The sequence below is a fragment of the Chenopodium album genome, chromosome 19 (assembly GCF_948465745.1).
Source record: "Chenopodium album chromosome 19, dcCheAlbu1.1, whole genome shotgun sequence".
Taxonomy (NCBI): Eukaryota; Viridiplantae; Streptophyta; class Magnoliopsida; order Caryophyllales; family Amaranthaceae; genus Chenopodium; species Chenopodium album.
The window spans coordinates 42,304,081-42,360,841 of NC_137852.1; the positions used below are offsets into that span (position 1 = coordinate 42,304,081).

At 34.4% G+C, this 56,761-nt stretch overlaps 6 protein-coding genes across 12 annotated transcripts; 1 reads left to right on the top strand and 5 right to left on the bottom strand.

The window, feature by feature from the left end:
• Nucleotides 1-2,128: 2,128 nt before the first annotated feature.
• Nucleotides 2,129-8,682, bottom strand: LOC145593743 (U-box domain-containing protein 4-like). The gene is made up of 5 exons (XM_081650082.1): nucleotides 8,545-8,682; nucleotides 7,774-8,054; nucleotides 4,630-4,746; nucleotides 2,390-4,441; nucleotides 2,129-2,303 (listed from the first exon to the last, which is right to left on the bottom strand). The coding sequence occupies exons 2-5, from the start codon at nucleotides 8,047-8,049 to the stop codon at nucleotides 2,247-2,249; spliced, it is 2,502 nt and encodes an 833-aa protein (XP_081506208.1). The 5' UTR covers nucleotides 8,050-8,054; nucleotides 8,545-8,682; the 3' UTR covers nucleotides 2,129-2,246.
• Nucleotides 8,683-9,778: 1,096 nt separating this feature from the next.
• Nucleotides 9,779-22,674, top strand: LOC145595729 (uncharacterized). Of its 5 annotated transcripts, XR_014103000.1 has the most exons (12): nucleotides 9,779-9,933; nucleotides 11,908-12,026; nucleotides 13,374-13,487; nucleotides 14,010-14,168; nucleotides 15,356-15,435; nucleotides 15,889-15,928; nucleotides 16,023-16,130; nucleotides 17,545-17,625; nucleotides 18,402-18,524; nucleotides 20,366-20,479; nucleotides 22,080-22,169; nucleotides 22,292-22,674. XR_014103000.1 is itself a non-coding variant. In XM_081652145.1 (11 exons), the coding sequence occupies exons 2-10, from the start codon at nucleotides 11,922-11,924 to the stop codon at nucleotides 20,447-20,449; spliced, it is 894 nt and encodes a 297-aa protein (XP_081508271.1). In that variant the 5' UTR covers nucleotides 9,779-9,933; nucleotides 11,908-11,921; the 3' UTR covers nucleotides 20,450-20,479; nucleotides 22,080-22,674. The 5 variants fall into 5 exon arrangements, 4 of the variants coding, with proteins under 4 accessions (XP_081508271.1, XP_081508273.1, XP_081508274.1 ...); XM_081652145.1 differs by having other exon boundaries at nucleotides 22,080-22,674; XM_081652147.1 differs by having other exon boundaries at nucleotides 18,405-18,524; nucleotides 22,080-22,674.
• A 977-nt stretch (nucleotides 22,675-23,651) lies between these two features.
• Nucleotides 23,652-26,197, bottom strand: LOC145594425 (gibberellin 3-beta-dioxygenase 1-like). The gene is made up of 2 exons (XM_081650736.1): nucleotides 25,701-26,197; nucleotides 23,652-24,216 (listed from the first exon to the last, which is right to left on the bottom strand). Exons 1-2 carry the CDS (start codon nucleotides 26,195-26,197, stop codon nucleotides 23,652-23,654), a joined length of 1,062 nt encoding a protein of 353 aa, XP_081506862.1.
• Nucleotides 26,198-32,452: 6,255 nt separating this feature from the next.
• On the bottom strand, nucleotides 32,453-37,986 carry LOC145595732 (protein TIFY 8-like). 2 transcript variants are annotated; one of them, XM_081652151.1, is made up of 6 exons: nucleotides 37,737-37,986; nucleotides 36,626-36,807; nucleotides 36,085-36,530; nucleotides 35,896-35,986; nucleotides 33,464-33,677; nucleotides 32,453-32,992 (listed from the first exon to the last, which is right to left on the bottom strand). In XM_081652151.1, exons 1-6 carry the CDS (start codon nucleotides 37,846-37,848, stop codon nucleotides 32,916-32,918), a joined length of 1,122 nt encoding a protein of 373 aa, XP_081508277.1. In that variant the 5' UTR covers nucleotides 37,849-37,986; the 3' UTR covers nucleotides 32,453-32,915. The 2 variants fall into 2 exon arrangements, with proteins under 2 accessions (XP_081508277.1, XP_081508276.1); XM_081652150.1 differs by having other exon boundaries at nucleotides 37,695-37,986.
• Nucleotides 37,987-38,615: 629 nt separating this feature from the next.
• On the bottom strand, nucleotides 38,616-43,047 carry LOC145595733 (uncharacterized). Of its 2 annotated transcripts, XM_081652153.1 has the most exons (3): nucleotides 41,290-43,047; nucleotides 40,524-40,632; nucleotides 38,616-39,486 (listed from the first exon to the last, which is right to left on the bottom strand). In XM_081652153.1, the coding sequence occupies exon 1, from the start codon at nucleotides 43,040-43,042 to the stop codon at nucleotides 41,306-41,308; it is 1,737 nt and encodes a 578-aa protein (XP_081508279.1). In that variant the 5' UTR covers nucleotides 43,043-43,047; the 3' UTR covers nucleotides 38,616-39,486; nucleotides 40,524-40,632; nucleotides 41,290-41,305. The 2 variants fall into 2 exon arrangements, with proteins under 2 accessions (XP_081508279.1, XP_081508278.1); XM_081652152.1 differs by having other exon boundaries at nucleotides 40,524-43,047.
• A 474-nt stretch (nucleotides 43,048-43,521) lies between these two features.
• Nucleotides 43,522-53,474, bottom strand: LOC145595734 (ABC transporter G family member 32-like). The gene is made up of 24 exons (XM_081652154.1): nucleotides 52,972-53,474; nucleotides 51,908-52,028; nucleotides 51,715-51,803; nucleotides 51,525-51,609; nucleotides 51,038-51,197; nucleotides 50,877-50,953; nucleotides 50,743-50,796; nucleotides 50,244-50,334; nucleotides 49,852-50,153; nucleotides 49,483-49,761; nucleotides 48,983-49,299; nucleotides 48,652-48,812; nucleotides 48,476-48,579; nucleotides 47,744-47,900; nucleotides 47,395-47,517; nucleotides 47,225-47,316; nucleotides 46,805-47,137; nucleotides 46,344-46,634; nucleotides 45,774-45,857; nucleotides 45,556-45,689; nucleotides 45,240-45,467; nucleotides 44,988-45,159; nucleotides 44,461-44,715; nucleotides 43,522-43,983 (listed from the first exon to the last, which is right to left on the bottom strand). Exons 1-24 carry the CDS (start codon nucleotides 53,262-53,264, stop codon nucleotides 43,711-43,713), a joined length of 4,275 nt encoding a protein of 1,424 aa, XP_081508280.1. The 5' UTR covers nucleotides 53,265-53,474; the 3' UTR covers nucleotides 43,522-43,710.
• Nucleotides 53,475-56,761: the final 3,287 nt, after the last annotated feature.

Below are 56,761 nucleotides of genomic sequence, written 5' to 3' on the forward strand. Positions count from 1 at the left end.
CTGTAATGTCTTTACTTTCTTTGACGTTCATTATCTTTGTTCATTATTGTAGGTGATCTGTTGAGTGTTTAGTACTTCGGTTTTCCATATATAATTACCGGCATATTATGGTTACATTATCACCATGTTTTTGTCAACAATACTAGGCACAATCAAACTACTACATTATCAACATACTATTTCAATCTTAATTGCAACAATAGTCATTGCGACTGAAGAATGCATGGAATGAGATTTCGCATCAATTCTTCACCAAGTTACTGCTACCTCCATAACTCCATTAACAGGAGCTGATGTTGGAAAGGCGAAATTACTCTGAAGTACAAAGGGGTGGACAACGGGGTCAATATTCTTATGAACGGGGTCAAACAATTTTAAACGGACATTAGATTGCAAAGCCGCTAGTTTTCAGTTAAGGTGACAATTTCATGTTGACGACTTTACCCTTATTATAACTGGCGAAATGACGCGCATAACCTTATAAACGCAGCTCGTTTATATGGCATATTAACCAAGATTTCTCTTACTTGAATAGCCAAGTTATATACGCTCTAAGGAAAGGAAAAATTATGCAATGTATATGGCATAGGGACAATCTTTTAGAGACGAAAGAGTAAATTGTAAGATATTATTATATCCAATTCAAATCTTGGGAGATGGGCGCACATTCACTTATTAGAGTAATGCTTGGCACCAGGCAGTTGAGCACCATAACATTTTTGATAAAACTTTGCAATTCAGTAAAATACAGGTAACCTTTAGTCTTTTTTTTTTTTTTTTTGAACGGAGGTAGCCTTTAGTCCTTTATTACAATGAAAAGTGTATTTACTTAGGCTATTAATTTTAAGTCAAATTAAAAAGTAAAAATAAATAAATAAAAACAAAAAAAAAAAAAATTGAATCAAGAACCTTTTTTATGGTACAAAGAACAAACCTAGCTAATTGCTTTCATTGGGCTTTACCCATGTAAAATTTAAAAAGGGATGATTGTTACAGATCTAAAACGATATGTTATTTAGAAAGCCAAAATGTGAAAAGCTGAACCATAGCTTTCACTTCTCCCTTCTCTTTGGTAAAAGATACTTGTATTTTCCAAGACCAAAATCTATACACCTCTAGTCCTCTATAAGAGAATACAGTCACCAATAGTCTTACAGAATTGTTGCAGAGCAAATCGCCTCCTCAAATTGATTTCCACACTCCTATAATTGATTTTGCCACTCCTTTTAATGTGATTCACACTACACATAAACTGCACTCTCACAAAGACACAAAAGAAGTGTCAAAATCAATCTTGGAGTGAAAAGTTAGTTTCTCCTTCATTCCCTGCAAGTAATTAAAATCAATCTTGATGCAAATCGAAATAATTTGTATTTACCCCCAAAATGAACCAGATAACATGGAGTGTGAACTCAACAACCACCAACATCGCAGATACAGCCCATTAATGCACAGCATGAGAAGGGCAATACACATACCATTATACCAATCACCTCTTCTATGTCCTCAATGCACGAACAAGGCCCTAGCAGCAACCAGCCTTGACCAAAGTGCTAATAATTTCCTGCAGCCTCAGATACAGCACTACTTGCTATATGTAATACTTTCATATGCTACTTACAAATATGTAGAGAAAAAATGCACAGTAAAATATATATGATCAATACTATATACGATGTCGGATCAGATTGGTTCAGATAGATGGATTACCGAAACATCTAATTATCAATTCATCACAAGTCAAGAAAATACATCAAGGTTGTACAGGATCAACATCAAATTTCATCACAATAACTATGATGAAGAACGTAGTATAAAGTAATATACAAATTATAAAGCTACTTTAAAAATCCTAAATCAATACAATTGCTCAAATATTATACTAGCAGCACCTCAAGTTAGACATGACAGAAGCTTTAAAGAATGGTGAATGATGATAGAAAGGGCTTAAGTTTGAGACAAGAATAAGGAAGAACCAGGCTGACAGCAATACAATATGATGCTAAACTTCTATAATGACAAACCAGGCAAATTAGCCACTCCTCTGTCATTATACCGCACAATCCTGGAGTACAGTGGGAGACAAAAAATAAAACCTTACACAGAAATAATGATCACACTTGCAATTAACAAACAATGCCAACAATACGCCGGGCTAAAAAATCATAAGCATTATTTGCATGTCAAATTTACATCGTATAGAACTTACAAACAATCATAGACCTTAAAAAGTTTAGGTTGCCAATTCATCCTCGGGAATTAGCATGACGTTGGCTTCTAAAGTAACTTAGAAGACTTTGAGCCTGCAAAAAAAAAAAAATGTTCTTTAAATATTAAAGTATATTTCCAGTAATCACATTGGTAATTTTGGGATGCAGAGCAATTGTACCTTCTCTCTGGCTCTGGGAGTCCCTGATTGTGATAAAGCAACCAAAGGTGGTACAGCTCCTTCTTGGAGTACAATATTGCAAAACCTGGAGCTGAAAGTACAAAGCTGTAGAAGTGCAGCAGCAGCATTCTCCTTCCCCCTCGCAGAGCCCAGTTCAACAACCTCTACAAGAACAGGAATCCCTCCTGCCTGGCCAATGGCTGTCCTTCCCTCAGGAATCGTAGCAAGATTTGCCAAAACAGCAACAGCCTTATCAACCATACCTGCAGCTGGATCCATCAACTCAACTAGATGCCTAACAGCACCAGCCTGCACAATTCTACCCTTGTTCTCATGATATATAGATAAATTAAACAAAGCAGTGGCAGCGTCTTTTTTTCCCCGAGGAGTCCCATTTCCTAACAATTCAACCAAAGGACCAATAGCCCCAGACCTGCCTATTTTAGATTTATTTTCCTCAATCACTGAGAGGCTAAAAAGTGTGGCCGCTGAGTTCTCCCGAGCCTCTTCAGTGCCGGTCTGAAGAACATGGATCAGGGGTTCTATTGCGTCTGCATCTGCGATAGCGATTTTATTATTATCATTAATTGATAAATTCAAGAGAGCAGTTACGGCACTTTCCTGTGTCTTTGGATCTGTCGATCGAAGCAGATCAACCAACAATCTTATGGCCCCACAATTGGCAATCACAATACGGTTATCCATGTTGTGTTTTGCAAGTAGACGCAGTTGTGTTGTTGCATCTCTTTGTGTTTCTACTGACTCACTATGTAAGTCCTCAACCAACTTCTTAACTACAGCTTCAGTTTCAGAGAGATCGGGTCTTGTTTCTGTGGTCGATGAAGATATCATCCGGGGAACAAGCCTATCTGATGGACGGCGCCAAATATTTTGACTACGGGATCTCGCATCCATTATTCTAGGTGGGAACTCATGTTCCCTCTGGGAAGTGCTCTCAGGGACATCAGTATGTGGTTCTGCTGATAATTCTCCAGAAGCATCACGGCTATCAACATCTGAACTCTGTGAAATCTGATTGGCATCTCCGGATAATCGATGAGCAAAATTCATGTCCGATACTCTGTTTCCACCTAAGGACATTCCATCATTTCTTTCAGATGGCTGTTCATGAGAATTGCTAGCATTAGCATAATCTCTACGCACTGGCGACACAGGGTACTGACCATTTGAATCTACACTTTTTCTCTCCGAATTGCTCAGCCTGTCTTCTAGAGATATCCTCCCAACATCCAATGCATGCTCTTTATCAACCATGCGAAACATAGAGCTATCTGATGAAGAGCGTGGATGTAATGGGGAAGCCCCTTCTCGGCGAAGGTCACTTGAATGGCTGGAAATCTTGCCATCAAAAACTGCAGACCGTATTGACTCAGGCGATGCAGGCTGGTTACCTCTAGAATGAGACTGTATGTGAATATCCTTTACAGGACCGGAATCGTTATGAGAAAGTAAGGCCAATGGTTGATCTCTATCAATAGACTTCATAGGGTCAGGCAGCTTCACATCGTTCATCTCACACCAATTTGCAATCAGTGCTTTAACAGTATAATTAGGTATCAGATTGGTGTGAACTAATGACTGCCTAGTCTTTGGACATACAGTAAGACCAAGATCAAGCCATTTCCTAATGAAAGCACGTTCATATGTTTGGCCTGAGGATACAATGACAGGGTCTGTCATAAGTTCAAGGGAAAGAGGACAGCAAAAATCAGCTGGTATAGGGACAGGTGTACAGCTCTGGGATTGTTTCAACATTACAAGGCGTTCATGCATGCGTGTGACAAGAGAAATCAACTGTTCATAATCATCAACCTCTGCATTCTTTTCAGCCTGCTCAGCATTTTCTTTCAGTGATTCAAGAGCCACGGCCTCAATAAGAATTTCTTGATTTGACCTTAGGCCCAGGCAATCAGCAACTTTTACAAGTCGCTCTGGGCTTGGCCCATGGTCGCCTGCTTGATCCTTCACAGCATCACTGATGATTGTAGATGTAGTATCACATCCTACGTTCTTAACCTTTTGTATACAGTGCTGTCAAACAGAGACCGGGAAGACTATTAGAGATTCCATTACATAACTCAGGCAGGTTACATATCACAAAAGTACTAACAATATAGCGCCCCCTGATGCAAAGATGAGATAACCCTTATGATTTTACTTCGTAAATGGTATCTCAAATATTCTAATAAACAAAAATATCATAAGATAGCCAGAGGTACCTCAAGAGATGATGAACTCAACTCCACAGGGAGGGACTGATGTGAATCTTTAAGCAGCCAGAAGAATTCCAAAACACAATTCCGGATCCTTGCTGTCAACGATTCAGCTCGGAATACCTATAGATAAGGCAAGTCAGAACAAAACAACAGTAAAGCATAAGGCAAAATTTTAGAGAGGTCAAATGCCATGACATTACTTCAATAACCTGCCTAGAGGTGGGAGGATGATCCATAGTTTACATAGGTATAATATTCAGTTTCTTTAGTCTGAATGTAAAAGTAGCTATTCAAAAATCAATTTCAAAACACTTAGGGGCCATTTGGTACAGGGACACAGGGTATTCAAGAAAGGGTAAAGCAATGAACTCTCGTAATCCCTTAGTTGTTTATTAGTTCATTTTTTCATTTACCTTCACCCTATAGTTTACCCCATTTTACTCTACATTTATTACCCACCCCCACAAGGGTTTCATCAAAGAAAATGACTCCACTCTACCAACCAACAACACTACCTTCAACCACTTGCACCAACCATTTACAACCACCCACCACTAACACAACAACCCCAGCACCAATCTGCCGTCTTACCCAAGACTAGCCACCCCACCCCAAACCACTGCACCCAGCCCGAAAACCATCTTTAAAAAACATGGAAATCAAAAAAGTCACCCAAAACCCATCCACCCACCACCCCTAAAACCACGAAATTTGTTCCACCACAAAAAATGCCTAACAACCTCTAAAAACATGAAATGCACCCCACCCACCACCTAACCACCACGGATTTCACCTAATCCCACCAAAAAAAAAACAGCGAGAAAGAGTATTGCTCTGATTGCAGAAAGAGGGGAGAGCGATTAGTGGTTGTAGTAAAGGGCAACAGAGTGGCGGCTGTGGTGAAGGCAAGGGGTGGTAGAGAGGGAAGGAGTGGTGGCTATAAGTTAGGTTATGTATTTGTTGTCTATATAACAAACCACGTTGTACTAAGGGCTTCTCTTTCCAGATTCCATTCTCCTTGTTTCCTTTAATTAAACTCTTTCTCTTTCCCTTTATCAAATCAAACACCCCCTTAAATTACTTCTATAAAGGGAGTAAGGAACATATTGGTAAATAAATTAATTGATTAAATTAAATAAAAATTTGTACTTTTGTGATACAACTAATTGTTCTAGTTTCCAACCTAGCTTTGGATACTTTTTTTCCAAGATTGCATGGAACTCTAATGTACAGCAATAATATCTCAGACATATAGGTTTTTATGATAAGGATTAAAAATGATACCCACTCAGTTCCCAGATACATGCAACGCTTGTATTTGAAGTTTTTGGAGTATAAGTGGGTGATACATGAAAAATGATATTTGAATATGCAAGTGGGGCTAATGGGAGTATTTTAATAGTTATTGAAGACGAAAACAATAAATTATTAGTACAAGTGGGGTTAAAGAGAGAAAGAAACAATATAATAATAATAACAGTCCCATGTCAAAATAGGACATGATGTACGTATTTATAAACAGCCTGAAGATGCAAGTGTTGCGAGTTTTTAGAACAGAGGAAATGTAACATGTTTCTAAAAATAGAATACCAAGGAAGAGACATTCTAACTATAATCTGCAGTTCCACACTGACAATCAGTGTTAAAAAATAAAATAAAAAAATAAAAAGAAATGCATACCTAGGCTTTAAACCCAAGGCAATATGGCTCAAACGCCTATATTAGGCTAGACAAAGAGTAGCTAAATGGGAACATAGGGAGGTGCAAAGGTACACCTATAAAGCACAACATTTTGCACCAAAAGTTTTAGATTTTTATAACCTGCAACTAAAACCTATGCTTTTGCGCAGAATCTAAGACTCCTTACTCCAACACCTTAGGTTTTTTGAACATTGGTCACAATCCTTTTCCTAGATCCTCATCACTAGTCTAATAAGTTTCCTTGTATTCTGTTAATCATCTAGTTTAATTGTAAAGCATAGATTGACAGCCAACATACTCTAATCTAGTATTTTTCCTTCTATCTTAATTTATTAGACGAAATCACACATGGCAAAAAGGATTATGTAACTGATCAATCTGTCCTAAAATAGCAAATAATGGGAGTATGTCGAAGTCTTCAAACTCATACGTAAAATGGAAACCATCAGGTTCATTTTTGACAGTAATTACAGGATATGTGTGATATGTGTGAGCATAATCATATGAAAAGATAGATAACCATCTTAGAAATAGTTCAATGTCAACTTCTTTACAAGGCAATAAGCATAACATAAAATTTTCAACCAAACAAAATAGATATTCTTGTTAGACATAGTAAATGTCAAACTTTTAGCAGGCACGCAAGATCTCATGATCATATAAACTGCAAATAATAGTCACATTTTCCTGACATCTTTACAGAAATAAGGAGTATTAATAACCCGTTTTGACAAAATCGAAACAGAACCGAATATCCCCTCCCTCTGTCCCCAACATTTCTAATGTCATTGCTTCAAAGGTCCATTCTGCTAGAATCATAAAAAAGGTGCCAAGAAGATCAGGATTTTAGGAGAAGCGAGGGAGAATGGTCTTGAATTTGTTTGGCAAATAGGCACGCATATAAAAGGAGTGAGATGGTGGGTTGGATATTTTTAGAAATGAAACGTAGTTTAAGTGGGGGATTCAGAAATTCACATAAACAAAGTACTTTGTATACATGGTGATGTGATAATTATTCTCCAAGCACCGTAGATAGTACGAGACTACAAGTATCTCAAAAGTTTTATTTCCAATTCAGCCAACCTGATAGAGATTAGGACGAGGTCAACTACAAAGTAAAATGGCAAGAAGTGAAAATTAAAATAAAGCTCTTAAATATAGTTCCCATGTTCCCATGTTCTTTGATAATTGCAACACTTTATTTTTAAGATATATGCATCATCACCTTTATTTGCTAGTAGGTTCTCTCTATGTCTCACCTCATCACATGGGCTCTTTTTTATCACTCTATATCACCTCACTCCCTAGCACATGAGCTCCATAATCTACGAGCCTCCACCCTTCGAAACTTCCCCCTCCCCTAACCCACCCCCACAGGCCACACCTCCGTGTTGCAATTATTTAAGAACAGTGAAAATACATGCTCAACAAAATTCAAAAACATACAAGATCAACTCTGCTTGCCAAAGGATGCCAGCTCTCAAAGAGATCTTGTGACTCCTCGATAGACAATCCAAGTTCTTGTAATGCCTTATTGATTCCCTCATCAGAGGCTACTTCAGTATCCACAATTGCATCAATTATCGGCTTTAACAACTTCAATATCTCTTCCATCTTCTGGTAGCATTTTCGCACCGGTTCTGAGTCAAATCCATCACGTGATGATAAACTCAAAAAAGACGATATATTTTGAAGAAGAGCCCTCCAAATGGAGACCTCCATTACACCTACATAGGAAGGCAAAACTCCAAACATGTCAAAAAAATACTGTACACTCCGAATCTGCCAACAAGCATTAGGCCTACCAAACACATACTCATCGCAATCCGATCAAACAAGTACCCAAACTTCAACAAGGTTATTTGGTCAAACAATCACACCCATCCCCATCCCCATCCCCGCCCCGCCCCGACTCGGGGAGAACAACAATTCCATTTTCATAGCTCAATCCTAACATTAAACAATTACACAAAACAAAATTCTGCACACATTAGCAACCAAATTTGACTCAATCATCAAATTAAATTGTTCTCGCTTGAAAATATGAATATAGCAAAACGAAATCACTGGTTATAATCAATCATTCAGTAAATTAGAAACAGTAATTCAATAATCCAGCATAGAAGAACCCTAAATTGATTAAAATGACAATTAATTAATTCAACGATTAACACAGATTGTGAAATATATATTAAGAAGAAGAAGAGGAAATCTGACCTTATGAGGTGGTTGAATGGAGGAAAAAATGGTGAGAAATGGGTGGTTCAATGGAGGATTGAGAGTACGCGCTTCAATGGAGGAGAGAGAAAAAGGAGAGGGAATGCAGCGAGGCAGGCGTACATGTGAAAAGGCTCCAAAAACTACCAAAAGGACCAAAATTATAAACATCAACTACTATTGCTTATAATAATTCTATTGGAAAAATCAATTTGAATTCCCAATTTTTTTTTTGTGTTTATTACGAGTATAAGTTTTTACTCACTTTGATCCTAATTGTTGGTTTTTCTCTAAAGTTTTAAACTTTTTATTCTTTTGTTCGGAAAAAAATAATAAATTAAAACATATCGAAGCGGTATCTAATAGGGAAAAATGGAATATCGAGTACTAAATTGATATTCAAATTTGTATGTACTTTAAAGCGTTGTTGGAAAAATACCTATTGATTCCGATAAATAAAAATTAGATGAAAAAGGAGAAAATAGATTATCATCAATCTCAATAATACAATTGTGTTGCATAGCAGAATCTACTACATTAGAAGCGAAAAAATGTCACCATTGGCACGTGTTTCATAATGACACACGCGCCCCAATGCTAGCAGAACTTCCTCCATAATTCGTAAGGATGAAATTGCTACAAGAGCTATTCAAATCTTAAAAGGTAGTTTTGTGTTTTTGTGTTAGGTTTTAGAGATAACAAACTGTATATCTCAATTTGGGGGCTTATTTATAAGTAAACTAAAAACGGGAAATAAAAGAAATATATCTTACACTCCACGTACACACGAGCAGCTGAGTTATAGCTCACATGATAGCTCGACCCTCGCCGCACACAAGTTTGCACTGAGCTATTGCTCATTCGCCTACGAGCTATAGATAGTTCAACCTTGTCGCAACATTGTGCGCAAGGCCTGCGAGCTGTAGCTCGGCTTTGATTTCGTGTGTCGTCACCAAGAGAACATTAGCTCACTAGGTAGTTTGGTAATAACTTTTTCTGATTTGTATTACTATTGTCATAACTCCAACAAGGGTATTTTAATTATACTCTTTATATATTAACTACCAGTCAAAATGCTTAACTTTGTATCTAACTACCTTTAAAATGCTCAATTTTATTTAAAAAAAAAAATAAAATAAAATAAAAATTATTTAACTACTTTACATACTATCGAGTATTATTAACTACTTTACCTACTCCGTATTTTTAATGAACTGAATTTATTTTACAGAATAAGGGAAAAAACTTTAAATAAAAAATCAATTAATCAATGAAACACTTACGTGTATACTAGCACCGTTCTTCCCTCTCTCCTCCATTGAAGCTACTCTGAATTCTCCATTGAAGTGGCTTCCAAGCTTTTTCTCCTCCATTGAAGCAGCGCCTGAGGTATAAATTCTATATATTATATAATCGAATATCAATTTTACAATAGAATGTTAATCATTAATTTATTCTTCAGTACATTCAATTTAGGGTTCTTCTAAGGTGGAATATTGACTTATCGGTCTTGATTCATGAAGTTATGAATGATTATAACGAGCGATTTTATGCTACAATTGTGAATATCATCGTATTCTCAAGGGAGAAGAATTTAATTTGATAATTGAGTCAAATTTGATATGGGATGTGTTGCATGCTTTTGATTATATAACCCTTTAATGTGAGTACAGAACCATGATAATGAAAATTTTCTCCCTGAGACAAGGCGGCCGCAGTCCAGGGACTGCTTGAGTTCTATGTTACTCCGATTTAGGTACTCATGTCGGACATGGGTACATGTCAAGTGTCAGAATGCTACTCGTAATGGTGAAGTAAAAAGTCTGAATAACATAAGTAATGTTGGAAAATGAAAAACTTTCGTTTCGTGAGGATTGTTAAATGAAGATGGAGAGATTTGTCATGTAGGAATAGAATAGTGAAATGATTTATGGAGTATTATTTATGATCCTAAGTAATTTTCAGAATTGAACATTGATTAGAGGGTTGAAGAAAAGGAAGAGTGACGGATTTTAAGAGTAGGCGATTGCTTATTAGTTAAACTAGTGCTGTTACAGCTAGTTTATTAAGGATTTTTTTGAAGAGCTATGTAAAAGTGATGAATTAAGTTATTTAATAGTTGGTTTTTGAGAGAATGATTAGAATCTGAGAGGTTAAACAACCCTTGCATGTTTTATTTTGAACCTCGCCTGTTTGACTCCTTTTGTCCCTTTATATTGCCCCGTTGGGGTGAAGTTGACTTTTAAATTTTTGGTTGAGGGGAGTTTATGAGAGAGAAGAGTGATAGGACGAAATGTAAGGGTTGTGAGAGAAAAGTTATGGTCCCCTACAACCATTTGTATTTTGGAAGCAAACTTAAAGGGACGAACTAAAAGGAAAGTGGAGCATACATTAAGGGACAGAGGGAGTATTACTACTACCTCCGTTCCTTTGACTTGATTATGATTCCTGTCCTCGCCAGTTCCTTTGTGTTGGTTACTCTTTCCCCTACCTTGTATGCTATCATTTTTTTTCTTATACAAACCCCACTTATAACTCTGTCATACTACTTCTTACGCTTGGCTTACTTGCTACATTCTCTCTCCTCACTTCCTTAATCCCTGTGCATATAGTCACTAATGGAGTTAGTACATGTTGTTTGGTCATTAGTATTAATGCTGTTGAGAAATCATCATTGTGTTATATACTGAAATTCGTACTAAGCAATTGTAATTAATTGAATAAAAAATAGTTTGAAAGCTTGATGATTGATTTATTGAAGCAGAAGCTTTATAGAACTACAGGGATAAGTTGATAACTTGAGGTTATCACTCTCAAAAGGGTAGCTCTAGGTTACTACTCTCAATACAAAATATCACTCCAAAATATTTGCATAATCCTTACAACTATTCTACTGCTCTTTATATAAAGCCATACAACAAAGTTAACCTAGCATTACTTGGTGTTTGTCTTCTTCTGCACTTTAGCAAATCAGAAATTAGACCCATGTTGCCACTTCCTTAAGTGTTTTTTTTTCTTAACAACCCTTGTCTTCATGTGCTGAAGTGTCCTCTTCCAATTGCTGTGGCTGATTCTTGTCCCCTCTTCCACTTTTATTCCTTGTGTACACCAACAATTGTGGCTCGGTGGAGGTGGATAACAGGTCTATGACACATTGGCAGTCCTTTTTGCTATGTTGGCAATCTAAGTGCAAGTCTCTCAAGTACTTTTGCTGCTAACTTTTTTTTTGCACGAGCTTGATAAATTTACTACTCGTTTTGCAGTTATTGTAATGTTATAATAATGTTCTTTTCTTATAAATGCTAATGTTATAATAATGTTCTTTTCTTATAATTGTAATCTCTATTTTTACTATTTTTTAAGACTCTTTTAGATTGATGGGGTCTCCCAAGGCTACCCAGGTTGACGACAGTAACTATGCTGGCATCTATCCTGCTGTGCAATGGACTGTCAAGGCACATCAGCATGATAGCAATTATGAGGTAAATTTACTGTCTTACTAGAGTGTGGTTATTGCTCCCACTTGCCAATTACAATATTACTTGTTACCTGTCGAGTTTGTTTTACTAGTTTTGGTCAATTGGAGTTCCATAAATGTGATTTAATCAAGATATGAATTATCTGCCAACTTTTTCAAGAAATATTTCATAATTTCATAAATGTTGGAAGTACCCATGCCTAATTATTGCTACTTATTGAAACTGCTAGTTTGGACTTGCCTTTTGGAAACAGTCAACCTCTTTGCCTGGGATAAAGGGGTGCAAGCATCTTATTGTTTATAGCTCTGCCCTTAATTAAAATAAAATATTCTTTCAACAGGCGGTAGTGGTTACTGTAATGTTTTCTCTAGTCTTGGCTGCTTTTCTTTGAATGTCCTTTTAATGCATATTTGACCTTTTTTTTGATGTTTTGAAGGCACCACTATTACTCATAGGTTTAGAATTTGCTCCATTTGGCTGAAAGCCATAAATCCAAAATTTTTCGAGTTAAAATAATAATTTTGGCAATAGTATATCTCAGTGATGTGGATTTATTTCCTCTGTATTGTGTAAACTTCCTTTGTGCCTGTATCCATGTACTTCAAAATGTAATTCCAAAAAACTTAGAATCTTGCCTATCTTGGACTCTTAGGGATGAGGTTTTGGTCTATTTGAATAACATGATTTCCTCTATTCCAAATTAGTTGACACTTTTTTATTTTATTTTATTTATTTATTTATTCTTTATCACGTTTGCCTATGCGAAAATTTAATCGAAAACATCTTTAGTTATACTATTGTTTAAAATTTTAGTCCAAGTACACATTGAAACGAATCTAACATAATCCCACCTGACTATTTTTTTCATATCATATCAATAAGGCACAAATGTTAAATAGTGTCAAAAGTCAAAACGTGTCAACTAATTTGGAACGAAAGAAGTATTTCTTAATTCTGATTTAGATTGGGATCTATATGAAGTACCTGTCATACAATTTTTACTCTTTCTAGAATATTATGATTCTTCTTAATTTGTATAAAGAATGTTTAAATTGTTTTGGATTCATAGAATAACTTTTATACAGTTGAGTATTTTGAATAGGATTATAGTAGAAGCAAATTGTGTTAAGGGAATGAGACCAACTCTTAGCAACTCCTCATTTGGCTCTCTTTAATTTCATATATTGTGATTATAGGCGTCATATTTTGTTTGTCGCTGAGCAACACTAATTATTCCAAATTATCAATGCTATCTGTCTTTGTCTGAACTCTCTGAAGTAATAAATGTCTTGTGTCTAATGCCTAGTTGAAGTGAGTATTCCCTTAAGTTTTTCCGTTCTCTGCTTACAGATTGAGAGAAGGGCTTATGTCTTGACAGAGTTGCAACTTCTAAAAGCAAAAATTGAGGAGACAGGTTTTGGTAGTAAGGTGCAAAAATTGGTTTCCTTGCTGAAGAAATCTAAGGTACATTGTTAAAGTTCATTTGATCTTGTGGCAAATTAGTAATTAAGGTACTTTTTGGCTGTGGTTCTAGGATGTTGTATGGGTTTGATTCTGCATTTCTCATATACGAAGGCTTTGTTCTCATTAGCTTTATTAAAAAAAGGGTTAATTTTAGCAATAATAAGCTAAGTTTATCAAGAATAAGTTATGTTATAAGTTAAGTTGGAAGCTATGCTAAGCAAAAGTCCTACACAATTAGTTAAATTAAGCAAAAATAAGCTAGAGAACGAAGCCTAAGAGGGAATCCCATGTAGCCATGGCTGTTCAATCCCTCCTCCCTAAAGAAAAAGAAAGAGGTATTATATGTTTGTATTTTTCTACCATAGATAGATTTCTCAGCATCTAGGCTGCCTTTTGATTTTCTCAGTTGTTTAGCTCAACGCAACTAGTTTGGTTTATTTATGCATTTTTTTTAATGATTTTCTGCAAATTTATTTATTTATTTATTTTTAAATGGGTTGTCGTTTTCTTTTATGTAATCAGGCTCGGGAGAGGCAAGAAAATGAGTTTCAGTCTGACTGCAATTCTGAGATCACTAAATTGCAGGAAATTTTGAGGAATGGCAATGGTGATAATGAGCCACATGATTTTCTTGACTGTTCTATTTCTGACTTATCCAAGAAGTTAAGATTTGCAAAAAAGGTAAGATTAAGCCATTCTGATGGTCTTGGATATGGATGGTAGTATATACTGTATAATCAGTGTTTATAGTTAAGTTAAACTTATAAAAAAAGTATTGTAGTGTAGAGTGTTTATAGTTGAGCTGTTGAGTTAATTTTTAAAAAATAGTATTGTAGTGTAGGGTGTTTGTAGTTGAGTTAAACTTTACAAAACAGTATGCTAGTATAGGTTTTTTTTTTTCATTTTTTTTTAATAAATTTATTTATAATTGAGTTAAAAAACAGTATGCTAGTGTAGGGTGTACGATTCCTTATGACGATTCATGTTAGCCGACCCCAAATCATTTTGGGACTAAGGCTTTGTTGCTGTTGAGTTAAACTTCAAATTGTTTAAATAATAGGATTTGCATTTTGTCGGATAATCTAATCATATTTTAGTGGATGAATGTATTCCCTTTTTTATTCTGTTATATATATGCACCAGATTTTGCTTAATGTTTCAAACAATATTCAGTTGCAAATATCCTTTTGTGGATGATATTTTTTTTTTTTTTTTGGGCCAATGATCATTTTGTAGGATGCATTAGGTGGCCAGGTGTGGAGACATATCTAGAACCCTAACTTATCCCATGTCCTTTTTTTGTAGCCCCATTACAGTGTGTGACGAACCTTAAATTGTAGGGTTGAGATTGATTTCTAAGCCTAATGCTTAATTTTAATCCTTAGAAGTGGGCTACATTCAGCCCATAATGAAGTAGAAAGTCCTAGATGCTTATCAAGTTAGACAAGGCATTGATAACCAAGCCCAAATGTCCAAAATCAAACTTAGAATTGAAATTTATATGGTCTCTTTATACACGAAGTTTCAATTTCCAAGCTTGCAGTGTTCATGATTTCCATGATTTAATTCTCCTCTTCATGTATGTATAGTTTATTCAATAAGCTTACATATAATGATTATGAATCTAAAAATGACTAGAAATAAAGAAGTTACAAGCTGCTTAAATGGACACCATTGCACTCTCTAAGTTATCTCTCTTCTCATCAAAATAATGTGGGATGAATTGCATTTGAAAGTGAACTCTTCATCCAGTGTGTCATATTAATTTTTGTGTTGCGAAGCTTTCCTTGTATTCCTATTTGTTTGATCTGTTGTATGAATTTCTTTCATTCTATATACAATATGTTTTAATCTATGTCTCGTGCCAGGAACTTTCTATTAAGTCAAGGGAATTGGTCTCTTTGAAGAGGCAGCTTGATGAACTTCCAATCGAAGCTGAACTTGTTCAGTATGCTCTCTAGTTTCCATTCTTTAAGTTCTTAAGTCTTCCCAATATATATATATATATATATATATATATATATATATATATATATATATATATATATATATATATATCTCCCTTAGTCCAGTACTCCAGTATATGAACACAATCTTTATGGCCTTTGCTTGTACCTGTACTGATTGATTTATAGTTGTGAATAAAATCTTTATAAGTAAAAAGAAGGACAATCCTTTAAAAAAAAATTAAGGCATTATGAGGAGAAATTGTGCTCTATGAGATTGCAGTTATCCAGGTAACTTTGCTTGCTCTAAACATTTAGGGGGGCAGAGAGTCTCTTGCTGACTAGATGCATAAATGACTGTTGAATCCTGTTTCTCATGGCACTAAAGGGTTTGAAAAATACTAGTTTTCTTTGCTATTTTTGACTGCATACTGAATACTACTGACTGGATGCAGGTACGAACGCCGCTTTTCAGAATTGAATGTTCATATGCAGGTTTTTTATTTGATCTTCTGTCGCTCTTTCTTTTTCCTTTAATCTTAGCAATCAAAAGTTTGAATAACTTTTTGGTTCCTTTTTTTAAGTGTAGGATCGACTCTGTCAAACTCGTAAATATTATGAAACCTATAATGCTCTTCTTGAGATAAAGGACTTGATGCTGAAGGAGACATCTTTACTGAATTCAGTAGATTTACAAGTAAGTATTAAATAAAGTTCCACACATATTTCACTATGCCTTTTCCCTACTTTAGTATCCTGCTTGTACTACTTGTATTACGAAGTGTTTATATGATGGTTATTAGGAATGAAAAATAAAGTTGTGTTTTTCAATGTTTTCGCTTTAGTTAAGACCTCACCAAGTGATTAATATTCTGATTATTGACCATCAATGCCTTTTTTTACTACGCTAACTTGGTTTAACATTTTCTTTTGAGCAAGCAATCATTACATTGTGAGTATGAAATGTTGATGTTATGCAATTATGCATATAATCATGCAGTTGCTACTGTAGAATCCATTTGTTATGGATTGCTTGGTGATCTACATGATGCTTCCGTTAGTGCATGTCAAAAGCTTTAACTCAATATGTGGGGTGGACTTTGTAGGGGTGAGGTTGACCCTTTAAGTCGCATTTGGGGGGAATTGACTTTAGCTAAAGAATATTTAGGTAGTAGGGGTGCTAAATTTGCTTTAATTGCTATCCCAGTCCCTTATTTGGGGAGCTACTTCACAGAATATCAGTTATGCATTGTTATTCTGGTTTATTGCTGCAGTATGGTGACCAATGATGATATAACATACTGTGATACAGAGAAGGGAGATGAGAAAGGGAGGAAACTAGAAAGTTATCTTTTTATGAATTCTAAAAAAAAAAAAAAAAAGGAAGAACCTCACGTGGTGGTTTAATGAACAGCCTTTAGTCTCTAAATCCAATTTGGATTTGGACTTTTTATGTCAATTACGTGGTTTGGATTTAGGTATAATTTTTTTTCCCTTGGATTGGGTCAAATTGAATTAACCTCCTTCCGTATCCCGACTTTAGGGTAGATTAACATGTTAAGGGGAAGTTGAAAGAATAATGTGTAAAGGAGGTGATTATTTAGAATATTTCATGTCTCTGTTACTGTAGGTTGCTTCATTCTTGTATACTGCATTGTTCCAAGCATGCTATGGTCATGACTCTTAATGTACTACTGTATCTTACATAATGTTTTAACTTTGATAATCATAAAATGTCAGATGGCGGTCTTCATTCATGCTTGACTGCTTGGGACATTAAAATTATTCTCTAGTGTGTTTTTTCTATTTTCATTATCAATAATTAAAAATTATAAAGATTTAATATCATGAAAGTATAGATCTAGCCTCTAGGTGAATCTAATCAAAATCAAATATCAAATAAAAATTATAAAGATCCGATATCATGAAAATCGAGGTGAATCTAAATAATATACAACACGATTATATTGAACCAGTATAGCTAGTCAAAGTAGAGTATGTAAATACTGCATAAGTCATATTGTTGCAAGTAAAAATAAGAAAACGGAAAAATTATATATTGCTCTGGCAGATTTACTGAATTTTTGCATATGTTAACAATTGCATCAAAGTTTGCAGATGCGATAGGGAACCCTGCTGGCCGTACAAAACTCATTGATTCAATGGAAGCTATTATGAAGGGAATTGAGCAGGTAATTTGGGTCTTTCACTGGTCTCTTATCTATGTTAATCAGATAATATGTTATAGACTACCTCTGGTGAGTATTAATTAGACAGAATATAGGCTAATATTAGAGTAGGAAGCTTGATTAATTGATTGATAATGGCGATATGTTTACAAGGATAAATAGCTTTAGGCTATTACTCTCAGAGTCTCATTAGGCTACAACTCTAACTGCTATTCTACTATTTCTGCCTTTTTATACTAATCTCTATTACAAGTACTAAACCTACTCTTAGTTACATTTGTCTTCTGCTGACAAAAAGTATCACAGGCTCAGAGAATCAGTCACCCCTCCCACAAGTGCTTCATTAATCACCTTTGTTCTGTTCCTTCTGCTGATTTGGCTGTTCTGCTGTTTGTACTCTTGTCCCCTTGGTCTTGTTTTGCCTTCGAACATAGACCCGTAGTGGTGGCTGAGCCAAATCAAGTGCTGGGTTACTTGGGTCCATGAAATAATACTATCTCAAGTTTTTTTGTAAATGTTTTTGGATGAATGATGATACAAATCAACTTATGGATCTTGTCATGAAATTGTTTGGCCTAATTTATGTGCATTGATGACTGATGACTATAACTCCCCAAGAATGTCATGGAACTTTAAGTATATTTATTATCACTGCTAAATTTCTAGCCAGGAACTACTGAATTTGTTTATTCCTGATTGTCACAAGTTTAGCATACAGTACTTAACAAGCTGACTCTGTTTTCTTGACATATGGCCACATGTCCTGGTTCATTCTTTAGAAGCTTGAGAAGGTGCAATTTGGACTACAAGTGGAGCAAAAAACTCTTGATACCCTCAGGGAGAAATATAGTGCAGCCATTATGAATCAACGCCATTGTTCTGTCCTCTTAAAGAATTTTCAAGTAAGATATACTTATTCTCTCGTGTATTTTGTATTTTGTTTATCGGAATTGATGACGTCTGTTTTCTACTCATTTGGGTCAATCACAGGGGAATCTATTCTTGATGAGTTCATAGTTGTATTTTGGAGTAATAGATCTATCATATGGGCTTATTGAAGGTTAGAGACTTGAGCTAGGCCTAGAATAAATAATATATATATACAAATCAGGTGATCTGTAGCCAGCGGAGGAAGATTTAAGTAACAAATAAACAACTTAAGATACTAATTAACTAAGGAACCTCTTGTTACACACTCCCTTCATAACACGTCCCTAGGCCTATGTTTATACCTGATTTTTCTTTTTTTCTAATTCTATCTTGAAAATGGAAATTAAGGCTATGTTTGGTGTTGACCAAGCTCGGCCTTATTTGTACGCTAATTGTTTAAGATAAAAAAATCTTCAAATGAGATGTCATTAGTTTCGTACTAATGTGTTCTTTCCAAATATCTAATTCTTATTATTTTTTTTTAAATTTTTTATTTTTTATTTTTTTTTCTGATTATAGAATTACAGATCTTTAAGATAAGTAAAAAAAAAAATAGCTCTGATCCGGTCTGATTTGATCTTACCATTTTTTAAATCAAACAAATAATTACTTAGATAAGTTGAACTCCCATAGCATAAATAACCTAGTTACTAGTGTTTGCCCCCACTCTGTATTATATTATAATGTTTTAGGTATTAGCTAGTTGAATTGGACTTTCTATTTATACTTTTTATGTATTTAATCATTTTAAATACCTTTATCTAATTTATTTTGGTCTTTTTGAATAATTTGCCTTCTAGACATCATTTAGTAGAACTTAACAAATAACAAAAGAAAAAGTACAATAAATCCGCTTGGTATAACTTAACTACTACCTTGTTTCTTATTATTTGCAACAAAGGAATTTTTTTATATCTCACAAATTATAACCCTTTGTTGCAAATAATATGATATGTTGCTTCCCTCTGCTAGACGTATCAGATCCCCAAGGGGGTGGGGGGGGGGGGGGGGGGGGATGTAGACTTAGCTTTGGTGTCATTCAGGAAGGATAACTTCATACTTATCCAACATGTAAGTTTGGTACATTTTAGATTGATAAGCCTTGTTTTTTTTTTTCCTCTCTCTCTCTCTCTCTCTCTCTCTCTTTTTTCCTATCATCTTCAAAGGCCTTCTTCACTACTTCCAATTTAGCAGTCCTTTTACTCCTTAAAATAAAGACAAAATGAATTAGAATTATGACTTCTCTTTTGTTGGCTTCATAATTTGTCTATTTCCTGGATGACTATCTGTTTATCAGTGTATCTTATTGTCATGTTTCAATGTGATTACAGAGATGACAAAAAAAAATTGGAAATTTAGTAGATTGTTGGCTTTCTGAGTTTGTCTTCTTTTCCCTGGATAGAAATCTGTCTACTTATGATTGTGGTTTTTATTGTAATCTTTGTGAAGTTACTTGAATTCTTTTTCTTGATTTGACTGAACATTCAATGCTCAGTGCGTGTTCATGTTGGTCTTTCCAGCTTTAGTAAAAACCTTTTAAGTAAAAAATTGCCGGGAATAATTTTGACAATAAGTTTTTGTATGTTGGGGGGAAAAAGCATATGTTCTCAGCCTGCCGCAGTGCATCCTACAATTTCTACAGCTTCAAAAGTTTGTGTCACATCACTGAAAACAAACAGTTTGTAATAAATGCTTATGCTGTTGTTAGCTGAAAGAATAAGAAACTAGGTGATCACTATGTTACTGTAATACATGTAAGTTTGAACTTTGTCAGGCTATTTTTAATGCTCTGGGCTTTTTTCCTTCTCCTCAGGAAGAATGTAGAAAGAATGAGAGGCTCAAGATGGAATTTGCACTACATGAAAAGCAAGGGGGCCATACTTCCTCTTCGTGTTGAAAATTTGTAATTTGCAATTCCAGAAGCAAGGTAAATGTCTCGTTATATATTTATTTGTTCATTTATTTTTGAATCTATCAAGACATGTGTACAAACTTTCGCAAATTTAACTTTGTATCCTCTTTTGTCTACTTTCATATTATCACTTTCTTTCTTTTGTTCTATGTTTTGTGGATATTTTATTTATTTATAATTTATTTTTATAACAATTCATGTTAGCTGACCCCAATTAATATTGGAGTTAAGGCTTTGTTGTTGTTGGTATAAGGCCAGTATACAAATAAAGTTTCCAATTTGCAATAATTTGTTGTATTTATTTTCCCACTGTTTTTGCATTGTCCAACTCATTTGTGATTTGATACATTTGTTTCTTTGATTTGAACTACTGCATAGTCTATTTGGTTTCATTTTGTGTGTACATGTAGCGGTTGCTATCTATTAGTGTTAGTTTTGATGTAATATGGATAATGAATGAAGAAAAAGTTAAGCTAATTTTAGATAAGCACGATTGCTCCTGGAAAATTCCATTTTGTATTGTACTTGATATATATATATTTTTGTATTTGTATGAGGACAAAGACAAAACAGTAAACAGTTTCCTGTTCAGTGTTCTTACTATATTCTCTCCGGTCAAATTCTCTTCTTTTGTTGCAATTCTCTTGGGTCACAGTGCTGATTGTGCTTTTGTCATAAATTACTGCATCCTTGAATAATGCTGGAACTTGGAATTTATGCTTCATTGTGATTGGGACTTGTGTCATGTCTCCAAAAGTAGTTGTTGTAATTTGTAAAAAGTACAACCACCGCGATCATGTATTTCCTGTTTTAGATAGTTCACAGAGGTTCAGAGTTCAAATGCATTGCCCTTGCCTCTAACTAGACTACGGAACCACACCTCTGACAATCCTGCACACTGTCATAAATTCTTGAATCTTGATGCTTCCAATCATTGCCAAGGGTGATGCGAGCTTATAATTATTACTCCATCTAGAATTAATTGTCACGTCGATTACGTTTATAAAACACATAGTCAAGCCATTTTCTGAATTTAGTTTCTGGTGGTAATCTTACTTGGGAGAGCCTTGTTTGTTATGGAGTAATAGTTACTGAAGATAGATATTGCTGAACTGATAAAAAAAAACTTAAATCTAGCTGAATTATTCTTTCCTGGTGAATTTTCTTTGTTATTCTAATTTGGATACCTGTATCAAACATGAGTATGCGTCCAATTCTCAGATTTGACTATGTTATAAAGATTTTATATCTTTTGGTTCAAAATGAAGTGTCAAGTGTCCATACTCGTACTGGAATATTGAGGATCTGAATATCTGATATAGGCACTTAAGTTGACAAAAACAATCCGAGTGACAACATTCATTCTTATATCTGATATTTTCCTGTGAATTCTTTGGCAACAGCCTTTCCATTAGCCAGAAATGATTTGAGTATAAGGTTGCGCATGGACTGGCCAAAGCCTGAAAAGGCAGGTTGATGCTTTGTTGTAACCGTCATTGTTAATTTGAGCATTTGGAAACAAATTTCAGTATCGTAATGAAAGTTTTCCACAACTAACTTTGATCTGTTCCAGTTAGCTCATCCATAATGTAATGTTTGTTTTTCTCGTACTCAGCTCAGGCAGTTGGCAGACCAAAAGACAAACGACATCCTTATTGCTGAGTGCCTTGTGTGCCTGATTTTGATAGAACAAGAATTGCTGTTGGTAATACGACTGCAAGATCACATGTTTGTAGTAATACGTTTGACAGAAGATCAAAGAGCTGTGTTAGTCTAATACTCTATTTAATTTGTCCCATCATTGAAAATTTGAAATCCATTGAATAGGTTGAAATGCTGAGTCAGTTTCCTGGAGATGAAAGGATATAATTTGGTGAAGATGCATTGATGAGACGCAAGCTTGATAGTGGCTTCATCTTTGGCTTACTTGGAATGATTGGAATATTCAACCCAATTTAGCTGGTCTGTTTTTTTTTTTTTTTTTTTTTTTTTTTTTTTTTTTTTTTGTTTAGGAGAAAATGATATACGAAAAGACTAGGTTCGTCTTCTTTCAAGATTGCAACCTAATCTAATTTAGTTGGTTTGTCTGTGTACAGTTCAAAACCTCTCCCTATATATTATCTCTTCTTTTGTTTCTATCTGCTTGGTGTCACTTCCAGTTTTTATTTTTGAGTTTGGGATTTTAATACTTGGTAGTTAGATTAATTAATTAATGCTGACTGTTGTAAAATGATTTAAAGTTATTCATACATTATTAGTAAATTTTGCTTTTATTTCTAAAATATTGAGTACTTTTTTTTGACAAATAAAATATTGAGTACTTATTTATTTTCACTAGTTTAGTACCGAGCCAATATTTTTTCTTTGGGTGAAAGAGAGGGGCTAATATGGTCCAACTTATGTCCCATTTTGCGTCAAATTTTACGTATGTGTTGGTAATTATATTATTACAGTGGATGTGTTTCTGTTTTGTTGCTTCCTTCCCTTTTATTTTAGTTTCTACACTAGGTTAGATCCCGTGCCATGCACGGTAATTTCAATATTTATCATTAGTTTAATACAATTATTTTACTATAAAAAATAATATCAAATTGTTATAGATAATATTACATTATTGTATTATATGACTTTGTTCCCGTCATAAAATAAATAAATATAATATGTAAAAATAAATATACTTGCCAAATAGAAAAAAATTATTATTGTAAAGTAAGTATTAAATACTTCTCTAAGAAGCTTTGAAAAAAAAAAAAAAAAAAAGAACTTTTGGAGGGAAAATTTTTAACCAGATTATGACAAGTGTCATTTCTGGTTTCGCCTTTAATATAGGTATATTGATAGTTCTTTATGATCAAAGTACGGTACCTACTAAATATTGTTCCTATTGCTTACAAAAATAAGCCAAATTAGGAACAACATTTAGAGACGGAGAGAGTAGCATATGATTCAACATATTACAGTTACAATTACATGTGAGATTTATGGTCTCAACATGTCGGGTTAGCCTAAATTATTAGAATGTATAACTAAACTAGTAATATAAGGATACTCACAATTATTATGATCAATGGCATACTCATTTACTTTTCCAAAGTACAAATTTAGGTTTTCCAACCCTCATATTGTAATTCTAAATAAAACCAAGGAAGGAAAACTTAAACATGTCTTCGACTCTAATTTATCCTAATTAGCCACTTTTCTTAACAATAGAGAGTGCCAAATCAAGGTACTTAGACTTAATGCTAACATATTCCTTCACCTTCAAAGACCTAAAACAAGGACCCTCACAATTTGGATAATCCACAAAGGGAGAGACTTCAAAGTCTAATGAAGGACCAATGAAGTATGCAAAGGATAGCCTTTGTTTTTCATTGTTGACAACTGCCCTATGAATTGCACTTGGGAATCTTGCATTTGAAATTATGTGCAAAAGATCTCCCACATTCACCACTAAAGCACCTGGATGCGGGTCAACCGAGACCCACCCGAGTCCATCTTTTAGTACTTGAAGTCCACTTGTATTGCCACTCTGGTGGAGGATTGTAAAGAGAAAGGTGTCAGTGTGCTGAGCTAGGCCCATTGTTTGGGTCGGGTCAGGGCATGTTGGGTACGAGTTGAGTTGCAATGCAGTACAAAGGTCTTGATCTTTTCCTTCTAAAATGGGTTCGGGTATGTTGAGTGATTTGAGAATTAGTCCCATGAGTTTGTTTCCGAGGTCCTTCAGCCTTGTCTGGTACTCTGATATCACTTCACTACATAAAACAACATAGACAATTATTAAGGTTTTTTTTTAGCAAAAATTAATGATGTAAACAATTCGTAATGCAAAAGAAAATTTGACTATCCAATATCTTTCCCTTGTTAATGTTGTTCGAGTCTCAAAATGTATTCCTATCATATCCTGGTTTCACACTACTTTTATTAGTAGTCACACTAGAGGTATAATTGTAAACTTAAATAAGTGAGAATGCCATTAATTATTAAAAGTGTGAAAACAATCTCTCCTATCATTTCGGAAAAAAAAAATAGGTCCATTAATATACGAGTAGTTTTAATTTGTTATTAAAAATTTATAAAAATGGTATCAATAACAACATGCGTGCTAATTAATTCCGAGTAAAAAAAAACTAGCTAATTAGACTCTACACTCTAGTCCATAGCATCACTTAATTACTATGCCAATGGTAATATTTAGGAAGGACTCTTTTAAAAGTTTTCTAATCATTTTCAAAATATCGCCATTAATTATTGTACGTATTTCGCAATTTATTTTTTATTTTTTTATTATTTTCTTTTGGTGATTTTGTGAGACAAATATTATTCAAAATAAAAAGAATTTTTAATTTCGAATGGATTGGACTCATTGGAGTATATTAAAAGGCATTGATGCACCAAAAAAAAAAGAAGTTATAATACTTTATATATCATCGAGTATCTATTATATAGGCCATGAGCACTAGGGGAAAAATAAACCAATAATGTCAAATAATAATCAAGATTATCACTACTCAACCTTTTCACATCATCAAAACTTATCAAGTGCCATGTAATAAATATCCTAAGTTTGCTGACGATTTACCTTTCCTTAAAGTGAGTGTAACTAGAAACATAACCTGGTCTGTACTCGATAACTAATACGAGTACATCTTAACTTAACAGTTTTATTACGGTTGAAGAAAGAGAAAATTCAATATGAATGTACGAAATAAAGTGGTGTGAACACAAGTAAAATAAATAAATAAATATTTGTTAAGATTATTTTGAGAAATACATATAAAAATAAATTCACACTCAATAGTATACATTCCTTAATTACTAAGCCGGCCTATGTAGTGAAAATTGTTAATCGGTGAAAGCCTAACTTGTAGTGTATTACGTAAGGCGTAACGTATATATCCAAGATACATTAATCTAAACTTTGAAAAATAAAATATCTATGTCATATTATTTCTACAGTATAATATATGCACAACAAAACATAAAAATTGAAACTTGAAATTAAATAAATATCATTTTTTCCAAGTGTACATAGATAAAATATCCAAGTATGCAACAGGTGGCCAGTAAAATATACTATTATAAATTTATAATATTGTGATAAACAAGTGCATGCATGCATGTATATTATGCATGAAAATTAAACAACGTAGTTGGTAACTTTAGCTTATAATAGCATAGGTACATGCATGTTAAGATTGTTATAAAAATCGATAAAAAATTATAATTATAAGCTTACCAAAAACCTTGAAAATCATTAGGCCAAAGTATCTTAGCATCGTTGTTCAAGGAGTCACCCATGATAGTAAACCCTTCATTCCACATTAGCTTGTTAAAGAAAGGGGTGATTCGAGGATAGCCATATCCGGTAGCTCCGTCGGGGGGTCGTACAACCTTCATCTTTTGCTCAAATGGGAGATTGAATAAATTTTTGGCTTGAGACTCGACTTGGTCGAGTACTTGTTTTGAAATCCCGTGATTTGTGACTTGGAACATACCCCAAGTCTCACATGCTTTAAAAATAAGGTTTACAACATTAGGATCATCGAGATCAATCACTGGGACAGAGAATGAAGAATACGATTTCTCATTGTCATCAGGATTGATTTTTGGATCATCATAATATTTTGCCCATGCATGAGATTCGGGAACACTTTTGACTGAGCTAAAGTCAAGAGGAATGATAAGATTTTGATTCACAGGATGATCCTTGTAAGCTTCTGAAAGAATAGGCATTTTGACCATTTTCTTTTTGCTAAAAAAAAAGGAAAAAGAAAAAGAAAAACACTTAGATAATAACTAGAATTTTTGAGTGATTTTTTCAAATTTTGTGAGGAAAATTAAGGTTGAATTAACAAATGTATCACTTGAAAAGAAGAAGGGGTTGATTATTAAGGAACATATGGGGTGAAAGGGTGGCGGTAGGAGGTAGTCTATGTCGTATAGTGTGGTTTGGAAGAAAGTGGAGATGATGAGAATTTTTGACAAAACATGAGACAAATGTCAATGGAAGCTTTGAAAGACAAATAGTGTCTCTATTTTTGGACAAAAGTGAACCTCTGAAAACATGTATTTATAGGGATTTGGGCAATCATGTAAAAATTTGTAAATGATACACGTCCTGATTTATTGTTTATAAAAAAAATCGCCACGTATATAGAAGCTTGTAATAGACTGGATAAAAAACTATGTATGTGTCAAGTAAACAATGGGAAAGTATCATGATATAATTGATTGTAGGAGATCAGATCAATTCCGATATTGTTATCTGGATAGATGAAGATCTTTATAATCATTAAATATATTAACAGAAAGGTAAGATATCAACAATTTTGATTATATACATTAAATAGGAGATATCTATTTTGATATTGTTCAATGAATAATGGATGGTAGCTTAATTACATATGTAATTATTTGATGTAAATTAAATAATACATCTATCCAAGATGATCTTCTGGATTAAGAATCCACCTAATCTGTATATGTTATGGATAGAGTAGCCATTTAATGCTTATAAAATGATTCTCAATGATAATTGTCATGTTTCTAAGGCTCCTAGTCCATGAAAACAATACCACGTATACAAAATCTTACAAATGACTAGGTAAGCACCTTAAAGCTTATGAGAAAGTATCTTATTTTTCCAATCTTGTTTTGATCTTTCTACTTTTAGTTGTTATTATGTTGCCATCTATAATATTTTAAGGCCATGTTCACTTCATCTTAAAAAATAAATATTTAGTAAAAATAAGTTCATTTTAGTAAAAATAAGTTGAGTTAAGCAATAATAAGTTTAGTTTAGTAAAATAATTTCAGTTTAGTAAAAATAGTAACTCAAAAGAAGAAATAGAACTGAGAATCAGAGAAATGAATTTCATTTCAGTAAAATTAATTTCAGTTCAGCAAAAATAAGATGAAGTGAACATGACCTTAAATCTAACTTTGACCACAATATTTTTTTAATTTTTTTATTTTATTTTATTTATTTTTTTGAAAACTTGACCATCAATATATATCAAGGCGGAGATTGATCTGAAAAAGCCTTTAATTATGTGTTACCAAAAAATAATAATTTGATATTATAAAACTAACATTGCATTGAGATTAGTATACCAATATTTACACAACTAAATTATTGTGTGAGTCCAAACTCATGATAAAACAAATATAATAAGTTATTGCATTTTATATAATTTATTGAACATCTCATTTAAATAACTTTATAAACAATTTGAAATGTAATTAGATCTCGACTTGGAAGTAAAAGTTTTAATTTTGAATATTTCATATAAATTAAACTTTTGAAATTTCATATTGCTCATTGGACATATCAATTTTTCGAATTTTATGCATTGGGTGGTTGGACTTATGATGAAATTAAACTGACTCGCCCAATATTTTGTGGCTATAATATTAATTAATAATAATTTTATGTAAATCTTTGTAAGGTTTTAAAATAAAAAGTCTAAATGAGATAATCATTTTAGGACGAAGGAAGTACTCTTATCTTCCAAATTACTTTATTCTTGGCAAAAAGCCTTCTCTTACACCTTTTCATCATAGCACACCATATGAATCCACTCACATACAATTTAACAATACTCATGTTTTTAAAAAATTTATTTTTTCCTACCCAAAATTAAAAATAATAAATGGACATATGTTAAATAATCTTATTATTTTTGGCGGATTCTGTAACTACAATAAATGAGCAAATACAAAAAAGAACAGGATTTAAGGCATGACTGCATGAGATCATAACTAATTCTTCTATTTGCGCAAAAATCGCAAAGTCAAATTAATTTGTTGCAACAAACTAGTTTTTGGCCGCCAAGCAATGCCTCGGATTATTGCACAAATGGCACGAGTACATTCATTTTTATTTAATTTATTTTCTATTTTATTATGAAAGAAATGATAGCTTGTGATACTTTGGAATTTGCATGTATTTGAGGCTGAAGGTTCAAATCTCGTTCAAACCATGTTTTTCAGTAAATGAAAAAAAAGACTCATTGAATGATGCAAGCACCATATGACACTTGGATTATTAACACTATCTAAGTATTACGTTTAAATTAACAGGTTTAATTATTAGTAGAAAAGAAAATATCTACTTATCGATTGTTTCCACGAATGAATGGTGAATTTATGTAACTCAACCAAATCAAAGTTAAATTAAATAATGTATCGAAGATCGATGTTTTTGCCCCGTCAAAATTGAAAATAAAAATCATGCACGTGCCTGACCGTCTTGGTATAGAATTCACTTAGGCCATGTTCTCTTCACCTGATATTTACCGATGAAATCAGATCTACTGCACTTAAATTATACTTATTGATTAAAACTTATTTTTCATTGATTCTCTGTTTTTCACCCTGATGTTACTGATTTACTAAGAAACTGAACGAAACTCCAGAAACGAAAGAAAGTGAGGAAGAAACAGATGTAGAAATAGAAAAACTTCCGAAACGAAGGAGCCTAAACAGGAAGAAGAGGGATTCACCGAAGAAGATCCTTCTCCTTCCCTTATTTCGGAAGAAAAGAAGGATCCAGACAAAATCAAAATGGATGAAATGGGAAAGATCCGAGTGAATGGAAAGGACAAAACCAAGGATGAATTTCACTTGCACTTAAAAGAGCATGATATAAAAATAACCCAACTTCTTATTCTGGGAATCAAGATATTTCGAAGTTCGAAATACTTAAACAAGAAAAAAAAAACCCATTCTGGTTTCAAAACCCCTTCTTTTTCTTCTTTTCGACTATAAACGTTGGAATCGTCCAACGCGATATATAAAAAGCAATCGGTTTGAAAATGCGGTAAGAAATGAAATGTCACAATATTTTTTTATACATGTCAAAATGATGGAAAACAAAGAATTTCTTTTACATATCCACCTAGTTTATCCATTTTCTGGGAAATGATAAAAAGAAAGATTTCTTTGGCTACAACAGAAAAATTCTTATATGATGATGAACTATACAATTATTGGATTTATACGAACGAACAAAAAAAAAACAGCTTAATGTTTATCAATTACACTATTTTTGTACCAAACTTAACATTTTTTTTTCTTTCTAAATTTAACTTGTTTTTACGAATCTGGAATAGTTCTTATTAATGTAAATTATTTTATTGAATATTATTTATTTAACGTGAAGAGATATAATAAGAACTTTAGTTTACAAGGTAGAGTGAATGGGGATTATTTATAAAGTAACTCCACGATAAGGTTGTGTTATTTTCATTTAAAATTTTTGTAATCATTATGTATTAAACATTAAAATTCATTTTCTTGTAATTTCATATTAGAAAAAACTTTTGGCCAACCTATTTTCTTTTAGCTATATACACCAAGACAAATTTAACAATGCCCCCAAGGTGACTATGTTTGTCTTATATATTGGGGATTTTATGCATGAGCAACCTTATTCTAGCCTGGTATAGAATGAACTAAGTTTATTAAGTTTGACCACATGAACAATAAATGAGACTAATAAAAAAAAATTAAAAAATAAATAAATAAATAAAAAAGAAGCAAAACTAGTACTAACTTATTAAAATTACGGAGTAATCTAATTTTTTTTTCTCATGTTCGGTCGTACAAGAAAGGATTGGTTGAGAAATGAGATAATTAGGAAGAAAAAAGTAGGGTTACATATATAAATTGGTGTACAAGATAAGGGAGAATCGCTTAAGGTGGTTTGACTAAGTGAGACTCTAGAAGGAGGCTTGAAGAGTTGCAAAGTGTTGGGATTATTGCAAGTGATAGGGGAAGACTTAAGGGGGTGTTTGGTTGAAGACTTGAAGGTATTCATCAAAGGGTAAAGGAATCAATTGCCCTTATTCCCTTTGATGTTGTTTGTTAGCCCTTTCTTCATTCCCCTAAAGTCTTCCAAGATGATTCCCCACCCCCTAGCTTAGGTATTCAGATCAATTCACTATCCTTAGCCACCACCACCGCCTCCCCTCCCCCACTCCCCTCAAAACCCCTCTCCTCCTACCCCGACCCCCGGAAAACCCCTCACCTACCCAGAAAACCATCAATCGCCGCTCCCCCACCCTCGAATCCCTAGTGTTTTGACGGTTTCGAGGGTAGGGGGAGGTTCAATCGATGGTTTTGCGAGTAGGGGAGGGGTTTCTAGGGTTTTTAGATGGGAGGGGTTTCAGATCGAGGAGGGGAGATCCACCTACATCTCGTTTAGATGTAATCCTCATTTATATTTCTACTATCACTTTTTTTATTCTCTTAAGTAATTAATTTCGATGCAAAATTAACGATATTTAACAATATGTAGATATAAATTTATAATTTAATTTGCGTCGATCAAGTTTGAAACATTTATGTAATAAGCAACGTGGCTTAGATTATCAACCTGATCTCAAATAAATTATACCTTTTTTTATATTACATTCTACTCCACAATAATATATTTGAGGAGAGGGGGGGGGGGGTTTAAGGAGGGTATTTGTATAGAATATGAATATGAATGTGACATATACCTCAAAGTAGACCACATTTGGTTAAAATTAAGGAAAGTGATTATAAGCAAGAGACTATGATGACAAAAAATTGTGACACAAATGAAGGTGGATTATCCCCATTTGCCTATCATTTCTTTTTTGTCACATTGCTCAAGTATTAGGTTGACTAGTCAATATTTTGGATATTATTAAGGAATTTTCTTAGTATAAAGTTGAGGTAGATTGATTTTGTGGACCCTAAGATTATTATTGGATAATGCTAATTCTACAAAAGGCAAAACTAATGAAGCTAAGGTGGACCAATAAAATTTTAGCACAACTTGTGTTGTCCACTTCGCCAACATAAGTGCAACATAGCAACCATAAAAATAAATAAAAAAAAGTTAGGCATAAAATGAAAAATCTATTTGGCCTATCAATTGCCATGAAGTAGAAACATAATCATACATTTTAAAGAGAATTTGGAATACAATTGAGCTAGATAATGGAATTTTGTCATATACTCTATAAGTATATTTCAGTGTTTTTGATAGATTTTCACTTGGATTTGTTAAATGGATTCCTTCTAAGTGTTAGTACAGCCGTGAGTAGTATTTGTCCCACATTGAAAAAAAAAAAAAAAATTTATATCACAAGCGGGCTACTCCTCCTCGTTGTGAAATCTGATTTGTGGGCTTTTGGGCTTCTCTCCCTTGTGTTCTCCCCAATTTTATTTATTTATTTATTTTTTTTTTTTTTTTGTATAATAAACTGGTATCCGAGCTAGGTTTGATCTGGTAGCACCTCTAATAGGGGCACCGTCTATGTTATGTCTTATGCCATTAAGGATCATCATATTTCCTAGGCTTCTCTAATCTTTCCTCTTTAGAACTAACTAAAGCAAGTAAACAACTCAAGATTGTAATTTCTTGTGAATTTCCCTTCCACCATTTTTTTTTATAGCCAATCAAACAACACTTAGTCAATCACATACATTCTTGTATTCAAGATGATATATATGAATATATCATTCTCAAACACTTGATTCACAAACTTAAATTTACCAGCCTATCACAAAGCGAAATCAAACAGGCATATTCCATGAATAAGAATCAGTGATTTCTGATGCAACTAAAACATAGCTGACTTCTGCTGTAACTGAGCACTTAAAATCGTCTGTGTTTAACATGGTACAATGGTACATCATTGAATAAGAGAAATCTAGTTACCTACTTAAGAGCTTCTTATGTACGACAATAAACATGTATGTCTATAACTTCTCTTTTGCTCTAGGGGACCTTATATTGAGAGTGAAAGAGATACTAACAGAGGCCTGACGGCTTTCCTGAATCATGACCGCGCCAAATCTGTTGCTGAAGGTACAAAGCTGCTGCAGTAGTGCAGAAGCTGCATTTCCTTTGGCTGTTGTTGAGCCTAGCTCCAACGTGTTTACATTTGCAGAGATACTCATAGTCAGTACCGGTTTAAAACATAATCTCATAAAAGCAAACCATCATTTAAATTTGATGTCAACAAAACTATAGGTTTGCTCATAAACGATAACATGTTCTTCATTAAGAGAGATTGACACAATTTGACAACTAATTAGTAATTACAAACAACAGCACAAGGGGACTACCAATACAAATATTAGTCGTTACACCGAGATATTCATCACCATAATACGAGGTAATCAGTAAGAGTTAGCTTACATAAGTTAATACATGAGCAAGATGGAATTAGTCAGGTGCTCGATTTGCATTGAGTTCCCGAGAAGACGATTTAAGGTACTTAATCTGATTACATAAGACCATGTACATAGCTTGCTATTCCTAATCCACTTATCTAAATACTGGAATTAAAGTCAGCTAAAAGTTATCTACTCATCAAAAACCCTTGAGCAAGGGTTAGTAAACGCAGGGTTAGACACTTAGACCTATTATCTGCTCATCTACTAGCTGCTGTTGCGCCCATATATATCCTCGTCATACCTCCCGCTTTGTTTCAAGGACAGGTTCTGTTGCCTGACCTGAAGTTCCTGCAGGTTTGGCAATCATCCCACCTGCCATAAAATGAAAGAAAATTATGGATCTATGAAAATAGTCTGAATCTGGAGTACATCTTCAAGAATTATATAATACTATGAATATTAATACATTTCCATTATCTTCGCTAGCCATTCAAGATACTGAGATAATGGCACAAGGATTAAGTATTTAAAGGGGTACTGTAAAGCATCAATTTCAGCACAATATAGTCATATATAAACTACTGTATGTTGTCACTAGTGAATTTCAATGTGCCGATGTAAGAGGCAGATATATAGTTAAATAATAAGAGATATTAATTGGATTTTTATAACGGTTAAAAGAGAATTGCAAAAAATTAGAAACGGTGAACATCTTGAGGCAAAGCCAATTTGAACCGACTGCCATAGTAATACCAAACGAAATCATCAAAGATAGGCCTCGTACACAGCAAATAAAACTACATTTGAACAATCTTCGACTTGAGGAAAACTTAATATAATTACCTGGGTTGATAGAGCCCAATCCATGGATGGAATTTGCACCGGCAGATAATAGGTTGTGATACTTCTGCACAAAAGAACGGTCAGCAGGTGTATTTGTTTCATGCTCTCCGCTAGGTAAACAATATTCATTTGTGGTTGTCCTGGGTGAAGCTTTCGGTAAATTAGTCGACCAAGATCCTCCATTTGATCCGGCCATAGCCATGATAACATCTGCCTGTAGCAATTTATCACAAGCAAACCATCAGCTGAAGCAATTATGCAGGCCTCTGACACAAATTGACAACATAACCTTAAACCATGCTATCATATGAATGCAATGTGGTAATGTCCTTCGCATGTAAATTGTAATTCCTTTCTCAGTCTCTCAAATTGTCACTTTAAAGATCTTCCAAATAGGGTGGAGAAATAAAACATTCCTAACACCTCCGCCCCATAAAAAATTTACTTTAGATGACCCATATCAATCTATATTTTCACTCATATAGTAAGCACTCTCTCTCTAATGCTTCTCTAGAGTTGCGCCCCACACCCACCCATCCACTTTTTGTCTCAACTTTTTCACTCTTCTTAATCTCCCCGCAATTCCCCAGTGTATAGTTCTTATGGGACAAAGGACTTATTTCACTCAGATCAGATCCACTGTATTTCTAGCAGACAAATGACATTGACTTTTCCTACATACAAATTCAATGGCATCTATAAGGGACAACAGCTCTTTCTAAAACCATTACAATGCATTAAAAAGCAAATAACGAATCGATTGTAAGACGTCTGTCATACTTCTCTTTAGAGATAGCAGAACATCTCACCCCAGATTCTGGAATCTCCTGGTGTCAAATGTTTTCATCAATTTTGCAAGCGTACAAACAAAGAAAAGTACATTACTTTTTCATCTACTAAATTCTTGCATCCATACATCATGACATGTGCTATCTCCTATGATATCCAACAAAAAGAAATGAAGAATAAAACTATAGTAGCTTAGAATATTAGGTACAACAAAAACAGATGTTCCTGCCACCGGAGGCTTGTTTTCTTTACTCTGGGTAAAACTTACCTGATACTAAACTAACTGAAGTTGTATGAGTTATTATGATCTAGCAAGTGAAATAAAAAAAATAAGTTTCAAGGTGAGAAGAATAAGACCTAAATAACAATACAGTCACAGAAGTATAAGAAAATGAAAAGACTAGACCATAATTCACAAGTTTTTGTATTAATTCCTAATAGCCTTCCAACGCATAAAGTAATTGTAGCATAATAAGGTATTAATAGACAATCTTCCCAACACCCTACAGTAATTTGGAGAAATATTACATGCAACACCTTTGTTTACAAGAAAAGTTTACAAGAAAAGGCATTCACCACGCCAGACGTAGAGAGGTCAATCCACAAATTTATTTATTTATTTATTTATTTATTTTTTATTTTTTTATTTTTTTGATAGAGCGAAACCCAATGTTTAAGTGAAGCTTTAAGCTTAAACATTTGATCCAACTGCCAGCATATTAATTCTAAGCCTCAATCACTTCATCACTGGTAATTATAATAATCCTTATTAAAACTACAAAGAAGATAAGCAGGGCTATTTAACCTAATAAATGGAAGAGAAGGTTGAAATGAAAAGAACTCCTTCTCTGGATAGCTGATACCCAGCAAAGTTACAGAGAATTGGACAATTGGTGAATAGGACTCCCCAAAAGTGTCTTTCTTTTAAAGTATTTGACACATGTAAATCGAAAGCTAATCTATGAATCTCAATGGTACAGAAGTACACTTCCATTTCAAAGTTTACACTCAAAGCTTATCCAACAATGATTAATAAAAAATTACTGCATGTACATGCAACAGAATGATTGTCAACATTAACATCATCACAACAGCAAAAATATTTCAAATTCAGCAGCCCTACAATGCATACATCAAGTCCACGTCTCCGCAACAAGGTTTTCCTATGCAAATACTCTTACAATAATCATTGAATAAAAAGAGCATTTTTCCCAAACATCAAAGACTATTAATCTTCTTCAAAGCTTGCACCCTTTCCTAAGTCTAACTAGGTGCTGCTAAGAAAAATTGAATCACTTTGCAGCTATGTTACTCGGACTCTTTCATTTACCTCACGTGTCCGTGTCGACACGACTCGTGTCGGACACCGCCACTTGGACACTTCATTTTTAACTAAAAACACAATTTTTTTCAAGAAAATGGGCGAGTCCGATACTTGGACACCCGTGTCTAATTGGACACTTCATCCGAGTCCAAGTAACATAGCTTTGCAAGCTCAAAACTTAGCTATAAGACTGCAACAGTAATTTTATGTCCTATCAATTGATGGCAGTTATTGTTATTAGTGTACTGACGACATTCTCGTAACCAGAATAGTTTCCTGTAGAACGTACCCCATTTTAAGCAAAGAAATGGTCACAAACCTTGTTTGGATTAACATTATCGAAAACATGGACTTGACCACCATAGATTATAGTCATTTGTCTGCTTCCAGATGTACTTAGGCCCCGTGAACTGCAATTATCAAATAAAGATGTAACAATACAAAAGTGGAAGGTGGCAAAACAAGAAAAAAGATTAATTGATACAGTAAAAAGGCTTTTTTTTCTTACATTGGAGGGTTAGATGGTTCTGGATCAGAAATATGAGTGGCAGGCTTTATGTTGCAACCAGTTGGAAGCAACCCATGAGGGTTTCTCTCAGTAGCCGGGTTGCTACCAGCAGCGATCGAATTGAAGATACCAGAGCCTTTATTCCCAGTTCTAGACCCTTCATCCGCAGCCAGCTGAGGCAAGACTGATGGACCAGAGCTGATATCCCTCAATCTGCTTGAGGGTGCTTGATACATGAGAGGAGAAGACTTCATGACACAAGCATTATACTGCATGCTACTCCCTCCAACATTCATCGGATTCAGTCTCTTAGAGTTCACAAAGTTGGCATTACTTGTCTGAGACATAAAAGAAGATAGTGGCCTAATATTTTGAGGTACACCATTAAGGGGCCCATCAAAAGGTGAAAATTTGAGTCTATCCCCACCACTTGCACTGCGAAGCATCTGGATCCAAACATAGGAATATATTCACATAAATTGGAGCAATAAGATAAGGTATTTGTATACATTTCGAACAAAGAAATGACAACGACATGTACCTTTATCACATGAGAACTCTCAGGAATCATTTGTGGAATCCCCTCTCTTGATGATCCAGTAAAACCAGAATCCGAATGACTCCGCTTGCTTCCCACAAATCGATTACTTACCTCAGACACGGATAGATCACTTTTTGGACCATAACTTGAAATTCTCTCCAACTGACTATTCACCTGTTTCTCTGCCATTGATAGTGGGAATTTAATTCAGTTATCTTAGAAAACATGATAATGCCCAAGTTGTTGAAATAAAAATGGCCACCCACTTTTAAAATTGTGCACATATTCAATATACCTCAGCTTAGCAAAAGAAAACAGTCCCAAGAGACAACATCAACCAAGTGCACAAATCAAATGTCTCTTTTTTAAGGGTGGGGTAGCTACCAACCACATTTAATTAACTGTCCGGAACTAATAGTCACATCGATAATATAATTTAAACCAGTAATGTGACAACTAAATCCGGACGACGGGAGTATTATACATCACAGTGATCCAAAACTTGATATAAGACAAGGTTATACTAAATACACTATTTAGAGGACCAACAACAAGTACTATAATTTCTTGGAATTTAAAAGGGGAAAAAATTAAACAAATGTAGAGCCATAGATTAACTTCAAATTTCTTAAAAACACAAAAAAAATGCCATTAATCAAGTTGAGAACAGAAATCTAAATGTAAGAAAAGTCCCCACAAAAATGCATTCAACAGATAGCAGGAAAACAGAAATCAAGCTAACTAAAGATGAAATCAAAGGGAAGATAAAATTCTGCAAAATACCCACCAAAATGCATTCAACAAATAGCAGATAGAAACAGAAATTAAGCAAAAAAAATCAAGAAATAACAAATTCTGCAAAAGCCCACCAAAATGCACCAACAAATAGCATAAAGAAACAGAAATTAAGCTTAAAAAAATCTAAATTCCGAAAAATGCCCACCAATATGCATTCAACAATTAGCATACAGAAACAGAAATCGAGCTAAAAAAATCAAGTGATATCAAAATGTGCAAAATGCCAAGAAATCAGAATTTATAATTTTTTTTACAAAAGACGGAAGAATACCAGAGAGAGGAAAAGAAGCAGCGGGAAAGGTGGGAGCTTTACCACCAAGAAAGTCATGAAAAACAGCAGCAGAAGTTTGTGTTGGAGGTGGGTTGCTGTCAGAAGCAGTATTTTTAGTGGGGTCACCTGTCATCATCATCGCCATTGTTGGCATTTCATGTTCATCCTCCCATTATTGTTAATTTGTTACAGAAAGTTTAGAGGGAGAAAGAGAAAGAGAAAGGGGTTGATTTGATTGATGGGTTTGGGCTGGAATCTGGGTAAAAGGGGCAAAGAGAGTGAACCCAGAAGAGAGTGAAGAAGTGGAGAGATAGAAAGAGATGGGTCGATGTAGTCAAGTGTTAAAAAGGCCAAGTTGCTGTGGTCTGTGGGGTTATGTTGTGATCTACGGTTGCAATACCGTGACAACGCCCTCAGTTTTGAATGGGTTTCGATTATTGACACGAACTTGACACTATTAACATTAGACATAAAGCTAGTTATTGTTCTATTGTTTATATACGGAGTACAATATTAGTACAACAATACGAAGTGGATAAGTCGCCATACTCATCAACCAACAACTACTATTTCAGTAACACGGGTTTGGTGGGCCTACGAAAGATCCAACCTAAGGCCTTCTCCAACCAATAACAACAAAGCCTTAATCCCAAAATGATTTGGGGTCGACTAACACGAATCTTCATTAAGAATCGAATCATTTGAAAAGAGTTTGAAAAAGGTAAGTAAAGTGAGCAAACGAAAAAGTATTCTCCAACCATTACAGTATAAAGGTTATCAGTCATGGTAATACACATAATGCTAAAGGTAATGGTGGACATATTTTGTGCAATTGGATGACAAAATTGAATGAGGTGTTTTATTTATTTATTTATTTATTTATTTATTTATTCAGTCACTGTATCAAGTTTGTGTCAATAAATGAAGTTAATTTTAACTTTTAAAAAGAACCATAAACACAAGAATGAGTGCAATGAAATTCTAGTTTTCTAAGTTCTAACCCATCTACCCCAAACTTAGTTTTGTTCTTCTGCAGTTTTCATGTTTTGTGAAAAAGTCAAATGAAGTAGGAGAGCAAAACATAATTTACAAATCCTCGAGTCTTTTCGTTACTACCATTCAAACATCTACTACCTCCGTTTCATATTATGTCAATCGTTGCAAATAATATGAAAATAAGGTAGCGTTTATACCCAAAACACAAGTGCAAGAAAGATGTTAAGAAACAGGTGCGTTGCAGAGTTCATCCCTCATAGAATCAATCAGCTTCTGAAGCTCTTGAATTTCAGCATCACACTTGGCCTTAGTCTCCTTGACGGCCTGCTTTAACTCAGCAACATTGGCCACAGATTTTCCAGGACGGGCTTGCTTCTCGAGCTTGTGAGTTTTCCATGCAGCATTCAGAACATCCCTACCTTCTGAAGTCTTTAACCAAATGCAAAACCGGTAAAACTGTCTGCAGGTGTACACATCAGCAGACTGGAACATATTCTTCTTGGTGATAGCCGTGTGCACAACACTACGTCGCACAGACTCATCAGGAATCAGAGTAAAGTCTTCAATGAATAAACCCCTTGACAGTAAGGAAGCTCTGGATCAGCTCCTCTTTAGTCCAGCTGTCAATCTGGAAGGTCTGAACACAAAAGAGGCTCCAAATTCGTTCGCAGCTTAGGAGCCGAGCAGTAACATGGCCAGGCAAATAGGGAGGCGAAGGAATATTAGCCATTATCACAAACCAAGAGAACCAAAGGTAATAACACTACTAAGTGATACTCACAGATGAAGACAGAATCTGCACAAAATAAGAAAACATAACAATAGTTAAAACAGGAAGGGTGCACCTATTCATAGATAAAATAGTTTAAACATGCTAAGTGATAAAATATTAGATAAGAGGTGCCCCACCAGACCAAAACCGCGCATAAGTAAGCCCAACCCAGCTAAACATCCTAGGCTCCGTATGAGTGCGAGAGGAAGAGGGGGGGGGGGGGGGGGGGAGGGAGTAAAAGACTCTACACGGCTACACCTATTAAGTGCCTCTAGTCGGGTTCAAAGTAGTGACATAGAAATATGTTATCACTAGACCAATGCAAGCAACTTGTGGTAGCAAAGCGGTAGATACGTCCAAATGTATAATAAATATCCTAATACGTATTGGTTTGAACTTGGTAGACACAAACCAATACATTAGCTAGTATACAAAGCATACTTATTATACATTTATGCTCCATATTAAAAGCTTGACGAAGTAATAAGAGTTTAGCCTCATAATAGAAAATCATGGTATCAAATTCCACTAGGGGCTCTTTGGGGTGCCTTCTGGCTCCTTTGAGGGCCCACATCTTTTTTTTTTTAAAATAAAATTTATAAAACATAAAATAAATAAAAACAAAGCACAAATTGAAAATTACTACGTATTTATTTTAGATTTTCAGGTGTCAGTTTAAGCTTTTGATGACTAAAATGTATTCGTTATTTTGATGAACTTTTTAATATTAAATTCATGAAAAATTTTGTCAATGTATTATGTATGAAACACAACTTCATTGTTTACTTGTTTAGGAGCCTTATTTAGTTTTCTATCCGGACCACAAAAATGTCCGAGATGACACCAATTTTTTCCATAAGCAATCATCCCATATTTTTTTTTTTTCACATTAAGCGTACCACACAAACTGAATGATAGCAAAAATCATAATTCAATTTCATAATCATATACAACTTTATTACTAATAAAATAATACCTACAATATACACAGATTATGATAATGAAACACAAACTGTGATGTAAGAACTTCCAAAATTGTAAGGTTAAGAAAAATGACTTACTGAGCTTAGTCCTTAAGAGAAAGTGCCAGGCGGTGCTGCTGAGGCTGTCCCCTGTCGGCACCGAGTTCGTCTACTCGTCGTTCCAAGTAGAATGCAGCAAAAGCTTGCCCTTATATATGAGAAGAGTCAAGGTGAGATATATATAGAAAGTGATTGGGTTTATAGAAGTTGAGCAGTTGAGCCATAAATGGAATTTATAGGGAATGGGTGTTTTGAAAGACCATAACTTCTTAGCCTTTTTACCGTTTTGTTTCCCCATTAAAAATGAAAAAATTGAAATCATGCAAATATGCAACACAGGCTAGAACCGCTTGACCATGCACACGATATTGTACGGTTATTTAATCAACTTTGTCACTTATCTCAATCTTATTCCCAACTCATACTCGCATCAAACAGGAGAAAACACATCTTATCCTTATCTCACTCAACAGCTTCCTCATTCATGCACCCTTTTATCCCATAAACCAAACACCCCCGTCTTGGGCGTCTAAGTAAAGTACATACTTTGCATGACATACTCATGAAAAACTACACCTTTGTGACTTAGTCTTAGCTCATGAAAAACAATGTGATGATGCTTTGTATTTCTCCCAGATTGAATTTGGTTCTATGTAAGTAATAATTCACTGCTTTTCAACTGTTTGACATACTCGATTTCAAAAGTTCTGTATATCACACGAAGTTCAGGTTTGCCTCTTTGGGAACGAGATAGTAGTGAGTTCTTGAAATATAACACACAAGTATTAATCAAATCCAGCCTTACATTTCAAATTTTGAATTCAGCATTTCTTTATTTTTCTTCTCTTGCCGACAGAAGACCTCTTACAAGACTTTCCGCGATTGGCTGAATCCCCACGGTCTGAGCATTCCTTCAGCACATTGGACATAGCCTTGGCTTTTTGGATGATGGATTTTCTCCTATCATGGAAGGTGTCTACAGCTCCAAATTCATTTGGCAAAGTTGTTGAGGACCGAACAGTAGCCACTAATTCCGAAATTTTTAGAGCCATGTCATGCAATGCCTTCTTTTTGAGCTCACAATGCAGATTCTGGTAAGTAAGATACTTGGGAACACAGCCTCTTTGGATCAATTCCTCAAATTCCAGCACTGCTTCCTCCAACCTATTCATTTTACACAGTGACTCAATTAACACAGTGCTTAAATCCGAGTCTAAAACATAACCCTTGGATCTCATGTCCGCCCTTATTTGCACAACCAATTCCAATCTCTCCTCCTCACACAACATCTTCAACAACAACTGAAATGTCAGACCATCCGGCTCATAACCAGACTCTACTATCTTTCTATAAAGATTCAATCCCTCTTCGACTTTCCCATGTTTTAAGTAATACCTAAAGAACCAGTTATATGTCATAGCAGTGGGCACAACATCTCTACTAATCATCATCCTAAGAATCTTACCTGCCCCGGTGAGGTCCCCTGCCTTACAAAACCCTCTAATCAATGAATTATAGGTCGAAAAAGTGGGACCTGGCTCTAGAACTAGAAACCTCTCCAACACCCCTAAGGCCTCCTTCAACCTCCCCGCTCCTGCTAATGCACCCACCAAAGGAAGATACACCATCTTGTTAGGGGCAACACCGCCTTTCCTCATTTCACCAACTAACTCTAGTGCCCTATCAACATTACCCATCTTACAATAACCATCAACAACTATACCATAAGTAACAACCACCGGAACCAATTTCTCCCCCCTCATTCGCAACCAAAGCCGTTCCACCTGTTTTATGTTCTGTACTCGAAACCACCCTTTGAGTAGCATATTATACACAGTAATCGACGGAACCCAACTGGGATCCAAACACATTTTGCTATCTATAAGATCAGAAGCAACTCTAACATGACCATATCTACACAAAGCATTTAACAACAATTCAAACACATCAATTTCCAAAGTATTAGCAAAATCAAACACATGAATAACATTTAATACTTTACCTAAACGAGCATAATGTCTAATTAAAACCCCTAAATTTTCAGCTGAAACTAATTCAGACCCATCACCCCTCTTAATCTTATCCATCATTATCATCAATACCCACTTAAATTCACCTGATTTTGCAAGGATATTTACCATTGAATTAAAGATTAAAGCAGAAGAATGATACCCAGGTTGATTATCTAACCACTTGAAGACTGAGAAAACCCGATTCGGCGACGAATCAAACTTCTTGAAGATTGCCAGCAATAAAGATGAAGAGGGTTCAATTTTAGCTTCTTGGAGAGCATTTTCGAAGTCTGAAATGGACAAAAAATTGGGATTTTTGAGGATAGTGCAAAGAGTATTAAAATCACTCTCTGAAAAATTAGGGTTAGGGTTTATCGGTGTGGAGAGAGAATGAAGAAATTGGAACCTGGGTACTACAGATTTAACTTGATTCCAGATTGACGATGAATTAGAAGGTGATTTGGGGGTGAAATTAGGGATTTTAGGGTTTGAATTTGAGATAGAGCGGATTAATTTTGGAGAGAGAAAGATGAGAAATGGAGACATTCTGTATTCATGAATTCCCGCCAGCTTCCATATTACCGTTGAAGTTCGTTATTTATAGTTAGGCCGATTTTTCAACGAGTAAAACTAACCATTCATAATGTTAAGCCCGTGTGTTGTCCGAGTTCCTCGGATCTCATAAATTCATACTATTACATCATAAAATGTGGTTGATTTTGGATTAAGATATTCATGAGTTTTAACTCTTCTTATCATAAATACTACTAGTAGATTGTATCCGTGTTAATGCACGAGATATATAAATGTTTGGAAGGTTATGGTTAAAAAAAAAAAATATTTAAGTCATTTTCAAAACAACTCTTTTTGTTCAACATGATCTTCTGTAAAGCATGATATATTTTGACCTTGCGCATATTCAGAAATGTTCTTGGTGTCAATCGTAATGCCTAGAACTAGAAAAGCACTACTTACATTAGCATAAATTGTATAAATTGAATGAAACTTTTATATTATATGAGCATGAATATAGGTTCAATTAAAAGTTATACGAGTACTTGGTATACTAGTATAAATCTTCCCTCCATTCCTTGTTGACAAGGAGGGGTAATAACAAGTACATTTTATTAATGTGTCAGACCTGTTAGTCACATACATGTAATTTCAACCAAGAGCAATAATATCTTGATCTTTCTTGGGAAAGTTAATCTCCTTCATCTCCTTTGGAAGTTGAAGGATTTAATCGCGAAACCAAAAGTGATGGCAAAGACCACACAGAAACTGGGTACAACAATTGCAGCAATAACCAGGAAATCATGCCTGTACCCATATTGATCTTTTAGTAACTGGCTCACAGGCATTGATCGAATTCCATCTGCGAGCATCACTGGGTCATCTATGGTCCCGTATTGAGATGTTAGAAGGCCATATAAACTCCATGCTATCGGATTTGCCCAATAATACCACCTCCACCACACTGGGATCCTCTGGATAAAGAAGAAAGTGTTAGTTTTGGTTTCCATAACCAAACACTGCAGAGATACAAAACAAAACTCATAGGTCAAGGTCATCAATTCATCAACTGATCATTATACCATAACTAACAAGTAACAACACTGAAAACAACATTTACATTCAAAAACTAACAATAGATTCGCTTCCTTTATCACATGATCTTGTAATTAAGCTTATAAGAGCTAGCTAGCATACATATTGAAAGTTCAAAGTCAAGACTCAAGATAAAAACATGACACTACACTTGCATATTTTAAAGTACTCTGATGTCTGATATGATAATATGTTTGATCCCCATAGGAGAAATCGAGGGACTTCATTTATCGTTTTTGTAATATCATATGGCAATGCTCACTAATTTATAGATACCGGGCCAGAGATGATGCAATGGTTCTTCTACATCAATAACAGAAAGTAAAATTTAACATTAATGTGTGAATAAGTATTACCATCTGGGGGATCATGAATCCACTGAAGAGGTTCCACATCATGTAAAATGGAGCAGAAACGATGGCAGCAGCATTGTGATTAGGTGTAACTGCAATACTCATCATCCCAAAGAAGGTGAAGTACAATAATGTGAAATACATGAAGTACAAGTAGCAGAAAAACTTCAGGAAACTCCACTCGAATGATGCCATATAGTAGAAGATGCCACTGTAGATGACTGATTGTGCAAATACGTATGGGAACTCAATTGCTACCTGTTTCAAAATGAGCTTGAGAATATGAGCTTTTTCTCCTTAACTAATGATCTCCACTCCTAATCCTTTTTGTATTAAACTGGAAATGATTTTACTAATTAAACGTGATTTTTAGCATACCAATGTGTTATTTAATCAAATGCAATTACTGAGTAAAACTATTTTCTAATGAATATTTTTTTTTCTTTCGTTGAAAAGAACCAGACCTAAATCAAACGAAGACACATGCAACAAATTTGCAAAACAATGGAAAATAATGGAAGACTGCACACCTGTGAAAATGCAAATGCTAGAGGAGAATACATCCTGGCTGCTCTCTCTCTGTATGAGACAAATCGTTCAACTGAGACAACTGGTTGCACAGCTGTGGCATTTGTAATTCCAATAAAAAGAACTGCTGCATACATTGATCCCATGGCATTTGATATATCTTGTTGAGTATCCCTGCAAAAACCAATACAATTTTTACCATATGTACATATGAATATTGTGCACAACGATATTAATATCAAAGTGGAATAAACCTTTTTGAACCAAACTTCCAACACATTGTTCCAAACATTAATGAGATGATGATGGTGTAGAAAAAGCGAACAGCAGTGTACTGTGGGTTTCTCCAGTAGGAGAGATTTTGTTTCCAGAGACAAGCTAAAAACTGAGAGAAGAATGACCGGGAGTATTCAGTAGGGAAGCACAGTTCAAGAGAATCCAGGTCAGGTTTGCTGAGACGTTCAACCATTTGTTTGTTTCGCCTGAAACACAGAAATGTAACAAATATTTAAAATGGTACATATGGCAAAATCATCTTAAAAAAAATCAGGCAGGATTATTTTCACTCACCAAAACAGAGGTAAAGATCGATAAACTTCTGCAAAGTCAATTCCTAGGCGACTTTCTTCTGCAGGAGATGATACATCCAGAATCCAGGCAGCAGGGTTGTAGCCAGGTTGGATTCTGGGAACTCCTTGAACGGCCTATTGTAATGAAGGCAACACAAGAAATAAGCATGCCATACTTATAGATGCTTGAAACCCAAATGGTACAAAGTATAACTTTACCTCAAAATACTTTATGAGCTCACGAGATCTGTTCCCAAGAGGTCCAGCATAAATCAATTTGCCTCCATGTTTCATCAAAATGAGCTGCAAGTTACTACAAAAAATTAGGTAACTGAACTTGTCACAAGAAGCATACTCACTTTCAATTTTGACAACCTATTACTAATATTGATCTAGAGACTATGAGATATCCAGAAGAGTGAAGCCGAGTCTAGAATTAAAAAAAAAAAAATCAATGCAAATACAGAAACACTTTTGAGTTTATACTAAATTTTGAACAAGGCTATCTAAGAAGAATTCAAGTGGTTAAACAGCCAGAAGTGCCAAAAATTAAATTTGAGGCATGGTTGTTGCAAGATATTATGAAACCCCAACTACATTCTTCATCCAGCAATAGACAGTTTTTGACAACATCAATTAATTGGTTTCAACATTTCTATCAAAGCAAACATTTATTTTTCCTCGTATGTTCTAAGACTTGTGTAAATGAGACTCGGAATAATTGACCTAAGATCGTAGTAGACAAGGAAGACAAAGAAAACAGTGAGCATAAGAAGAGAGGCTAGAGACCTCATCGAAGGATTCAAAAATATCTATGCTGGGTTGATGGATAGTGCAAACAATTGTCCTCTCTGTGTCAACAATATTTCGTACTGTTCTCATGACAATAGCAGCAGCTCTGGCATCAAGCCCTGAAGTGGGTTCATCCATGAATACAATAGAAGGATTTGCTACAAGTTCAACAGCAATTGTCAACCGTTTTCTTTGCTCAGTGGATAGTCCATCAACACCAGGTATCCCAACTAAAGCTCCACTTAATGAGGTTAGCTCCACAAGTTCCATAACTTCATCCACAAATCTCTGCACATCACACCAGTAAGTCATTCAAGCACCATATTAGACAAAAGGGTTGTCAATAGTAATGAATTGTAATACTTAACAAATAGTAAACATATTAGACAGAAGGGTTGTCAATAGTAGTTGTTTTGTGCAATTTGGCATGTTTAATAGAAAATTCTCTTAAATCTCACCCTCTGTGTTATTTGGTCAGCATGCAAAGGAAGCCGGAGCCAAGCAGAAAAAAGCAGTGATTCACGCACTGTTAAGCATGGGGAATGATTGTCGAACTGTTCACAGTAACCAGAAATCCTTGCAAATGTTTCTTGCTTTTTAGGGTAACCATCAATGTATATACTCCCTTTAATAGTTCCACCAGTTTTTCTACCTGATAGAACATCCATGAGAGTTGTTTTCCCAGCACCACTTACACCGACCAATGCAGTGAGGATTCCTGGTCTAAATGCTCCAGTGATGTCATCCAACAGCTGCAGCTTGTCCCTCGTTACACCTTGCTGTCTAAGTTCCTGGAAGAATAAAAAAACAATAAAGGCTGTTTCCTAAAGAGGAAAACGTTAGGGCATCACTAGTTACGGAGAAAAGAATGGTCATACCACAGGGACGTCTACATAGTAACTGATGTTTCTAAAAGCCATAGAAAGAGGTTGAAATGGAAGAACCATGCCTCTCTTTTTCATATCTCTTCCTGCAAGACAGGAAAAATGCAGGCAATGAATAAGATATAGAGTAATGAAGCAGAGAAAATGTACGGAGCAAGACTAACCAGTAAATGAGAATGATTGCTGCAAAAAATCTCCTAATTCAATAGCAGAAATTTCTTGCTCCTCTTCCTGGTTTTGATGTTGATGCTTATCCTTTGAAATGACAGCTTGACGTATCCCAAGGGCTTCATTGAACAATTAAAAAGATGTTATTTCTTACTGCCATTTAGTATCATAAATCACAGACATGCACTATTACTTTAGATGGAAACAAAAATACAATGTCTACATAAAATACGCATATTTAAAATTTTAGCACATCTATGGAATCATGCCTTAGAGATGAAATTTTGTCTAGCTCACTCTAGATACATCATATATGGCACTAAGGTTAGAAGATGTTCAACTTACGGTTCAAGTATGTCAAGAAAAGCGTCAACAGAATGTTGAACAGAATCGTATATCCTAATAATGCACCAGCACCGATCCAATACCAATAACTCTCAGGAAACAAGCTCCTTGCCTTCAAGAGCATCTCGCCCAAAGATAAGGTGCTGTTTTCAGCCTTCTGCAGTTATTAAACATATATTCAGGAATATGACAGGCAGTTGCTTTCAATTTCATTATCCAAATTATTATAATAAAACTTCCTTTTTTTTTTTTTTCTTTTTTACTTGCAACACTTCTCAGTTCACGGTTGCCAATACATTATTCCAATCATTAATCATCATTGATTACCAATATGTAATAATGTATAATTTTTAAAAAAAATTAAATTATGAAAGTATAAATTGAGGTAAATCTAACAAGATCCCACATCACTGTATCTTTCCTTAATTATAAATTATCAAAGCTAGTCAAAGTAGAGTATATGAATAGTCCATAATCAAAGTGTTGCAAGTACAAAAATGGAATTAAAAAAATTAATTTACAAAACCAAGATTTATCTCTTGATCTGGTAAAAACCAGCCTGAGGTCTAATTAATAAGAAATTTTCATTTTCACTTCACTCAATTCTTTTACAAACTTTATTTTGGTATTCAGGTGAACCAACCTCTGTTTTCATCAACATCCAAATTATGAGACCCTATAGTGATGTACATGAGTAATAAATAAGGGAAAAGATAGGCATAAAGTAGCTACCTTATCCCAAGAATGGCCCAGAAATTCATTTACAGAAGCTGCATTCTGAGCATACATCAGTGGTGAGACCCAATATCCCCAAATCCACCACTTAGGGATGCTGTCTGTCACATTAGGTGATGTAAGTGTACAGAAGGTGGCGTAAAAATGTAGTTGTACCAACAACTAAATCTCACCTCTTGATAGGATAAATCCTCCGAGAGCCATAACAACCAGCATTGCAAAAGACCCAAAAGTATTAGCGACTACTAGATTTCTTCCTAAGGATGCCATTACTCGAAAGAGGCCCATAGACATCTGGTTCAAAAGAAAAACTAAAAGGAATTGCTTCAGGCATCTGCATAAATTCAGAAGAAGAGAAGATGAGATTAATCTGGAGTACTAAACAGGATTTACCAAGCTATTAACCATAATCAACTAATCAAGTAGCTCTGACGCCAAGGAATTTTTTCTATTCATGTTTGTCATTTTGACCATCCTTTAGATATACTAAAAAGGAGAACTTACCTTGTTATTTCAGGATCAAATCCAACCAAATAATAAGTAATTCCTACCCAAACAGCACTTTCAAGAAATGAGGATGGAATGCTCAAGATCCAAGATGGGAGTGTGTAAACCAAGGAAGGATAGAAGTGCAAATCTCGATGCTTGTACAGAACTGGAAGCTTTTGTATCAGCATAGGAACCTCCATGAAACCATTGAATAAATTCATACATATTGTAAAGTAGATAGCCCCGAGATAGATAGCCCCATCCTCAAGAGTGTTATGATGCATAGTTTTCCGGAAAAATACAGTGACAATGATGAAAAGAACCAAAAGAAGCTGCAACATATAAATCACACCCCAATTAGAATAATGAAAACATCAATAACTAATATATATATATATATCACTGCTCATAGTATTATCCTTCTGTAGCATTGAGGTGTTTAAACTGTCATGAAATTGATAAGCCAGCTGGATGTAGTGATCACATGAGAAATGATACATAAGAAGAGACTAAACCTGTGTGTATTTAAATATGTATAGAAACACATTTCGTTTCATAAGTAACATTTGCCAGGAAAAACCAATCTTCAGAAGCTCAATCTTCCCAACACCATATGAAGAAGTTGATAGAGCAGCTGGGTGATTGTAACGTTTATCAAAAGGGATAGCAAGCTCCCGGGACAATCTACAACCAAGACGAAAGGATCTAAAAGCTTCTGCAAACTTTGCCACAGGCACATATTGGTAGTAACAATCAGGGTACCAGTACTGTCTTTGGTCTTTAACAGATGTTACCTGTATCAGATTATGTATCAAAAGGCTATTTCAATTTATAAGCATAAAGATAGCATATTCAAACTCTAGAGTTATGTAGAGAATGCATACTTCTTGTAGAAAATCGGCAACATTCTTTCTTTCTGGACATCTAAACCCCATATATGAGAAAAATTCAAGAGCATCCTCGCGTGGTCCTTGATAAACAATCTGGCCTTCACACAATAAAATAATATCATCGAATAACTCGTATGTTTCAGGATCTGGCTGAAGTAAAGAGATGACAGTAGTTCCTTCTAGAGCATGGGTAGAATGCCTGAGATATCTAATGATTTGATGAGTGGTTGAACTATCCAGGCCTGTGGAAATTTCATCCATTAAAAGCACTCTGGATGTACCCACAAGCAATTCTCCTGGAAATTTAGCATAAGTGTCAATATTATTATTACTTGAAGCCTCATACCTACGTTGATACGATAATAAAACATCTTAAGTAGTGCTACCTGTAGTCAGTCTCTTCTTTTGCCCTCCAGAAATTCCTTTGAGCATTTCATCTCCCACCAGTGTATCCGCACATGTGTCAAGTCCTAAAATCTTTGTACACAAGTAATCAATTTTATGAATACACACCTTCCTTGGCTAGAAATTTGATGTTAACTTTATGCAGAATTTTATTGCAAATAAGGAATTACAAAAGTGATGTATACAAAAGCGTAGAGATATGAAGTGACCGGAAACTTTTATAGTCCAGTGACTCCAGTCTGACAGATGATCAGAATAAATGGCAATGTCGTGGACTGGTGTAGGTATGCATGCTTTCTCTCAGCTTTCTAAAATTGAATTATCACTAATTCACTATGACTAACTGATTACTTATAGTCTCACTAGATTGTAAAGACGGGATCTATATCATTCACTCTTAATGGTAATGACAAAGAAAAATGTTGTTATGAAAACAAGGCAAACTGAGATACAGAATCCATTAGTTAACCAATGCCATACCTTCATTATATACTCTGCATATAGACTTGTTTTTCGTTCTCCTAAAGCAAGGGCCTACAGAATGGCATCACATTGTTGTTGTCAATTTAAGCATGAAGATAGAAGGGGAATGAGCTTCAAAATGTTGCACAAACCTTAATCAGTATATCAAGATCTTCATCAGGTTGTGTCCTAGATCTCTTTTCTCTCCGCAGAAGTTCCAAAATCATATCTGTGAAATTAAGCATAGATATTTCAATCAAAATGCAAGTTAAAAAATACGGATTATTAAGATATGGGATTGTATCCAGGTTACCATGGTTGAATCCCACTCCTTGGCAGCGTCCAGAAAACTCTAAAGTTTCTCTAACTGTCATCTCTGCCATGTGCCAATCTCTTTGACTGACGTAAGCAGAAGTCCTCTGAGGGATGAACTCATTTAGTTCATAGCCATTATAACTTATTTTCCCCGACGTCTTCAAAAAAGTTGACATTACATTGGTTAGAAAAGATAGAACAACCAGATTTCACAGTATAGATATAAACTTAAGTTTTCAGCTATCTCAATGACCTTGGCTTTTTTTTTTTTTTTTTTTTTTACCTTTTTCCTTATTTTTTTGTAAACATAATGAAATATGGATTTGAATTTCTGGAAATGGTGTTCAAAAACTACTTCAAGCATTTCCTTACTCGATTAGTCTATGTTTTTCCATTTGCATTGTGTAAATTTTCCTTTTAATGATTTTCGACAATAGAAAATGTTGTTGAATTCCAGGCTCGCTGAAAAGTAATGTAAATAATACCTTTAATCCACATCCAAGACGGCCAGCAAGGGCCAAAAGAAGAGTGGTCTTCCCAGAGCTTGGAGGTCCCAAAAGCAATGTCAACCTAGAAAGCAAGGTAAAAATAAATTTGTACTGGAGCAGTTGAAGGAGGATCCTAATATAACACGTGGCCATCTCCATAACAATGTTGAATGGTTAGAAATTGCACCTTGAAGGCCTTATAATGCCGCTAACATCGTTCAAGACTGGCAGATTCACCCTTTTTCCACGGAAAATGCCTATCCTTCCCAAGAAAGCCTAAAGTAGTTTGTTGCAATGATAGTTAATCTTAAAATGGCTGAAACAATTAAATCTAGGAAGATAACCATCAACTATTAGAAGGTAGTAGCCAGAAGGCCTACCTCGCTCATATTGAAGATAACATTGGGAATTGTAGGCAATGCTCGGCTTCCAACATGGACAAAAGCATTTACTTTCAAATTCTGAAATCGCACCTCAACCTTAGGAAATTCCAAACCTACACTACAAACCACAATAAGAAAGCCGATATCTATAAAATTTCAATACAATAGAAAAACCTTACATAATTACATGATGTACTCCAATTATTAATGTTATATTAGCAAATTAAATCAACACCAAAGGAAAAGATGCACTATGAAAAACATAAAATCTTTTAAACACTTGATCTAACTAAAGTGTTGCCTGCAAAAGTTGTAGAAAAATACGGAAACAACCTCCCCTCCCCCAACAATTCCTTTGAGAACTACACAAATAGAGCAGATGTAAATGACTATATACATGATGACATTTACAAAAAATCACAAGAATCAATATCCCCATCGAAACACTCCCTATATCTAGTAACAATAGTCGCATATCCTATTTTAGTTATTCATAACACTTTTGCTAGCTTTTCTTGAATTTTCCCACATATTTCTAATCATTATACTGCATGATTAGGTCGAGAGCAGGAATAGAATAACTACTGTATATGATCTTTATTCATGTCATATTGTGTATTCATTAGGGGTTGAAACTATATGACAATTTGTTGTCTCAAGGTGATGTACTAGTAATTAACAACCTATTGAAAGACATAAGTTGAATCTTTTTTTCGCCTTTGGTTTAAAGCTATATGACCTTATAGGAGAAATTTCTGAAGAGGCGCTCGATCCTAGGCTAATCACCCAAAAATTATGCATTGAAGTACATTGTATCTCTAAAGCTAAGCATAGCATCAAACAATTTTCAAAGAATAGTATTAATTTTGGAATTCATGGCAATAATATTCAATGTTTCTACTTTTATGTACCAGTAATAACATCCTATGAACCTCCATGCAATTGAATTATGAAGCATTTCAAATCAAATAACAAAAACAGAAAAGAAACATATATTTCTCAGGGGAATAAACACAAACAGTTAGAGTTCATTATCAAAACAAACAAATTTCAAAACTTACGCAATAAATCTTTGTCTTAATCTGTTAAAAAACACCTCAGGATCATGACTAACATCAGCAAGAATACGATCCAACACAAGATTTCGCTCATCTTTTCCAAGTTTAGTAATATCAACTGCAGAAACATCCCCAGAAACACTCTTAAAAAGGGAAATTCTAGCTTGATTATAAGTGGGTGATTGCTGTAAAACAGCCCATTTGTGAGAATCATCATCTTCTTGAGCATGATGATTCTGGGATTCTAAGCTTGATTCTGCAATTGGGTTTTCTGATTCTGAGCAATTTCGCATCATTCTTGATGAGAAAAGGGGTTAAAGAAGAAGAAGAAGAAGAAATGGGCTTGGAAGAAAAGTAGAGTTGATTCATTGAGAATGAAGATTGAATTAAGGGTTCTTGCATTTATGTGAGAAATTGAGGTACTCTTTGGTACTGGAAACAGGGGAAAAGGAAGGAGAGACCGTTGAGAAGTGGGAAGATTTGGTGGGACTTTCAAACCTGCGGGAAATGCAGTTAGTCATCAGGTAGTCAAGAATGGGCCTAGTATGTCGGAATATGCCTTGAATCGGTTTGTTACATATGAATGACCTAATACGTACTCGGTACGAGTTTTATTTTTAGTTTGGCTTGTTTCGAGACTTATTCCATTTATGTTTTGTATGTTGTTACGAAGAATTTATGAATTTTTTTTTTTTGGTGAAACGTTACGAAGAATTTTGGTTAGCCTTTTGCTAATTATATCAATACTTGTATTTAAAATTTTAAAAAATAGTAATAATAATAATAATAGTCAAAAAGGAAAAAGAAAAAAGAAAAAAATTTAAATTTTTATTTTGGACTTTGCAATTCTTCACGGTAAAAACTTTCTTAATGCATTGTTAATGAATCATGTGAAGTTGTGTGTATTTTTATGTTGTTAATTGTTACATTTTTTTGCATTAATCGCAATATTTCAGGACATTTATTTTTAAGGGTAGAAAAATTATCGATGTTATACTCACTCTCTCTCTCTCTCTCCATAAGTACTTACATTATTCATACGTAAAACTCTGTATTCCACAACAAAAAAAAATGGACAATTAGATTTCATTTAAATCTCATAAATTTTCTTACTCTTTAATTTTGACATTTAATCTACCCTAGCTATGTTATGGGATAATAATCATGAGATGGGGCAATCTATGTTACCGGGAATCTTCATTTCACCTCAAGTACCCATGTCGTGACAAATGGACACTTCATTTAAGTTCAAAATCATGAAATTTTTTTCCAAAATAGCCGAGTTAGACGCATATACACGTATTCGTGTCAGACATAGATTATACCTCAGTCCATGCTTGTAACATAGTGGGTAATTGTGGACTTGTGGTTAGAGAGTGGGAAGGAGTACAGTTGAGAGGCCATTTAGACATTGAGTCATTATTGTTGTTCGAACTTCAACTATGTATATTAAGAATGTTCATTCACACAAATTTCAAGTGTATAAAAAAGAGCCACAATGATTTAAACGAGATACAAACTCACAAGATTACTTTAAAAACTAATTAAGCCTGACGTTCATATATAAGCATATCAAATAATAAAAGTCTCCTATTAAACAGCTTAAGATTAATACATAAATTCATTACTCCGTATATAATTAAGTAGGGTAAAGAATCTTACTATCCAAGCAATTCGACAAGAAACATCCCAAAAATGAGATCTAACATCTAACTATACTTGTAGCAAAAGTTCTTTATTTGTGCATGTAAATAGACATTGTATAACACATATTGTCAAATTTGGATGTTGTTTTGTAACGATTAGTGAACAGAAATTAGAAGCAATGGACCACCTATAATAAACATGAAACGTAAATCATTTTTACATCACAGAAATAATAATTCAAACATCACTTAATAAAAGTAAAGAAGAGGCTAATAAATGGGATGATTTTATGGGTTTTTCATCAACTAATTAAAGTGAATGATTTTTACTACTTTTATGGTACACTCTTTTTAATTTCTTACCAAACATGAAGAAAAAAAAGACATGCCTCAGAATTAATGCATGTTGTTATTCTTCTTCAAAGTGTTGAAATTATCACAGTGTAACTTTCTAATCATGTCTTTTTCATGTAGTTATGAGTCTTATGACCCTTAGGGTGAATTGCATTAGCTAAATTAGTTAGCTTTAATTTCGAGTGTTCGAGTTTTATTTGGTTAATATTGAATGCAGTTTTTAGAAAATGGTACTTTATTAGATGTTTATACTTAATTTTGAAGTGGTAAACCTTTCTCAGGTTACGGTAAATAAAGTAGTATATGAGTTACTTCATATCCGATCCCACTCCCTCGTTGGCACCTCCTCGGCCCTTACCCCCCCCCCCCCCCCCCCCCCCCCCTCCTCCCTCTCTTTTTCTAGCTCAAAACAAGAGAAGGTTAGAAAATTAACTCACACCTCTCCAACCTTACTTTAATATTCAAATTGTTTTGAGATTATGTTACTTCATTTTATTAATTTAATTTCAATGAGTTTCCTTTAAAAATATGTAGAATTCAACATAAATTTTATAATAGACACAAAACATGATGAAACATAATAGACATGCACACAATTACTTGAACTGATATTTGAGTTAGTAATATACATATTATAACCTGGATTGAATTAACATTATTAATGTTAGTATTGAATTAACTTGAGGGTTAATTAAGTCCGTGCTGATATATTTTTTATATCAAAATATACAAGTAAATAAATAATTACCCAAAGTCAACTTAGCCTAGATTAACCCTTACTAGACCAACTAGATAGAATGATTTAATACACAAGTTTGACCACAGTAGAACATGATATTAATGACACATAGGAGCACTTAGATAACATCTAGTTGAACAATTAAAATCTAGAGTGCTTTTTTTTTTTTTTTTTTTTTTTTTGACAAAGAAATTTTTAGAGTTTGTTAAGGTAGTACCTCATCTATAGTATTTAAATTTTATTTGTGCATGTCTAATGTCTCCTTAGCTTGCAATCTATAGTAATTAATAAGTACATTATATACTTGTATATGTAATATCACTAGGTATAAACCTACAAAAGATGCATTAAAAAAACGAATTGGTTTATGTAATTTCTTCTCTTCAACTAACATTTACCTGCCAAATCCCACTTTTACCAATTATCATTTGCGTCTAAAATGGTAGTCTTATTACAAAGCATCTTATTGTTGAAAATTAAGTGGAGTTTTTTCCAAAAATGTCCAATTACTTAGTTAACTTGTACATCATTCTAACTAACTCTTAATTAATTGTGCGCATTGTTTGGTAGGGTAAGTGATCAGTGAAGGAATTGCCTAGTATGAACTATATATGAAGTCATACTATAGCAAAACTTTTGTGATTAAAAATTAATTTAATTTCCTATGTTTTGTTTGGCATTTGAAATGATTTCCGTATAATCTAAATAATTTGTTTTCACAATCATTTTCAGTGAACCTAATACAAGAAAAAAAGAGGAGAGGAAATTGATTATTAAGTGTAAATGGCGATTATGCATTTTTATTACTCACATAATTGTCGAAATTGTGACTTTCCTAAGGGGATTGAGCAAGTAGCTTGGCATATTTCTCGTATAGTTATAATGATCTTTTACGCTATCTATTTATTTATACACTTCGCTTTAATATTTTTATTTTCAAATTTGCGGGTTGACAAATGTGTATGTCCAATCAAAGCAATGCAAGTAATCTATAATATTAGTGAGAGTATTAAAGTACGTAGAATTTAAGAACTAACTAGTAGTAAAATATTAA

Coding starts and splice junctions, on each gene's coding strand:
- LOC145593743 (XM_081650082.1), bottom strand. CDS start 8,049: ATGGAGGTCTCCATTTGGAGGGCTCTTCTTCAAAATATATCGTCTTTT. Junction 4,442..4,629: donor TGAGTTCATCATCTCTTGAG/GTACCTCTGGCT, acceptor TCTGTTTGACAG/CACTGTATACAAAAGGTTAA. Junction 2,304..2,389: donor CTCCCAGAGCCAGAGAGAAG/GTACAATTGCTC, acceptor TTTTTTTTGCAG/GCTCAAAGTCTTCTAAGTTA.
- LOC145595729 (XM_081652145.1), top strand. CDS start 11,922: ATGGGGTCTCCCAAGGCTACCCAGGTTGACGACAGTAACTATGCTGGC. Junction 13,488..14,009: donor CCTTGCTGAAGAAATCTAAG/GTACATTGTTAA, acceptor TTATGTAATCAG/GCTCGGGAGAGGCAAGAAAA. Junction 17,626..18,401: donor TTATGAAGGGAATTGAGCAG/GTAATTTGGGTC, acceptor TTCATTCTTTAG/AAGCTTGAGAAGGTGCAATT.
- LOC145594425 (XM_081650736.1), bottom strand. CDS start 26,197: ATGCCTATTCTTTCAGAAGCTTACAAGGATCATCCTGTGAATCAAAAT. Junction 24,217..25,700: donor AATGATTTTCAAGGTTTTTG/GTAAGCTTATAA, acceptor TGTTTTATGTAG/TGAAGTGATATCAGAGTACC.
- LOC145595732 (XM_081652150.1), bottom strand. CDS start 37,848: ATGCCAACAATGGCGATGATGATGACAGGTGACCCCACTAAAAATACT. Junction 35,987..36,084: donor GAACCATCTAACCCTCCAAT/GTAAGAAAAAAA, acceptor TGATAATTGCAG/TTCACGGGGCCTAAGTACAT. Junction 32,993..33,463: donor ATTGGGCTCTATCAACCCAG/GTAATTATATTA, acceptor ATTTTATGGCAG/GTGGGATGATTGCCAAACCT.
- LOC145595733 (XM_081652153.1), bottom strand. CDS start 43,042: ATGTCTCCATTTCTCATCTTTCTCTCTCCAAAATTAATCCGCTCTATC.
- LOC145595734 (XM_081652154.1), bottom strand. CDS start 53,264: ATGATGCGAAATTGCTCAGAATCAGAAAACCCAATTGCAGAATCAAGC. Junction 50,797..50,876: donor ATCTTGATATACTGATTAAG/GTTTGTGCAACA, acceptor GCCATTCTGTAG/GCCCTTGCTTTAGGAGAACG. Junction 43,984..44,460: donor GATTCATGATCCCCCAGATG/GTAATACTTATT, acceptor TTCTTTATCCAG/AGGATCCCAGTGTGGTGGAG.